Source organism: Oenanthe melanoleuca, chromosome 1A, assembly GCF_029582105.1.
Source record: "Oenanthe melanoleuca isolate GR-GAL-2019-014 chromosome 1A, OMel1.0, whole genome shotgun sequence".
Taxonomy (NCBI): Eukaryota; Metazoa; Chordata; class Aves; order Passeriformes; family Muscicapidae; genus Oenanthe; species Oenanthe melanoleuca.
Window position 1 is genome coordinate 27,479,308 of NC_079334.1, and position 56,337 is coordinate 27,535,644.

Sequence of the window (56,337 nt, forward strand, 5' to 3'; positions counted from 1 at the left end):
TTACAAAAACATAATCCAGATTGCTAGGGCAGAGGAACACTGAACACAGGGCTGTTCAAACATCCTGTGTATTATTGGCCCAGAGCCATTGCCAGCTGCAACATTTTTCTGTTAGAGAGATGAAATTGCTGCTCCTGAATGCACACAAATATTTAAACAACCAACACAATATAAAGCAATGGATATAAGGGTGTAAAAGTAAACCAGCCTTTGGCAATATATCTTAACAGGAGAGCAACAACCCAGAAAATCCCCACCTAACTTTTGGCAGAGCCTTAGCTCTAATGCTGGCCTCTAAAAATACATTTGTGTATAGATTTGATCACAAACTCAACACCTTGGGTCTTGGTTTTTCTTTCACCAGGTTATTTCTAACACAGCACATTTGACATGCCTGTTCTACTTCATCTGAGACCTGCAATATAAATATTCTCTTTCATTTACTTTGAGTAATAACTATAAATAATTTGCATTTACAGCACCTTCTCTTGAAAACTGAAAGCACTTCATAAGTAGGAGGATCAGAGCCCTTTAATACTTCTGAGAGGCAGTGTATTATTTTCCCTGTTCAAAACTACAGAAGCTATTGCAGAGAAAGTGTCACATTTGGTGTTACAGCTGAAAGAGAAAGGCAGAGCCTTGAGGAGACATCGAGCCCCTTGAGTGCTTTTGCCACAAAACCACCCAGCAGTAAATGAGAAAACTGCATGCACCATAAAAAGCATAGTCACTCTGAATGGAGTCAGTAGCAGTACCTCTGAAACACTGAGCCATTTTAGAGTCAAAGGATCTTTATGAAACCTGCTCATTTGAAGTACTTCTCATGAGGCATTTAGAGTCAGATTCAGCCTGCTAAATAGAGGGGGAAAGTGCTAACTCACATTAAGGGAAAGGTCAAAATGCACAGAGCAGCAAATGTGGGAAATAACCAGTCTGTCTACAGCTCAACCCAAGGAATGCTGATAACTGGAGACCTCAGCCCTTGCACCCCGTGTGCCTCATCAGACTCCTGCTGCCTTGATGCTCCTCTCAGTGCAAAGATCCTCTCTCACAAAGGCACTTTATGGCACAAGGGTGGAGGGAGCTGGGCTGATACGAGGCCGGGTTTGTGCCATCTCTGTGTCTTGTGACGGGAACTACAGCAATATGTTGCCTAGTAATGATCTTTCCAGGGACTCAAAAGGCTTTATAAATTTTTAATGCTCCAAAGTCGTTCTCTGATAGCCTTAATACAGGTTTATGATTTCAGTTTGTGAAAACAATAGCTGGTGTGTGTTCCCAGTTATTAAGGTCCTACTTTTTTTTTTTGTTTAATTTTCAGTAGTATCTCAATTTTGTGTGAAGTTGCTTTTTGAGCAAGAGACTTGGCAAGTTTTATCAATTTCAGCTCATTGTTCTCTGCTGATCTCCCTGTGGAGTGGCTCCTCCTTTACACCATGGTAAATGTAGCATAAGGATCAGGCTATTGATATTTACAATTTATATTCCCTAGGAACCATGCACCAGAGTCTAGCTCTGTGATATGAGTAGTGAATATATTCATTCTGCTCCACTTACAGGCATTCATTTCCTGAAATATAATTTTTAAGGTAGTTCAGTGAAAATACATTTTTTTCTTTTCTTTTTGATCTCTCTTAAAGTCCTATTACTAATTTTAGTTACTGTTGTTTAATTTTTAAGGACAGAAGGCAGACTCGTTGAGCTACTTAATTCTCTTTTAATCACTCCAAGTTAGCATGGTTTGTGTCAGCTTTGAGCCTAATGCAGAAGAGGGCAGCAGAGGCAGGGACCATACATCTACCCACATGTCTTTTTGTGGCATGTTTGTACCTTCTCTTCCCTGTTTTTTTTGTCATTTTAGTCCTGCTCCAATTGTACCATGGACACGCTGGCATCATAAGGTCTGCAGAATCAAGTCTTTGCCTCTGCCTGTGGTCCCCGCCATGACCAACGTGGGTCAAGCGAGCAAAGTGGCAGAGAACAGAGTACACAGTGGGAAAAAGGGCTTGTCTTCACCTGCCTGGCTGCAGCAAGCTGTGAAGCAGGTAAGAGCACTGGTGCTGCATGTCTGCATCACAGCAGGTTTGCTCCTGACTCCTACACACATCACACATGGTGACAGTTTGCCCTCTGTCACCAACACCCTCTGGAAATCATGGATGAAAACTCCTATTCCCCAAGGAGGAGTAGTTTGGATACTCTGCCATGGGCAATAAAATGTTCATGGAGATGGTTGGTCTTCTCTTATCTGAAGGGTGTACATAGGGTTGCCTTTCTGCAGCTCTCCTCCTCCTTTACACTTCTTTCTTTACATCTCTTCCTTTCTCCTCATAAGAAAACTTTACAGAGGAAAATGTATGTGTTAGGCAACTGCTCACTTCCGTCAGTGATTCTGGAAGAGCTCATGATTCCTCATTATTTATCTGGTTTGCATAAATTAGAATGTGGTACTTGTGTTTGAATGGAGAGAACAAAATAAGTAAAGGTATGATGTGTTAGGCAGTTTTTCCTCTTGAAGACATAATGAGGCTGTTTACTGCTGGGTCATTGTTTCTTCCTGCCAATCTCTGTTGTAAAACCTCTTGCTGCCACCATCAGGACACAAATATAAAAGACTTCTTTTTTTTTCTTTTTTTTTTTTTTTTTTTAACATTACACAGTATCAAGTAAGTCAGCAGAACCAATAAAAATGTCACTGAAGCATAAATCTCTTGAATGTACACAACAATATGTACTGGGTTGCTGTCTCTCTGAGGAGGCATCCATGAGGAAAAGTGTGTGTGTCTCAGGGGATATGTCTATAATTTGTGCAATAGTCATCTAGTAAATAAAAATGTAATGAAAATAACTTGCATTGCACATATTCATGGACATGAATTAAAGGGACATTTAATTATAACATTGTAAAAACATTAAGACTATTTTTGCCATTATTTCAGTACACAATATATGGCTCATTGATTACTGTCTTCTTTCCATGTTGATGCTGACAGCACTCATGAATTCTCAGAGAGCTTTTGCTTATAACCCAGAAACCTAAATTATTAAACATTTTTTCTGACACTTTGCAAATTCAGTCACCATTTTCTATGAAATATTCAACTATCTGACACCAAATATAGCCAGGAAGTACCATGTCTACATGGTATCACATGTCTATCATCAGGAAGTGTTGGGGGAGCCTGGACTGGGCAGGGTGACAGGAGATGGAAATGGTCTCCTTCTAATGTGATGTATATTAACAGAGAATGTGGTATTCTCTGTATAGATTTGTGTAGTGGCTTTGTGTAGTCCAAACAAAGAACCACTAATACAACAGTAAATAATAAAGGCTTTTCAGAGCACACTGCAATGCAACACACCAGACAGCTTTTGCAGCCAAGCATGTGGAACAGCATGTGCTCTATTGCCCCATCTGCATTAAATTTTTGTTCACTCCTATTCACTAATAAATTATATCCCAATCCAGGTGAATATAGTTTGGACATTTTCAATCAATTAAAATTATATCAGCCTTGAATCAAACTGTCTCCCCTGAAGAAGTTAAGCCACTCTGCTTCAATGTCAGTAGCTCTCTATCTACTGTGCAGTTGCTCCAGTCCACTGCTGTGCTCTTGCTGCTGTGGCGTAGGACCCCAGGACCCCCATGGATATGCAAGCAAAGCAAATACATATAGAATTTATAAACACTAAAGGTAAGAAGATATTTATGGTTGGCAACTGTGTGCATACCTGCATCCTCATTGTCCACTGACATCACAGATGTTCTAAGGAAAGCCCTCCTGACTTTACTGCTTTAATATGTGTAACCCAGCACTGAAAATGTTGTAGGAAGAACCTGAATGAAGATGGTCTAGCTTTGACAGAAAGTTGTTTTGGGACAAGTTTGTTCTTCGATGGCTGCCTCAAAAAGAACTTTCTGTAATTCTCAGCAGTTCCTTTAAAAGGAGAGGTGCATTAAAGTGGAAAGCAGTGAGAGTGGGAGTACCAAGGGAGTGAAGAGCCATTCATTATGGTCATTTATGGGAACAGTTTTGAGACCACATAGGGGTTTCTCCACAGCTCAGTAAAGGGAATCGTTTGGCCCTGATGGACTTATAGAAGAGATCACAGGGAACTCCATGGAGGAGGAGGCCATGGGAAATGAAAAGAGGTGCAGAGTGAGGAGAAGCAGCCTGCAGTTTTGCACCTCACAGCTGGCAATCTCTTGTGGGATAGATGGGAACTTCTTCTGGACTACATTTCTTGAAGTGCTGGGTACTCTGGGTCATCAAGAAGGCTGGAAGAGTAGGAGAGTACAGCCTACAGAAGAGGTGGCAGGTTTGAGGTCTAGATCTGAGACTGGCAGAGGTCTTCCAGTCTTAGGGATGAGCCAGGAAGGTTCCTGGGTGGGGGACTTCTATAGCTGAAGTTTAACTTTGGAAGAACATTATACCAAAGGAGCACAAGCACAACAGCAACTTCCCAGCCTGCTTAGGGCAGCTGACTCAAACGTGAAATCAAGGCAAGGTATCATCAGATAGGTTTGTGTTACTGCGGACCAGTAAGGACCATCAGGCTACTGGGAGGGTGGTGTTGCACAGCTGCAGCCATGCTGAAATTTACTCATGTTCTGGATGAACTTTTACAGACTTTCAGGAAAAATACTTCCAATTATCTGAGTTTCCATGAGGGTCTATGAAGGAAGATGTGGTCCTTAAAGATCAGCCTCTAAACCATTTACCATCCATCCAGTTTTATACAGTGCTAACAGCTCAGATTGCATCCAGATGGGGAAATGGTGTGGCTGTGCCATTCCTTCAGCCAGTTCTCCCCACTGTGGAAACATGCTCTGCCCATGCTCTGCTGCTGGAGCAGGTGACTGCCTTTGCTGTATTGTCACTTACACCTGCACCAGACATGTTCTGTTCAGTAACTAAATGCAGGATGGGTAACTTTGTGTGAGGTGGAATATGAAAGTCTTGTATTGTCTCATGTTTGAATTATCTGGAATCTAAGGAGGCAAGAACTCTAGCAGATGATTTTTGTCTATTTGAGAAGAAATGGTTCATGTTTCTCCTCTGTGATGCTTAAAGAGGGCAAAATGTCACAGCCTTGCCCTCAATAGAGGCACTAATAGGATTTTTCTTCCCTTCCCAGTTACTTATTTTCAAATCATACTAAGCATCATTTTTTCAACTCACATTAGCTGGGCTAAGCATACTGGGTTGTTACTCCCCTGCTTGTGACCAGCTGCTCAGACACACTTAAAGTAGTCTCATTTTGTAGGTGCTCACCTCCAAGACAAACAAATCAATCTGTCTGCCTGCACCAGCATAGCATCTGCTTGCTAGCCTTCCAGCAAAGAGCTAGAAGAAGTCAAAAATAGAAGAAAGCTGTATTCCTGATATAGCTGAGTAACAAGAGCTGTAAGCAGGTGTTTGTGACCCTCTAAGGATGCTCTGTGCAGGAAAGGTACCCAAGTAATCATAGTACTGAGGAGCCCTACTCTCAGCTCTGGAGAACATGTTGGGGTTGTACTGAGACTAAGGATGTGGAAAGCTGCTATTTTCTGCACCAAATGCAATACAGGATAATCTGAAACAAAATTTTAGTGGGAACAACCACTCTGGTTTTGTGCTTTCCAGAACCAGAAGCAAAAATACCTTTTTCTTTTATTAATGCACTGGGTATATGGATGGCTCCCTTTGGTCTCTTTCCACATTTCAGGTATGTTTGCATATTGTATTACAATTACCTGCAAATGGATTTGATAGGGACAGATTCCAGCCCTGAATATTTAAATAGTCAGACTGCATTGATGTACCTCTTAGTGCAAAAATGAGATTCTCTTCTTTTTCCATGTAAAGGCACAGAAGGGCTGGGCAGTGGGGGTGGGAAGCAAAGGGGAATGTGAGAAAGGCATGAAAAATGAGGAGAAAGGCACCTGGAAAGGGCAAAGGGAAATGGAAAGTGCTCCACAGACAAGCCTTCTTTGGCTCATGAATTTAACATGTGTGCTATGTTTCTTATGAGAAGTCATGTGAGCAATTTAAACTAGCCCCTAGGCAAGTCTAATCTGAACAAGCTGCTCTGAGACAAGCTACAAATTGCAGGATTTAATAAAAAGGGTTAGCAGAACAGAGGATAACACAGGAGGGGAAGGGCTAGTATAATTTCAGAACCAGAAATGAAGTCTCTATGAGCAGATCTTAAAAATACATTACATTGAGTTAGCCAAGGCTGAAAAGGAGATATTGCATCAAAATTCTACACAGTTGGAGGTATAAATTGCGTATCAATCCTGACATTGACTTCCTATCCTTGAAGAGTGACACAGTTCTTTTATCTCATTTGCATCCCTGCTGCGTCCTTGTCTTATATTGTGTCACTACCATTAGGTGTCACCACTCCACAGCAGCAGATTTCTGAGGAGGTAAGCTAGAAACTCTTGTCTAACATGCCAGATGCAATCTTTCTTTCCTCTACGCCTACAAAAGGATTTTCCTGACTAACAAGCAGAGTTACTGCAGCACACAGCAAGACTGGCACTGGATGAGCAGATCCTGGAAGTCCCTGGCATTGTTGGAACAGTTTGGTTCCAGGCTCTTGATATTAAGGTTCAACCTCAGTGTAGGTTCAGCCTCAACACTGCAAAGCAAGGCTCCCACCTTGTTTTTAGGATGCCTCATTTGCCTTGCTCAGGACTTGTTTGGAATGAGCTGGGTGTGAGCCTTTGCCACTGCACCTGCATGTGGGGCATCTTGGCTTCTCATCATCTGTGCTCATCCAACACAGAGGGACAAGCTCACTCAAGAGTCTGTCTGTGGGCTCACAGCAGCCAAAGTGTCAACGGGGCTAACTAACATGGCTAATTGTGTTTCATGAGGAAAACAGAGCTGGAAATGTGTTCTTTGCACTCTGCCTCATGTATTATAACTCACTACAGCTTCCCTGCAAGAAGTGATTGTTCAACAGGGGATTGAGCATTTAATACAACACTACTCCTGGGACATACAAGTGCCATCTGCTTGGCAAAACAGATTTTGGAAATATCAAAAGTATTTGTCAACTGGTCACAATTACAAGTGATGGCCAGCAAACCTCACTGCAGTTTTCATGGAGTTAAACAACTCTTTACGCAGATGTTTTCATAATAAACTGTTAACAGTGGCTGAAATGTCTAGTTCAAGCAGTTTAGCTCTGGGCAAACTTGGCTTCCAAGCAAATCCTCAAGCAAGGACTAAGTTGTTGGCTCCTAGAGCTGCTGCCTGACCCCACTTCTTGAAGAGTGGGAGGGCTCCAAACACCTGAGCACAGTGGCCACAGCAGGGCATTAATTGCCAGACTGCAACCAGCAACATCTTGCCCATTAATTCAATACCTTCGAAAAACCAAGGATTTTTTTTTTAAATGGAGGGTTCAATTTTCGTCCTGTAAGTGATACTTCCTAAGCAACATTAAACAAGTGGCTGAATGAGAGAGAACATGAGTCACAGTGTGAAATTAATACTATTTGTAATTTTTGCTGATAGGTGAGTTCTCTGTCACACTGTCTGCTGCTGCCAAGTTCATTTTGGCTGGAGACTATGCAGACCCATTTCTTGGATGTGACAACCTCTTCTGTACTATTGGGAGAGTAAAACCAGCTAAGCCAAGTGTGAGGGCCCCGTGGTAATAATCTATCTTCCTACCTTTCACTCTTCTCCCATTAGGGAAGAAAGCTAGAGAGGTTTCTTTCCTTTCCATATTCTCTTGCTTCTTTTTTAAGTTGTATCCAAAGAGATGGCAGGGACCCTGTGGTGCTAGGCCCTGCAACAATATGCCTTCTCCAAAAAAGCTTTGGAGTCAAAATCACAAGTGAGATGAAGGGAAAACTACTCTCATTTAGCAAAACTTTTGAAATTAGTCACACAAAGAGCCTGTGGCAGAGCCCAGATGAACATGATGTGATGTTCTCTGAAATCCCAGTCAGTGTCTGCAATAAGATCCATGCAGAGCAAACCCATATCCTTCCAGTTAGGTACTACACCCCTGAGCAGGGGCAAAAAAGATACATCTCATTAGGAATACAATTGATTAAGAAATTCCAGAAGTAGGCTGATCCAAGGGCTCACCTCACTCAGTACCTTTATCTTGTTTAAGGAGAACAGCATAGTTTACAGAGTGCTTTTTACCCCTGCTATAATCTCCCAGGTCATGGAAACCTGCACTTAATAGATTTCAGCCGTTGGAAGCTGCATCCACTCAGAAGTGTTTTAAAACACTGCTAGATCTAGACTTCACAACTGTTTAACTCTTTTGGATCTGTTTATAGTCCTAGTGTCCACAACATCCTGTGACAATGAGTTTCATATTTTAAATGACTGCATTTAACTTAACTGCATGGAAAAATTGGTTTCTTTTTCATACCAGTTTGCCAAAAATGTAATTGTATGCCTCCTAGTTCTCCTCTTATGAGGAACAATATATAACCATTCCCAGTTCATGTTCCCCAGGCCCGTTGTGATTTTATAGATATCTATTTTAAAAATGTTTAAAAATACATTCTCTGAGATTTCATCAGTATCTTCACAAAAATATGAAACCTGTTTCATATTACTTGGTTTGAAGCTTGCTGTGGCTATTGGCCAGCTACATATTTTAGAAACAAAAGTAAATATGTTCAGCTCAGCCTCTTGCATCATTTTGTGTACTTGTCTGGCAATACTGCTTTCTCCCTTTTAGGGTTTGGTGAAAGGTATTTATTTAAAAGCAAGATTGGATGAAGACTTCCTTCATTGGACTGTCTCAGACACTCAAGGATACTCCAGAGATCAACTGGGAAAAATCAGGGAGAAGTGGAAAGGTCACAGTTCATGGCCCTGAATGAAACCTACACAGGACCTTTTCCCTCTTGGTGTGAGGCCTTTCCCAGGAAGGTCCTGCTTCCCAGGTCTGGAGCTGTCTGTGCACAGAAAGGGCTGCAGGCATCGTGCTTTGGCAGTGTCACATGGCTGAGGTTATGCACAGTGGGCCAAGAAGAGTACATCAATGCCTCCACTGAGAGCACCACACATGTGGAAACCTGGATCTACAGGATATTTCACAGGTTTTTAGGGTATATTTAATCAGTTCATGCATTATATTCCATGTTGTGCAATAAATTGCAGGAGAAGTAGGAAAACACTTCTGCCTTGTGAAATTCCATGGCATAAAACGTGCTATGCATGAAGCTTCTTGCTATGCAAGAAGTATGGAAATTGCTTCCTGTGTTGTGAAACGCTGGCTGTGCCTGTGGTAAGGGTCTCCTGTTGTTCTCAGACTTGGGGCATCCACATACAGACAAGGGGAGAAGTCTACTAGTACATCTATTTAGGGGCACTTCACTTTATGGCCAGAACACTGAGGGTTTTGTATTTCTGGGTATTTCTGCAAAGGAGCTGAGATATCCGGAGCAGAGAAAAAGCAGAGACAACTAATGAAGAGCATGGCAGGGAGCAGCTCATGCAGTGTAAACAGTGGTACTTATTGACCAGCAACTGAAATGAGGATAAGGAAAGGCTTGCCTGGGTTTGAGAAACGGAAAACAACAAACTATGAACAGGAAGTTGCTGTTCACACCCTTACAGTGCTTCACTGAGAAGCAATAAAGATTCCCATTATCATTCAGTGATTCTGGAGAAAGCATTTGTCTTTGTTTCTTTTGATAATTCTTTTGCTTCCTTTCTTTATTTTTTAATTTCTTCTCCTCTATAATATTGTTTGATTAAAACTTCCCTGATTGCTTATTGCAAAAAAGCAGAGTTTGCTGAGTACTGGCATGGAATAACTCAATGTTTTCAGATTTAACTCTACAAATTGAGGACAATGATGCTGCCAGGCAAAACCTAGCAGAGAAGTCACAGAGGGAAATTCAGGCTTAAAAATATGAAATTCATATGCATCTGAAACAGAGCCTTTGAAATTTAGAAAGACTGACAACATTACATACGGCTGCATGGTAAAATAAACATTGCTCTAATGAGTAGTCTTCAGCTCACACTCCAAGTCTATGCATATGAAGGGGCAGAAATATAATATCAAATAATTTGCAAAAATTTCTGTTTCACGGAGTGGTACAGCAGCAGATCATCTTGAGTTGGATGCCTTTGGAAACCCCTTCCCTCCCCCTCCACGGTTATTACATCCCTTTCTTGGTCCTGTAATTTTGGTCTGATGTCTTCTAACACCTTGTTGGATTCTTTGTGTCCATGTAGGCAGGCCATTCACTGCCCTTATACTGTCAAGTTGTGGCTTCTGGTGAGAGGTGTAGCCTCTTTATCATGTGTTTTACACTTGTGGGGTATCTGCTCACTGGCAGAGCATGAGAAACAAAAAAGTCCTACACTTAGGATAAGCATTACTTAGCAACAGCCAAAATATCACTGTGTTACTCTTCTCATGATTCTTCTCATCATGTTTACATTGGATGTCCTGACCTGCAAGAAAGCTTGTGAACAATTTTTCATTATCTATTTCTGCTATTACCCCTTAATAAGCATTTATAGTGACATTTTCTAATATGTTCTACCTCATCTCCCTACTTCCCAATTAGTTTACTTCCAGGTGATATGCAATTAACATAAGTTATTAAGCTTGAGAGGAGGTCCTATCTTCTTTTTCTTGTCCTTAGAGAAATCACCAATATAAAATTTCCAAAATACTCAGTCCTCATAAGTTTCTGTTTCATCATTAGTAATGACATAAAGTGTTTTTTAACATTTGCAAGCAATATTTTGTTTTTCAAAAATCACCTTGACAAAGGTTAATTGAAATATTTGGCAGAGTTAAGGGTACATAAGATGCACTTAGATACACATATGAATACAACCCTCAGAGGACAGAATACTTGAAATTATACAGTCCCCAGGGCTTGAATGCACTTGAAACAGATGCTTTAGCAAGATGCCATTAACATGCTTATGCTGACACTCCAGCCCACACCTCCCTGCAGTGTTGCTTTGCTACCAGACTATGAATTCAGCAAGACTGGTAATTTACTCTTCAACCTGCTCTTGTCTTGCTGGTTTGGCCACAGACCAGCCATAATACTGACTCTCCATGAGCTTTTGATAAATTGAGGGTAATAAAACACCCGCATGATGGCAAGCTAAGTGGGAGGACTAGAAGCATCAAAAGAGATGAAGGTTAAATCTGTGTGTAGATAATTAAAGAGGCATTTGAAAAAGAAATCTGGGCAAGAATTCTACCATCAATACTGAATTATTTGCTCCTCCAGATTTCATTAATGCTTATTCCAATTGCGCTTCTGCAAACAACTGGGGAAATCTTCCAGCCAGGTGATTCCTCACATTGTGCCTCCTGTAGGCTTTGCCCAAGAAGAAGCCATCCTGAACTGCACTAGAATTCCCAGGAAGGTCTGAAACGTGTGGGGAGCTGCGACTGTGCTTCCTGGCAGTGCAGCTGTCCTGGCTCCACACTGCCAGCTGGGGAACAGCACCTTGGGGGTGCGTGGGAAGGATTTGGTAGCACAGGAGAAGGGAAAGAGATTGAGCTGACCTGGATGACTCAGGTGAGAACAAAGTACCCTGCAGGTGGAGAGAGGCTGACCTTGTAAAACCCTGATCAGTGCCCTGAGCTCCTTGTTCCTCTTCCTTTCACCTTTGCCCATGCACCAATGAGAACCCCTTTCTGGGATTTCAGAGGCTGTATGTTTACTGCAAAACTTTGCCTCTTGGGTAGTGGCTTGAGCACTGTGAAAGCTAAATCTGACAGCAAGAACCACGATTAAGCAGGTATGAAATTGCTGACAAGACTCTTTTTTTATGACTAAAAACACTGTCAGCAGAATTCTGTTTTGAATTAATTGCTTTTCTTATCCTTTATTGTTTTATGACAGCTGAAATTGCCTGACTGGATGCCAGCACGCATGAGCTACTAAATGGTTCTTGCATCTTATTTTATGGCCTGACCTCTGTTTTGAAATAAACTGCCTACTAAACAAAATAAGTTCCCTTGATTTTCTGATGATATATATATATGTGGATTTTGAGAAAGTGAAGTGAGCGTGGCAGGAAATTCAGAAATCACAAAAGCAAAAATGTTATGGTTATTTTTTCTCCCATCTACTGAAACTCCTTCCTTGTCCTGACCTAGTTTGTCTGGGCATGTGGCTCTAGTCTAGGAGTTTAGACAAAGCTCCGGGGTATCACTGTGGATGGTGCTCACATCCCCTCTTCTTCACATGCTTCTCACATTGCCATCTCAGATTCACATCCAGATGAGACAGCTGGGGCACTGGGATGCTCCTGAGAGGCCCATGGGCTTTGCCATCAGCTGATGAGCTCACAGAAACCATCCCTTGGTCTTGCAGAGCGCATCAAGCCTAGCATTCCTCCTGTGCCCTCAGCTCCCCACAGCTCCTGGTGTGCTGCTCCCACGTCTGTGCACACTTGGGCTGAAGATCTGCTGCTTCAGAGACCAATTTCTGAGAGTGACAAGGGTTAGATTCTGCATTTGCCATTACATGTTCATGGTTTCCAGCAATGCTGTGTTAAGAGTAATTGCCCTTTGTTGCCAGGCTTTTCTGACAAGTTGTCTCTTAGCTCTTATTACACATAGAAGATTTCTCTTGTGTATATTCTCAGTTGAGTCCTTGCCACTAGTTGGGTGGCTGATGCAAGGTTGCTTATGGCACAGAACTATTCACTCTCAGTGTGCAGTTCAGGGCATCAGCTTATTTTTACTGAAACTCTCTGAGTGCACAAAGCCAGGACCAGAGCAGGGCACACCAGCCTCCTGCTCTGAACACCAGGCACATGCATCCAGCACCCCTCACAGCAGGGTGTCTTGGTCTTTTGCCTTGGGTTCTAATTCCCTACTCCTTTTATGTGCAATTGGCCGTGGAGCTATTTCCTGACTTGGAAAAAGAGAAATGTGGGTGATCGTATTACTGCTCAGCATCTGCTGACCTCCCACAGACAGAACTCTTTTAGTATCTTTGTGCTGAACTGTGCAATAAATAAATAAATAAATTTGTGGCAAAAGCATTAAAAAAGAGAGTGTACCTAAAAAAGCATTTTCAGTGATACTAAGTAAAGGTAAGTAGGGATGCTCACAGCTGTTCTGCAGGCTGCTCTTAGCTAATGCACCTATGGGCTCCGGCCAGGATCCAGTGAAGTCTCGGGGCTTTCTGATCACTGAAATTCTCACTCTGAGGACGAAAATGTCAGGCTGTGTCACCGCGAGCCAGGACGTGGCCTCTGCCCTTCCACCTTCCCTTTTCTCCTGTGCCTGTTTGACCTGTCCTACTCCCTATTGTCTCTGATTCGAGTGAGGCTGGCTTAGGTCTTTCCATCTCGGTTTAAGAAAAAGGGTGAATTTTTCTTGGAATGGTTTAACCCTTTTGTTCAGATTTTTGAGCCATTAAAATGTGGAAATACTTTCCTTGTGTGTTGGAATCAGTGAGTGCCTGTTCTCAGTTCTGTAGCTGAACTCGTGGGACCCTGAAGATACCCAGCCAGATCGGGATAGTTTTGTTCTGTTCTTTATGTTTCAGAGTCGTAACGCTTTTCCTACAGCTGTCTGGCAACAGCTTTGATTTCCCAAAAAATTGATTTTGCCTCTGATTTTAGGGCAGGTAGGAAGAAGAAAAAAAAAAAATCTTGTACCTCCCCGTCGGGGAATCGAACCCCGGTCTCCCGCGTGACAGGCGGGGATACTTACCACTATACTAACGAGGAACTGCACAGTAAGCGGCGCTGCAGAAGAGCTGATATTATGTTTGGTTGCTCCCTGCCTGGTAAAGGCTAATTCGGGCCAACCACGTTTCTCGGCTCACTCGCTCCGCCTCTCTCGCAATGCACCATGGGTTCTGTAGTTCTCTCGCCGTTTCCCAGCCCTCCCCGCGCAGAGGGCGGCACTACACCTCCCAGGGCCCCCGCTGCCGTCTCCGCGGCGGGCTCAGTGCTGCCCGCGGTGGCACGGACGGGCAGGGCGGGCGCGCGAGCGATGGCGGACCCGAGCTCGTTCGCGTCTCCCGCGTGCTGCCTCACGCGGCACCTCCACCTGCGCTGCCGCGCGGACTTCGGCGCGCGGACGCTGCGGGGCACGGCCGCGCTCACCGCGCGCGCGGAGCGCGAGGCGCTGCGCTGCCTGGTAACGGCGGGGGGCGCGGGCGGGGGGCGCGCGGGGACCCCGCGGGCCGTGAGGGGCGAGTCCGGAGCCCGCGCCGCCGTCCCTTCCCTCTCCGCATCCTTCCTTCCCTCTCCATATCCTTCCTTCCCTCTCCCGCATCCTTCCCTCGGCCGTCGCCCCGGTCCTTCCTCCCTTCCCTCCTTCGGTCCCTGCCGCCGCTTGGCCCTGCCGGACCCGCCGCCCCTGCCTGCTGCTCGGCTGGAGCCTGGCAGCGCCTCGCAGCCCGGTTCCCGCTTACCCCGCAAGGGAAGGGCAGGACTGTGTCTATTCCCTTTAAAACGGCGAGGAGCATGCTGCCGAAAAGATGGGAATAAATCACTGGAAATCTAGATTTAGGGCTTTTTCGCCTGTGTTCTTTCGTTATGCCCGCTGCTTTCTCTCTTATCTCTGCAAATAAACATGTGAACCTCTTAAACTTCGCATTATATGCGAAATTTGGGACTTGTGGGCTTTTCTCATGCTGACTACATAAAATTCTTTTGTGGTTGGCGCTTATTTTTTTAGGAAAAAAGCCCAGTCCTGTTAGTAATAAAGAGTAGCGCCTACTAAAGAGTAGTGCTGAAAATTAGTATTGTGCTATTTAATTCATCTTCCATTGCAGGAAGGTCTGGATTCGCCGTGGCGTGTTCCAGGATGGAAGCCTTAGCAGGCGCTTTTGTACCGTTCTCCTCGCTTCATAGCAGAGCTGTGGAGTTGTTACCTTTGTAGTTTTTCTTAGTAAACTCACTTCTATGGTTAGAAGTTGGTTTTCTTCATCTTTCTCCTCCAGCTTTCCCAGCTCAGTGCTGTTCTCTTAAAATGCTGGTTCCCAGCGGTCGACACATTTAGTCGGCTTTTCTGGTTTTACTTAGAAAATACTTTTTTCTTCAGAGAGACTTTTGTTTAAGATTTCATAGTGCTGCATTTATTATTACACTATTTAACTGGTATGCAATATGTTCTTTATCACAGGTCCTGGATACAAGAGACGTGCAGGTGTTTAAAGTGACTGTAAATGGACAGGATGCACAGTTTGCTTTTGGAGAAAAGCACAGTTTCAAGGGGACCCCCCTGGAAATCACATTTCCAAATGAACTAAGAAGGTACACCCTTCTGACTATTCCTTTTAGATGGCTTTCAAAATGCACTGTATAAACTGCTTGTCTGCCTGTAGGGTTGTTGAGTAAAGCTTGCTAAGGGACTTAGAATTAGGGTATTGCATTCATTTGTAGATTAATGTCATATTTGGCTTTCATTAGTAAAAACTTTGGGAGTGTTGGTACCTGTCCCCAAATCTTGTATCACGTACAAAATTACTCACTAAACTGAGTTGCAAAATGATGTGTAGTGTATCACAATTTTTGCAGTGCTTCTCTTCAGTAATATTGTTTCTGCTTTAACTATCTGGTTCAGAAGTGTTACAGTGTAAAGCACATGGAGCTACATCCCCCTTGGATCTTCTTTGATATGGGGCTGGTTCTGCATTTCTGCAGAACTTCAGGTTACCACTATGCTTAGATAGAAGTGTGTTTCCAAATAATCGAAGTTTTATTTTGTTGACTACACTAAGTCCAAGTCCCTGAAAACTGGAACTTGAGTTTTAGCAGCACGATGGAAAGTGAACTAACCATGGTCTAACTCTTAAGGTGCATGAATTAAAAAGCTGTTGCCAAATTACAATATGTTTTTTGGCAGTTTGCCGTGTATGTTGTAACTCAGTGGTATCTCAGTCCTCTGTGGTGCCAAAGCAGAAAGCTGTGATTGTATAAGGAAGTTCCCTTGTTTGAATACAATTGAATATTAAGTTGCTTCCTACTTCTTATTGTTTGGATTTTAGCACTCGTTGCTACCTCTGAAAACTCTTTCAGTTTAGTCTGGTTTCCAAGCTTTTTTTTTTTTTCTTTTTATGTTGTACTCTGAATTAGTGCACTTAAAAAACACAAATAATGAGGAAGAGAAGGGAATGTTAAAAAAGCTGTTCCTTCTGGAGAAACACTTCTGGTCTGTTATGAAATTAAACAAATTAAGTACTTGAGCAGACAGGCCACATCAGAAATATAGGCCTGTTTCTTTCGTTTGACTTTCAGCTGCCTTTTTTTTTAAAGTTCTAAATTTCCTGGTAAGAAAAAAAAGAGGGAGGTATGAGTTGTGACTGTAAGAATTCATGATCTTGTGTGAGACGTAGTCCCTTATGTATCTGTCAATAAAACAGTTATAGGAAAGGGTAGGAGTTACAGCTGGAAGTCTGATTGTTCAGAAGGCAATGTGCCTTACGGTAATACCAGTTAGTGTCTCATTTCTTGTCTATTATGTACTTTGGAATACTGGTTATAAACCAGATGTGTACACCTGATCAGCTTATCTATGTCCAGCTCCTCTGATTAGCTGAAGTTTGTTCTGATTTATGGCTGGATTGTTTATCCAAGAGTTGCATGTGTAATCTGGAACTTTCTGAGAACAGAAGCAAGTACTTCCACGAGCTTTGGGTGTCAGTGATGGTTAAGATATGTTTTTGATAAATAAGTATGAATGTGTCAGGTTTGTGTGTACTCTCTTGTTAGCAAACTGATACTTGTCTTATACATAAATGTTAGTTTTTACTTGACACCAATTCTGAAACCCTGAATAAAATCTGAACATTATTTTTCTTGTTAACCCCTACTGTTAATGGGAATTAATTCTGTAATTATTGGTAATTTTCAGGGTGTTTTTTTCTTCTTAAGTATAATACTTGCAGAACAGTAACATCAGATGCAAAATCTGATTTTTTTTAGTCTACAGAATACTTATTCTGTGTTATTCAGTTATGTTTCTTCTTATGTAGGGCTTTGCACTTTTTTGTTTGTGTTTTTAATACTTACATGTACAAGGTTACTTAGCTGTGACAAAATTATATACATGTAGCTACCTCAAATAGTTTAAAGAAAAGGTCTGTGCGCTCCTTTAAGAGAGAAGAAGAAAAGTTTCCAGTTAGTAAAAACAATAATAAAAGTGCCTTGGGATGTAAAAATTGAAGTAAGCTAGCCATTTTTAATACCGTAATTGAAAGGGAATAATTGCTTTTAATATGATACTTGTTCTCATTTTTAATGCTTTTGAGATAGTGCTGCAGACCTATTTTCTAGACATCTTTGCAGAGGAATTTCAGTGTGATCAGGATTTGTGTCAAAACAGTCTGACTGTGTTCTTTATTATACAGGGGACAAGAAGCAATTGTTGAAATTTCTTTTGAAAGCTCTCCACAGTCTTCAGCTCTCCAGTGGTTTACTCCAGAGCAAACTTCTGGAAAGAAACACCCGTTTCTCTTCAGCCAGTGCCAGGTAGAGTTCATTTTTTTCAAACTTGTTGACATACCACTGTAATTTTCCTTGGTTTTTAAAGAACTGGAGAGGAAGGCTAGAAAGAGCAAGAACAGTAGCCTGTAACTTCTAGCTGTGTGTCAAAGGTCCTACATGAAAACACTTAATGTCAGGATGTTGTTGAGATTTTATTATATGTTCACAGTTTGGTAATTCTGGAAACTGCTTTACCCACTCTAGTGTTCTTGTTGAAGAATATATAGTCGTTTACAGCCAATAGTCTATTGATCTGCCTTACCTACTATTATTCCTTTTACAAGGGCCTGTTAGCTCTAACAGGTAGAAATATTGGTTTATAGCAATGAATTCTCTGGAGGAGCTGTATAGACTTCCACTATAGTGCATTCGTTGATTTATTTTTAGTCCTCTGCATTGGAAAGTTTTGTTTTATCTTCTTTTTCTTTCTCTCTCTAGGCTATCCACTGTAGAGCCATTTTTCCATGCCAAGACACACCTGCTGTGAAACTAACCTACTATGCAGAGGTAGATGAACCTTAGTCATGTCATAACTGTTGTTAGCTGCTACAATGTGTGCCTTTATATTGGTCAGGATTTTTTGGTAGCTGCCAGCATGTGGCCTAATACAAAACCAGAATATTGACTTTCAGCTTAGTGCGAGAGGAAAGAGCGGATCTTCCCTGTGGCAGTTCTCTGACTCTACCATTTCCTTTTTGTATGTATCAAATCTTTTTTCGTAGTTCTATATCTATTTGCAAAAGGAAATAAAAATGCAATAGTAAGAAGGAAATATGCTCTAAAATCAGGAAAAGCTGACAGTAAGACAGTGAAGAGTGCTGTAAAGTAAAAAATACTTTAAATGGCTCTCATGTATGCCTTAAGTAATATATTCTGGTATAAAGTTGGGGGATATTTGCAGTCCTGGTGTAAATACTTTTAAGGAAGCAAAAAGCAAGATAGATGTGCACTGTGACATTACAATTCAGTTGTCTGAAGAAAGTGAGCCTTTTAACTTCTGTTGGAGGTATTCCTCTCATTAATTCAATATGCCAGTCTTCAAGACAACATTTTCCATATGCCTAATGTTCTACTTGGCAGAGATGACCTAACAACAGAGCAAATCTGGGCTACTCTTTGTTTCCAGCTGCTTGTAGTATGGAGTGTAATGCTGAGTGCCAGCTGTGTTGGTTATGTTGCTTTCAGATATCCGTCCCAAAGGAGCTGGTGGCCCTGATGAGCGCTAATCGCGACGGAGAGGCGCCCGACCCAGAGGACAGCACTCACAAGATTTACCGCTTCAGCCAGAACGTGAGTGCTCCGGGCTGGGAAAGGGCTGCACAAGATCTTACTGCTGACCTGTGCAGCTCACAATAGCCTCAGGTGTGGTTTTGATGTCGTCAATAAATCGTGTGACTCATGGCTTTGGGGTCTTTGCCACTCCAGAAATATGAGGTATTATGGGACTCCAGCTCTGAGAAGACAACCAGTAAGTGCTGGTGGTGTTTACTGCTCTTTTTTGGTGTTCCCAGAAAAGCCAAATTCGAGTTTTGAAAATGTTTCAATACTCAGAAATAGTTCTGTCAAAGCCCTTTCTGTCTGCACTGATTCTTGGAATATAGTGCAGATGCAAATAATATGGGAGGAAGTTTTGGAAAACAGGCACTGCAAATTTTAGGCTCACCAAGATCTAAGCAGTGTAACTCAGCGTCAGAACCAATTTTTAGTTTGAAGTTAGGCAAATTCTGACAACAGATTTTTAATTTTAATTTTTTGTTTTTTTTAGTTTGAAGACTTTGGTTTCTCTGGAAGGTATCTCCAGCCAATTAAAGACTACTATTCTCTGGAAGTTTTATTCAGTGGTGCAGCTGGTCTAATGATTCCACTGCTCATAAAGCAGCAGTCTTGATTTACTCTTCTGGCATTTTTGTTCTTAGAGATTTTTGGGTAACAGTTCTGGTGTTTGTGGGCTCTTTTGTTGAGCTGTTCATTTTGCTGTACAATCAGATAAAATTAACATAAGAACTGGGCTGTTGGCAGTGAATGACTGCTAGGAGGAATGGTATGATGTCACTGGAGGAGAGGAGGGGAATCTACTCTGAACTGCAGCAGCTGTTGGGTTTGATTTGGCTGCTTCATGAAACCTGAGAGAGGGGAAAAAACAGTTCTCTTATGTGTGAGCTTGTCAGTAGGCAGTGCTCTGCCCTCTCTGTGGAAGACTTTTATGTTGTCTGTGTAATACAGAGATAAATGTTATCTAGGAATACACTGTTGATAAGCTTGATGGACCTGTACAAGAAATAACATTTAGTGTAATTGAAATTATACTACAGTTTCTGATACAGAAAACCATTACTTTTTTTAAAAAAGACATGTTTTTATTTTAAAAATGCATTAAGCACAAAATACATAAATTAAAAAAGACCTAAAAAAAGACATACACATGGCCTGATGCTGGCACTGATTTGTTAGAAGAGGTGTCTGTTTCCTCAGATGAAAAGGGTAAATGCATCAAGCTCTTGGATATGTATGTGTGCTGAGCTTACTTGAAACTACTTTTTCTGCTCCTGCATAGCCAGGCTGGAAAGAAGGGTAATGGAAAGCAACCTCTGTGAAAACGATTTTACAACCCAACAGTCATTGACATTTGAATTTCAAAATGTCAAAATAGCAAATTGGACATCCAAATGTGGGGGGTATTGATAGTCTTTTAATAACTCATCTATAACATAAATCAAGGGACTTTGTTCTTTTCAGTAATATGTTCTGTGGGTTAGTAGGTAAAATTAAAACACACATGATGATATGGGCATTTTAATAGACAATATTTAAAGGCTTGTGAATAATAGTGGAATAAAAATTTCTGAAATTGTGTCTCCAACTAATTATGATTTAAAGTCTTACTTATTTAACATTATTTAGTTAGATAAAGTGGAACTTTTACAGAGATGGCTGTATTATCCCTTTTCTTTCCAAAGCACTTGGAGAAAGCAGTTCTCTATAAAAATACCTGATTTAGGAGTTTTTTCATCAAAATATCAAATATTTAGAGTTTATTTTAACTCCAAACATGGAAATCAAATATATGCATTTTGATTTTTCCTGAATTTTTTGTCTTTAATGTATTTATATCCATAAATATTCTTGTTTACTTCATTTAAGCTTTTCCTGCATCTTTCTGTGTGATAAAACTGCCCTTTATCTGAGCAGTATCTCTTAACTTCTCCCTCTATAAAATTTAGTGGAACTGAAATGAATATGGAAAACTGACTTTCTTTTGAAGAGAAACCAAACCAGCAGGAATTTTGCATGCAAATTTTTTCAAACAGAGGTGATACTTACAGTTTTGTGGGTTTTGCCTAAAACATCTGTGAAGCTAGTACATCCTGTAGATAAAGGAGTATCATTCAGGGAGAATTTTTGAAAAAACAGTGCCTGCCTTTAAGGCAGGAAACTGTGGAGGAAAACTTATTTATTAACATACCTTTGTTCTTCTCTGAGTCAGTAGTCTGATAACTGACATTACAAGTGAGATTTCTTTATTTTTCTTTTGTTCTTCACTAGGTTCCCGTACCTTGCTACTTGTTTGCTTTAGTGGTTGGAGCTTTGGAAAGTAGGTGAGTGAATCTGTACAATGCATAAATACCAATAAGCACAATAAATCTTCTGTTTTTTTTAAAAACTTGTTTCTTGGCCTTATTTCTAAATTTAAAGGCTCTTAGAGATTCAGTTAACGTGTTTATTTGTATCAAACTGCATGTATCTTGATTTGCTCTTCAATAACTTTTTTTACTTCTGGTGAAAATTAGAGAAACAGCACAAAGAGTTTGGACCTGAAAAAGCCCTTAGTGGATACAATTTAGCACAGGGAATAGATCTTTTTTTCTAGTTAACAGATAAGCCTTGTCATGTACAAAAGGCAGAAAAGTATTGCTTCAGCTTCATTTCCCATTGGCACAAGGTTGTGTTTATCTAGGCCACAATAATGCTTTTATATTAGGTCTTGAAAGCATTTAAAAATCTGTAATTGGTTTTCCTCTTCTTTTGTGTTGACCAATGCATGCATGTTGTTTGTTTTGTTTTCTAAGCCTTTGCTTCAGCAGTGGAGAGGAAAAACAGATAAAGAATCTCAGTTTCCTCTGCAACATGGGTTACTCAAGAGTAGAGTTACACAAATGCTATCTGTATTAGTTTCCCACAGAATTACTTCTGGTTTGTACTGTCTTATTGGCATTTATTTTTACTTTCAACAGAAAGATTGGCCCAAGGACACTGGTGTGGGCTGAAAAGGAACTAGTGGATAAATCAGCCTATGAATTTTCTGAGGTGAGTCATTAACAAAAATCTATATTGTAAGATAACTATTTCACATAGTATTGGAAAAGAAACAGACTACAGTTCACTGTTTTGTTCATCTTTAGTTCTCCTTTCTCTATCTCCCATCCCACAAAATGCAGCTATTCTATTGCAGTAAAAACTTAGTACTGAAAATACATATTGATACAATCACATACTTGTTTTACATGTGGGACTTGCCAAGGTGAAAGGGAATTAAAGATGATATCAATAGCTTATTATTTGTTCAATGTTTGTACTCAGAAATCATCTTAGAAACGAATGTGAATTCTTGTTTCAGGCTGAAGCTATGCTGAAAACAGCAGAAGATTTGGCAGGACCTTACGTGTGGGGACAGTATGATTTATTAGTCTTACCACCTTCTTTTCCTTATGGTGGTATGGAGAATCCTTGTCTTACTTTTGTAACTCCAACATTACTGGTAAGTATGGCAGTGATAAAAGTCAGCTTTTCCTTAGGGCTTGCATATCAATCAGCTGATAGATATTAGTGCACAAATTCGATTAGTCTTCTTCCTAGAAAGACCTGTAAATGTTCCTGCCTCCTATGTAGTTAGGGATCATACAAGAAATGATCTATTTTGAAGTTGACTTGAAGCTAACAATTAACTTGTCTTTCCCTTTTCTTTTTAGGCAGGTGATCGATCTCTATCAAACGTAAGTCAAAAATAGATTCATCTCTTCAACAACAGAACTTAAAGATGTATCTCAATTTCTTTATAATCAATACCTGAAAACTTGGTCTCTTTTCATTGGGGAAATTAAAAGTTAAGGCAGTAACTCGAGAACTCTTATGAAAGTGAGGGTTAGTTTTAAGTAAACTCTGTAAAACTGGAGACGTATCTATTTTGTATAATGGACAGATGGAAATAACATGAGTGCTTGTATACATAGAGGGCTGGCTGAGGTTAGCTGCTCCATAACTCTTTTCCCATCCTGTTAAACCACAACACCTCTGTGTTTAAAAATCACAACTGAATTGGAGTCATTGAAATTGTTAGGAAATAACTTCTTCCTCTATGTGCCTGTGCACTAGAACTCATACAAATTTCTCAAAAGTGGAAATGATGAGTACAATTCGGGTAAATCCTTTTTTTTCCTGCAAAGTTGAATACTCTGAATGCAATTTTATTGCCTTTGATTTTTTACTAGACTGATGTACTTCTAAAGTTAAAAAGAAGATTGTTTTAAACCAAGATTACTGAAGTATTTGAAATGGATACTTTTTTTAATGTATCATGCATCATTAGCTTTCCCACAGCAGAAGCTGCTCAGGTGGGAAAGCAGTACTAGTTCATCACTAGGTATTCTGTATTCTGAAATATGATTTCATAAGTAAGTTACCTACACCAAGCTGCCAGAGGAATTATTTTTGTTGGTCAGTATGCCTCTATGGCTTGCAGTCTGGACATTGAAAATTGTTTCTGTCAACTAGGATGGTCCTCTGTTTAAAATTTATATGCATAGGTCTACAGAACTGTGAATGCTAACTGACTTTGTGAACAAATGAGATTCCATCAACATTTTATTCTTTTTGTTGGGATTTGATGTTGTTTTCCAGAGGAGTCTAAATGGTGGATCTGTTTTTGTGGTTTAGGTTATTGCGCATGAAATCTCTCATAGCTGGACAGGAAACTTGGTAACCAACAAAACATGGGAGCATTTTTGGTGGGTATGATGTTCAGTGCAATGCAAATCATATTTTAAATTTAATCTGTATAGAGACAGACTAAATTCATTTTGCCATCCTACCAGTGCTGACTTCATCAATGTCTTTGCAGGCTGAATGAGGGTCATACTGTGTACCTGGAGCGCAGGATTGGTGGTCGGTTGTTTGGTGAGCAGTTCAGGAACTTTCAGGCCCTAGGAGGTTGGAGAGAACTGCAGAATACCGTAAATAGTTTTAAAGTTATCATACACGTTTCCCACAAATAAAATTTGTCTAGTCAGCTTTCCTAATGCTTTCTTATTAGAGGATGAGCAACTTTGATTCCAAGGTGTTTGATTGCTACCCAAGGTAATATCTTAATATACTCAGATTAGGTAATTTTTGAATTTTGAATTGTTTTAAGCTGAACATCTTTACAACCTCTTCTGGTTGTTCTGGGTATGGCTAAATTGCAGTATTGCCTGTTAGCATACCGGCAAGCAGCTGAAGGTTTTATCAAAATTATCTGCAGCCATGATAATCAAAATTTCCAGTGCCTCATGCAAGCAACTGATTTTTTACTGTTGTTTACTGTAAACAACTGTGATGGTTGTTTAGTTTTGTGTTTTGGTAGCATAATCAAACTTTAGTTTTCAGATTTCTAGTTTGTGACATCTTACTAGCTCCCTGAGCAGCCTGAAGTCTGTTCTGCCCATATCCAGAGCTGAAGTTTTGCTGGCACTTCTCCTTCTGTCAACAGGGGTTTTAAATTCAAAGGCTTAATGATGTAGCTCAAATAGTTTGTTAATAAGGGGATAAATATAGCCAGATTAATAGGTGCTCATGGTTATGACAGTAATGATAGTAATTAACTGCTTTGAGACAGCTGGAGCACAGGGTGGTTTAGTAATCTAAGGTTTGTGCAGATTCAGAACTCCAGGGAAAAGAAGGGGAATGTTTTGAAATTAAGCTGTCTCAGTTTTGGATGGTTTGTACCTTTATAAATAGAATTAGTACAGATCTGCAGGAGTGCCAGTTTTCCTAGACTAATAAGTGTTCTTATGTCTTTGACACAGATAAATACTCTTGGAGATAAAAATCCTGTAACTAACCTCATCCTTAATCTGGATGAAGTAGATCCTGATGTTGCCTACTCATCCGTGCCATATGAGAAAGGCTTTGCTTTGCTTTTTTACCTAGAGCAGCTCCTTGGAGGACCAGGTAAGCATTAGTCAGATTTTATATATTTTTGTTTTCCACCTTGATTTCAAACACTAAAACATGTTCTTTTTTGTTAGATGTCTTCATGGGCTTCTTGAAGGCTTATGTTCAGAATTTCGCTTATAAGAGCATCGTAACAGAGGACTGGAAGAAATTCTTGTACTCCTACTTCAAGGATAAGGTTGGGTAATATTTAAAACTGATTGCTTGAAGCCTTTTAATTATGTGAAATTATGATTTAGGTCAGAACTTATTTAAAGACCAGTTCTTTATATTTCTTTTCTTTATTTCAAGAACTTAATTAATGTAATCTGGCAACTTATGAAGATGGGTTTGCATTATAATGCCCCCCACACCCCTTTTTTTTTTTTTTTTTCATAAAGGGGAATGTTTTGTTTTGAAGTAATCTGTGTAGGATTCTTCAGGGTAACTGGAGGAATGTTATCAAATAAAAAGATTGAAACTAGATTTTGTTTTGTCAAAAAAAAAATCCTAAAATCATATTTAAAATTTAATAAGGCTTTCTGTTGCTTTGTAGGTAGATATTCTTGATAAAGTTGACTGGAACTCATGGTTTCATGCTCCAGGAATGCCACCAGTGAAGCCTAAGTAAGCTGCACTCTTCTGTAGTTCATCTTTTCCTTCTTCAGATTGTGATTTTCCTAATAGTCATAAAGCAGTTTGTAAACATGGTGAAAGTCTTATAAATGTTTTATTGGAAAATGCCCTAGTACTATATAAGTGTATAACAATAGTCACTGTTAATGTTTTCAGTCTTTTATTCTGTGGTTATTTCATTATGTGGACTTTTGTTTTTAATATTTGACAGGTATGATATGACCCTATCAAATGCTTGCGTTGCCTTGAGCCAAAGATGGGTCCAAGTGAGTGTTTAAAGAATGCTGAAGTATCTCTATCTTGAAAAGCTAATTCTTTTTGTTACACGAAGTGAGCTATTCATTTCTGAAATCTCTCATTTGTTGAGAGTGTGTGTATTTATAGTCACAGTATGGCTGCCAGGGATTTTACATTTCCTAGGCTAGACCTTCATAGTAGAGTCAGAGGATTAGCAGTGACTCCTGTCTGTGAAGTGCAGTCCATATTTTAACAAGGCACAGAGCCAACATCTTGTTATACATATGTAGTAGCCAAATGGAAAATACTCTTTTTGAAACCCTGATATCATGGCTTGATTTAAAAGCAATGCCAGGGTACCTCTACATTACTGATTATATTTTATTACAAGTAGGTCCTGTGTGGTATACTGGAGTTAGTTTGCATCTCCCATCAAAAACCGGTACATAAAGTATATTAATTAATATCACATAATTTTATCTAGTTTGAAGCATGAAAGTCATACAACTAGTAGAGAATTCAGCATACCTTCCTTTTGTTACCTCTGTGGCTTTTCACTGTACTTGCATCCTATCTTTTAACTTTCTTCTTCTGTACGTTACTTTTTATAAAAAACATATTTGATTTTTCACTTAACTAACAGAAAGAGATAAAAAGATCAGTGGAGAGAAAATAAGTGAAGAATACAAAGACAGCAGCTTAAGTCCCTCTCTTCCTCTTATTGTAACAACCTGCACAGATACAAATCAGTATCTTTAAGTGAAATGGCTCAACAGTAAGTGTAGATATCAAAACAGAAAATTACACCTGATTGTGTTTTGAAATACCTATTAAAAACTAAGTAACTGTTCTCTTTTAGGCTAAAGAAAGTGATTTGGGCTCATTCAGCTCAGCAGACCTGAAGGAAATGTCATCTCATCAGTTAATTGAGTTCCTGGCACTGTTGCTTCTGGAGGTAAATGCACACATGGGATGACTTGATTCTGGTATCACAAAAGCAGACATAGAAGCTCTACTGTGCTTTGAAATTAAATTACTCTTTTTCTTTTAAGTTTTAGTATATTAATCTGCTCTCACTATGCATAGTTAGTGAAAACTTCAGCCTTGCCTCCCTTATTATGTCTGGCTCTTCAGCTAAAGAACAACATACCAAGTATTTTGGATTGAAAGCTAAAAACGAAACCATAAGGTGCTTGAGTCGGTCTGTATTGGATGTTATGGCAAATAAGCTATAAATAAAATTGAACAAAAATACTTCATTTTGAATGCTACAATAGTACAGAATGTGGGAATTAGGTAATATTTATTCCTTTCCCCTTTCCATACACTGAAAAGATGAAAGGAACAAATAAAATATTTGTCATGGTAGGACTTCAGTTTCTTTGTAGCATCAATCTTCTTGAATTACTCTGTTTATTATTGAAATGTCTGGCTTGAAGCCTTCCTCTGGCTTATTCTGACTGTGCAATTTCTTTTTCAGGCACCTCTTCCATTGTCACATGTCCAACGCATGCAGGAAGTATATGACTTCAATGCTATAAACAACTCTGAAATAAGATTCAGGTTTGTTCTAGTATGGGCACTTTCAAAATTTTGCATGTTTTCGTAAAACAAGGTGTCCTGCTTTGCCTGAGACATCCTGTTTTACAGAACTGGGGCAGGGTTTGGGTTTGGGGCTTTTGTTGTGGTAGTTTTGTAAATGCATGTTCAGGCATCACGCTTACCAGGGTGGTATCCTGTTATTCGTGAATTGGGCAAATACAGTCTAGTAAAAGAACTCAGTGGACAGCAGATAAGCTGTTCTTTATTTTAATCTGGCATGCTAGCAGAGGAACCTGATGACTGATAACAAAGTATTTCAAACATATTGTATGGATTCTACTTCTTGTAACAAGTTTAATTTATTTTTAAACCAAAATATGCACATGCAGGTAGCTGGTGACATTTCAGCTGGTTGGTTGGTTGTTTTATCAATTGGTCAAATGGGACAAGTGCTGTATAATTCAGTTCTGAGTGATGCAACTGGACACTATTGTAATATAAAAAAATACGTAGCTGCAAAAATTCATCCTTCATTTTGGAGGAACTTGGCTGCAATCTTTTCCTGTTGTACAAAAAAGTTGATGTGTATAATGTGCTAGTCAAACACTGAGTATTTTATGTTGAACTTAGCTAGAATCTCATTCCTATGATGACACAGAAGTGCTGAAAGCATTTATGGGAACAGAATCATTTGATAACCAACCACCACACTACCACAAATGAAATTATAAGTGCAAATTTTTTCTTCCACCTCCAGATGGCTGCGCCTCTGTATCAGGTCCAAGTGGGAAGCAGCTATTCCTCTGGCTCTAAAAATGGCAACAGATCAGGGCAGGATGAAGTTTACTCGACCGTTGTTCAGGTAAAAGTAATCTCCAAATTGCAGGAGCTCATGCTGTTGGCATTTCTAGTATAATGGAATGTATAAGACTTGAAATGCATTTATTGTACATGTTGAAGTGGCATAATACAGAATTCTCTGTATACTGTGAACAAGCTTATTTTCAGAAGTGCTTTCCTGACATTGTTTGCATAGAAGAAAGCTTAGTTCCAGGATGCACCTTAAGGCAAGGCTTATGAGGGAAAAGTAAAACCTTAGGAAAATCCCTATTGTATTATTCTCCTGGATTTTTGTAATGGTGCCTCCCCCTACTCCTTTTACAGGGACCTTTACAGTTTTGACAAGAGTCGAGATCTGGCTGTCAAGACATTTCTGGAACATAGAGCTTCTATGCACCCTGTCACTTCAATGCTTGTGGGCAAAGACTTGAAGCAGGACCAGTGACAAATGTACTGATTTCTTTGAGATTTTTGTGTTGCTGAAAGAAGAGACTGATTGTCCAAACTGTTGATATGTGTGCTTGATTATACCATGAAATGCTCTGCTGCTTTGGTACTTATATAACTTAAAATTAATTTTCCAAATCAAGTTCAGTACTGTTGCGGTAGATAGCACTGCCAGCAGACTCCAACTACTCACAGACTCTGACTGCAGACTTTCCTAGCACACTCTGACTCCAGCAGGCTCCAACAGCAGCCCCTCACAGGAGGGCCAGCAAAAAAACTCTCTACCTTCTCGGTCTCTCCTCCTTGACCAGCTAACCTACTGCTTTATAAAACACCTATCCTTATGGACACAGCTGTGCCCCATTGAGGGCAAGGCTGTTCCTCCTCTTTGGTAATTAGCACACTGTAACTCATCAGGGGCGAGGTTGCTTACAATCCATTCTCCTACACTACTTTCTATTCTGCATTTCCAATTAAAGCAGCAAAATTGCTACCTTTCTGGAATTGAGAGAATGTTTTAATTACAAGCAATTTTTAGAATACACAAAAACTGTTCTGAGATGTGGTCATTTGTCAGTGACAGAATTAAAGAACTTGGAAAATTATTAGGTGGATGGTATAGCTCTTTGTGCACAGCATTCTTTTACATAGCACACTTCAAGTAGCTAAAGACTAAAAAATAAATCTTTTCATTCCCTACTTGTCTGTTTTGTCTGTGTATTGATCTGTACAAAAAGTTTTGGTTTCATAGTTTTGTTTTATTTATTCTTCTTTGTTGTGGGAGAAATTTTTATTATGAGTCCAAGAGAAAAATGAAGACCAAAATGCTTTTTCAATCCACTATTTATTTTCAAAACTTAATATTGCAGGGGGTGCTAAAGCCCTAGTCTTTCCTTAACCAGTTTGATTCCTTTAGTATTTGGATTTTTTAATGAGTTCTGGGCACTACCTCTTATGGTCACATAGTAACTGGAGATAAGTTCAAAAACAATGGGAGAGCTGTTTTTCCTGTGTTTATTATAGCAGTTCCAGCCAATGGTTTAGATGATGCTGTAGTGAATGCTGCCATCTCTAGGCTGGGTCTTGCAGTGAGTTTGATAAGAACTGCTTTTCCTGAAGATGATCAGTTTGCATTAATTAAATCTGTTGACATAGGGATAATCAATATCAAGGAGTGACAAACAAAACCAAAAAGTGCTGATTTAGGGGAAGAGAGTGGCAATATAATTGTGGCAAAAGGCTTTGTTTAGTTCTAGCTCATAGGATGAGAGAGGAGCCTGTCAGCTGATTTACTTCTGAGTTTTGATCCGTATAAGCTTTCAACTTGTGTTTTAAACCCAGGCAGTAACTTATCCCCACACAGCCACTCGCTCTCTCCCCCGTGGATGGGATAGGGGGGAGAACTGGAAGAGTCAAAGTGAGGAGATTCATGGGTTGAGATAAAGAAAGACAATTAGAGCAAAAGCTGCACACACAAGCAAAGCCAAACAACAAATTAATTCACTGTTTCCCATGGGCAGGCAGGTGTTCAGCCATCTCCAGGAGAGCAGGGTTACTCGGGGAGACAAATGCCATCATCCCAAACAACCCCCTGCTTCCTTCCCCCAGCTCTCTATATGTGAGCATGAGCTCTGGTCAGAACAGGGGATATCTGATGTTAACAGGCTCTGGTTTGAGTTATCAGATTGCAATGAAAACTGTCCTTTGTTTATAAATGCCTTATGTCACTAGTTTTGGGGTAACGCACATTTTGTTCTAAAAGCCCATGTATCTTGTACAGTGCTTTGGCAGTTAAAGTTCCTGCTACCAGATAATCCTGGTTTATTGCTGTCAGAATCAGAGAAAAGAAGATTGTGTCAGGCATGACTTTCTCTAGAATGGTCCTAGGTAGCTCTGCTGGGACAGTGTCTCTGACCAATGGATCCCAAGTTAACAGTGTCTACAATAATTAAACCCTAGGTAGTCCCTTTGTTTAGTTACACTAGTGTGGGAAGCATGGACTAAGTGTTGTTACTGTTTTGCCTTTAAAACCAGAGGTATTTTCAGATTCTGTGTGTACATGGTTATTGCTAAACTTTTTTTTGGCACCGTCTCAACAGCTATCTCCATATATTTTCCTCTTTGCATCTTCTGCCTGCAAAGGAAGCAGCACCAGGCATGATAGTGTGCATCTGTGGCCTAGTATTTGTTGATACCTGTTCTAGTAATACCTTCCAGAGCATAAGGGAAAAGGTTGTAGAAATTAATTAATCTTTCTCTTACCTACAATGAAAAATTACATTTTCAACTTGAGCATGGGACTGATTAAAGCGGGTTTGCTGCCTCTACTGTGTGCTTTTATCCTGCTCTGGATAGAGCTATAAAAGTATAATACAATCTTCTTTCAGTCCTAGCAGCCATGAGCAACCCATATTCCCAAGATGTCTCTCTTGCAACCCTGTCCCTACGTTTTTGTTAGTGTGATTTACTGTCAGGCAATAGCTGGTAGTTCTTGTTAAACCCTTACATCTTTAGAACAGTTGCACTGCATTTTAGTCCAATTTATTTATTCCTGGTACATAAGCTTCAGGTCCTGGTTGTTTATTTCTATATTCCTGATGTGATCTTTGGAATAAAATTCCCGTGGCAATAGCTGGGGGGTGTGCCTTTTCTGTGAAAAGGGTGTGTTCCCTGGGTTTGGTTTGATTGGACAAAGTCAGCCAAACATGTTGATCTTGTTTATTTACAAAGGTGAGGATTTTGAGGGTGGGTTTTTGCCTCTGTCCGATTGCAACACTGGGCTCTAGATAGGCACAGCTCTTCAGGCCATCGCATGGTAAATGTGAGGCTGCTGCACGCTGCAGCCCTTCTTGGTCAAGGAACAACTTTTGGAGAGCGAGCATGCCGAGGTACACAGTGCACGTCCGAGGAGAATGGCTGGCAGTGCCGTGCCTGAGCTCCACCAACACCATCGAGTGGCTGGGAAAGGAAGCTGTGAGACGGTACATGAAAAACAAACCTGACAACGGGGGATTTGCCTCAGTGGAAGAAGTAAAGTTTTACATTCGAAGGTGCAAGGGACTTGGCTTGCTGGATCTTGATGATACTGTGGGGGAAGCTCTAGAGGACAATGAATTTGTTGAAGTTGGTAAGCAAAGCCTTAAGCATTGCATTGTAGAGTGACAGTGTTCTCATCTGAGTCAGCAAACTGTGGCTTTATCTAAAATTCATCTAAAAATTCATCTAAAATTGCACCTGAGAGATAGTCTACAGTTTCCATGGAAAAATGCCCAATAATTTAAGAATATTTAATTTTTAGGAACAAAACTACACAAGAGTCAGAACGTACAGGATTCTATGTACATCTTCTGTATCTGCTGTCACATATACTGTAAGCTGTTCTGCCTTAGCCTTTGGAATACCTTAACTAAATCCATACTTCCTTGTTATTTTCCCAGAAGCATGCAAGTATGTTCAGGGCTGATAGCTGGAAATTAGAATTCTTATTGCTGTGAATTGTAACAAATAACAAATTAACTTATGTGAAGAATGCAATTTAATCCTGTATGTGTTTATTCTGTGTATTTCTTCTAGTTATAGAAGGAGATATAATGTCTCCAGATTTCATACCATCTCAGCCAGAAGGAGTTCATTTGTATCCTTTTTGAGTGCTTTGTGAAATTCTTACAATTACAGATTTATAATTTTCTAGATTGCCTGCATTTTTAGATCCTTCATTGTTAAAATACATTGCCAGCTGTAATTGAGTGGTCACTGCCTGTGAAATCCTGTCTGCCCTTTTTCCTTTACAAAACTTTCAGATACAGCAAATACCGAGAGCCAGAACAGGTAGGAATCACCAATGATTTTACAGCTCAGTAACAAATCCTGCTACTCCCCTGAAAATGCTGAGAGTTCAGCCAGTGCAGCATTCACAAAAGCAGGGGCCATTAGATTGTCTGGGTCTAGGAAACTAAACTACAATGTGCTAATTATGTTTTTGTTACCCGGATTCCTGTCTTACGAATAAGTGTGAAGAAACTTATTGCTGAGTTTTGACTTTTTTTTTTTATTTATACTGATTGTTAAGCAACTTTGTATGTATCCATATCCCAAACTAAAAGGTGGTTCTTTGGTGTAGTATATTTCTTTAGATGGCAACAGCTTAACAACGGAGGACTTGGTCAATTTAGGAAAGGGACTCTACAAGATAAAGGTAAAAATTCTGAACAAATGCAACTAAAAATTACATGTTTCTTTTTCTAAGCAAATAATGATAAATGAGCTAATATTTAAACTACTTATGTTTTAGCTCTCTCCTGAAGCTGAAGCTAAAGTAAAAAAATCACGAGAAGTGATTGAAAGGATTGTAAAGGAACAGACAGGTAAATATTTTTGCTTTTAACTATTAGTTGTTTAGAAGACTTCATCAGGTCCCCTCCCTAACCAGCAGTGTACATTTCTTGCAGTTGTTTATGGAATCACCACGGGTTTTGGAAAGTTTGCTAGGACTGTCATCCCAAACAGTAATCTGAGGTATGTTGTGTGTGCAGCCTTCTCCATTCTTTCTTTTCAGGAAAGGAAGCAGAGGGGCCAATTCAACCCTGCAGTTGGGGTTAAATGAGAGTGCTGCTTCAGGAATTCCTTCTGTTTTGTGCAAAATAAAACCTGATGAGACTTTTTTTGAGGTTTAACATATTGGTTTTTTCCTATAGGGAGCTTCAAGTGAACTTGGTTCGCTCACATTCTGCAGGTAATGAGACATTGCTTGGTGTTTCCTTTTTCTGCCCTTGTTGGTAGTGGATGAGTAATCGAGAGGTTTCTTTTACTGTTTCAGGTGTGGGAAAACCTTTGACTCCAGAGAGAACTCGCATGCTGTTGGCTCTGAGAATCAATGTCCTAGCCAAAGGATACAGTGGAATATCCCTAGAAACCCTCGAGCAAGTTATTGAAGTGTTTAATGGTAAAAAGATGTCTAAAGAAAATCTTCCTTTCCCTTTTTTTTCCTTTTAACTGTTTTGTTAAAGGGTGTAGTTCAATGGGCCAAGATGCAGATACAACTTGGTAGTTGTGAGAGATCAGGACTAGAGCTGTAATGAGAGTAGTCCTGTTGGTGCCATTGTTCATGATTGTAGGCTGTTGCTGTGACCACACTTATGAGCTGGATTCTTTGTTTTCCAAGGACTGTATCAAGGGAAGGCTCTAAAACGAGTGCTTTTTGTTTTCTTTCTAGCATCCTGCCTTCCTTATATCCCAGAGAAAGGGACAGTTGGAGCCAGTGGAGACTTGGCCCCTCTCTCTCATCTTGCTCTGGGATTAATTGGAGAGGGAAAGATGTGGTCTCCAAAGAGTGGCTGGGCTGATGCTAAATATGTAAGATTTGTACAGCTGATAGTTTTCTTTCTGCTTGCTGACTCATTTTTGAAATTGCTTGTAGCTTTGAGAGAAAGAGAGAATTTATTTTGCTCAGATTAATAACATGCAAAATCTTTAGATTTTCTCTATCAATTTGAATTGGGACTAGGTTGCCTTTAGCTGCTCATTCTCTAATTTGAGGAAGGTGGATCATGAAGAATGCAAGAACTGACCCACATGTCACTGGAACAGACATAAATAAGCAGCATGTTATTGAGCCCTAAAAAAATGCCATGCCATAGTATTGCTATACAAGATACCACAGTGACATCATTTATGAACTGGAGAAAAGGACAGGATATGATACCGACTATGAAAGAATTATTACTGTATCTTCAGCTCCATGAGCATCAATGCTTTTCTAAAAAATACAAGTTCACCTTTCAAGTGATTTTATAGTGGCTTTAGTAGTACTTTAGTAAAGTAAATACACAGGTTTGGATATTTCATTTTTGGTAAATTAACTGGGGTTACAAGGTGCCTTTATGTCATTCTCCTTCACAAGATGGAAATGTTACAATGGAATTAGTTTTTAATCCATTGTTATTCTGCCACTAACACATCAGCAGATTGATGTTGCGTTAAGTATCTTCAAGTCTGGCCTCTCCAAAGTCTTTCATAGTAGTTTGTTCTGCTACACCTATAACTCCTATCCATGGATATTTGAATACCAGACTCATTCATGGATTGATAGGTGTATATCACTATCAGACTGGAGAAGGATTGAGGACTACACAGGGAGAGGAGTAAGGAGGAAGCAAATTAGTGTGTCCTGGACCTTCAAGACCAGAAGTTATAGCTGTACAATTCTGACATGCATTATCTTTTCTGTTGGACAGGATGAGAGGATTAAATGAGAAACAGGTTGTGCTGTTTCTCCATTTCCCACAAGAGCAATTGCCCAATAGAATAGACATGTACAGAATAAACTGGACAGGACTCCTCCTGTCACTGGAGATTTTCTATAGAAAGGATTAGGAATCATTTAAAAAGGAATAATTTATGCCAAGCCAAAATGTATGAGGCAGGGTGTAGGCAGAACTGACTTCCCAAGAAGTTTCCAGCCTTCTTTCCTATTGCCCTCTCCCATTATCTATAACACAGTGGATGTTAATGGGCTGTGACAGTGACATATATCTTGCTTCAGTGCTCCTGCTACCTTCTTGTATTGGCACTAGGAAGTGAGGTGCTTGTTTGGAAGCCCTTTATTTAGTCCAGCAGAAAAAAATATATGTTTGTGATATAAAGATCTTTTTCTCCCATCAGTTAAGAAATTTATTAATATTTCTGTTCATGGAAACATTTAAGTTGTAGTGACTTTGTCTGGGACTTCAGTGACCGAAAAGTATTTTTCATTAACTGCCTTGGCATTTAACTCCTTCACAGGTCCTAGAAGCCCATGGACTGAAACCAATTACCTTGAAACCAAAAGAGGTAATAAAGTATAATGATGCCTGCTGATGAAAATGAGCATAGTCAATCCCTATTTGCTTTATGTATACAATAAGAGCATTACATGAATTAATAATAATTTTAAATCAAGTTTCAGAAGGATAATGATGAAATGTTGTCAGGAGTGGGATTCACCACTCCTAGTGTCACCCTACTTGACTTGAGATGTTAGACCCAAGCTTGGTGTTCAGATTTGGCTCTGTGGTCAGTGGAGACAGAAAGCACTTTATACCATCCTGAAACAACTGTCTAAGAGGTACCTGCAAGGTACCTATCTACCCTTTGGCCATAACAGGAGGCCTGAAGCAAGTATCTGCCTTGCTTGGACCTACTGGTGCTCCAAGGGTGTCTGCAGTGATGGGGTCATGAGCATTGACACTTTATGTAGCAAAGATGATCAGTAAAGCTGTGCATTTTATGATTTCAGGATGGTCCAAAAAGCTAGGCAAAGATCTTTAACTCCTTTATGTGAGAAGGAGAATTATCACAGACACGGGGAGTTGTCACAGTGTGTGGAATAGCTGCAGTGAATTTGCTGAACATCTGCTCTCCCTTTGAAGGGCCTGGCCCTCATCAACGGGACACAAATGATCACGTCGCTGGGATGTGAGGCGGTTGAGAGAGCCGGGGCTATAGCGAGGCAAGCTGACATCATTGCTGCCCTTACACTCGAAGTGCTGAAGGGCACAACGAGGGCCTTTGACACTGGTGGGTACCAGGCCCTCTCTGCCTGCTTGTCAAACAGCTCCTGACAAGAGAGGCACAGCCTGACAGTCTAACTTGTCTTACTAGATATCCATGCAGTGCGCCCGCACCGAGGGCAGGCTGAAGTGGCCTTTCGATTCAGGTCTCTTCTAGATTCTGACCATCATCCATCAGAAATAGCAGGTGAGCTATCTTAACCTTCACCTTCTCAGGTTACCAGGACAGGCTGTGTCCTTCAACAGGACACAATGCTTTTGTGTAAGCAATATTTGGGTTTTGCCCTCCTTGTGTCTTCTAGAGAGCCATAGATTCTGTGACCGAGTTCAGGACGCATACACGATGCGCTGCTGCCCTCAGGTAAACACTGACTTATAGATCCTTCCGTAACAATAGATACATGATGGTGACATTTCCACCTCAGAAATACCTCAGTCAGTTATGTGCTGTCTGACACTGCTAGAGGAAGTGGCTTTATTTTGCTTCTTCTTGGCTTCACTGTAGTGTTAATGGAGACATGTAATTCGTAATTTGGCAACATCTAACAAAGCTGTGTCTAGGTCTGGAAGAAGCCAGGGGAAACAAAGGGAAAGTTCTGGTTTCCATGCTTGCAGATTTTCTTCTGCATTGGTGTTAATTACATGAACTGGGTGTTTCCAAAAGCCAACACAGTGTAGTATCTCAGACATATTGGAAGAGCTCAATCCTATGTGTTTTAGCAGGAGCAAAGCCATTAAATCAGTGGAATTAATAGAAGTTAATTAATTAATATGAGGTTTTGTTTTCTGTGAGTCTTTGTAAGGCTACTTCTTCCCTCAGAACACTTCTGACACTGAATACATATCTTCCACTTAGATAAACTAACTCAAATAAGTAAAGAATGTCATATTCAGATTACTCTTTTGGCAAAACTGCCATAATAATAGTAAATACCATCTTTCAAGTGTCTAGGATTGACAGTGATGCTCCTGATGTTAAAAGCAAATCCAAGACCATCTTCCATGTCTGAAAGTCAAGTGGGATGATGGGAAAGAGGGTCTCTGCAGCTCAGTCATCATCCTGAAGGTGAACTAAATGCAGATACTAAGCTTGGGCACTAATGTCTCTTGTTCTAGGTCCATGGAATTGTAAATGATACAATTGCTTTTGTGAAGGACATAATAACTACGGAAATCAACAGTGCCACGGACAACCCTGTATCTTTTCAATTACTTTATAACTATATAAAATTCTGCTTGGCCTTTTTTATTCTTTTCTTCTCTATAATTACTCACACAGGAGGCAAAAAATTCATAAATAGCTTTGGTCAATTACTGCCATTGTTTGCAAAAGCAACCTCTCTTCCTTTCCCTATGAAGGATTTCTGTCAGCACTGTAATGCATGGCTGCATTTCTGTCAGCACTGTAATGATGCTGTACATAGCATCATATCAATTGCTGATAAGGCTTATTGCTTATCTCTCCAAAATTGTAACTGTCATGGGGAGATTCTATTAAGGAACTGAAAATCTATGCTAAGATCTGATCACATGGGTTTTTTTGCACCCTTGATCAAAGACTTCCCTTTATGTAGCTTATTTGAAAAAAATACATGTCAAAATTTTACCTACGAATTTGAAGAGTTGAGATTGTGTCTTCATTTCCTGAAAAGTGGAAGTGTGGATGCAATATAATGTGCTTTCAAATAAAAGCCTATTGGCACAAACACTCCTTCAGTTAAGATATTCCAGATATGCCAGATTACTGGCAGATACCACTCATGTAAACTGTATTTCACTCATGTGGGCCTTAACTTCTCCTTAAAGATGGTGTTTGCTGAAAGAGAAGAGACCATTTCCGGGGGAAATTTTCATGGTGAATATCCTGCAAAGGTAATTCAGCATTTGAAGAAAGGAAAAAAATTCTGGTTTGGATTTTTTGCTTGTTTGCTTTGTCATCTGGTTTAATGAGATCTTCTTTTGTAGGCTCTGGACTATTTAGCAATCGGTGTGCATGAACTGGCTGCAATTAGTGAAAGAAGAATTGAGAGGCTCTGCAACCCCTCACTCAGTGAACTGCCTGCATTTTTAGTCACTGAAGGAGGTCTGAACTCAGGCTTCATGATTGCACACTGCACAGCAGCTGCCCTGGGTGAGTGCTTGAGCAATACCATAGAGATAACAAGCTAGAAAGACTGATTTTTTTCAAGACAGACATAATCTAATAGTAGACACAAAGGTATCTGGCTCCTGTTTTCTGTCTCTTTTCCATATGTTCTGTGCTGTCTTGTAAAGTGTGAGCGTACTTGGGTGTAGCTGCAATTATTTCAGTTCAGGCTTCCGTATTCTGCACTGACACTTGGGCATGTTCAGTGCTCTGAGCATGCAAACTCTTAGTGGACTTTGGTGGGAAGGCTTGTCTCAAAGGTGGCCTGATGCCCTCAGTACTGGGTGTCTCTGTTTGACAGCCTGATCAACACATCAGTATCAGACCCCACAGTCCTCAGAAGACCAGAGTTCACAGGGCTGGCTATTGGGGGAGCACACTGAAATAAAACATCAGTTCAGTGTTTCCTCTAGGACTCATGGCTAAGGCAACAAGAAGCCTGCTGGCTGCTAGGATACTACAGTTCATAGGTTCAGGGAAGCATGAGCCAATACAAAGATAAACATACTATGAGAAGAGAGTAAATTTTTAAAGTTAGAAATACAGAAACAGAGGATATCAGATAAATGTGTAGATAAACACTCTGCAGAAAAACAGCTGAATTAACTAAATCAGTGTGCTAAAGGAATCCTGTCTAGAGGCTGGTTTGGGAAGTGGGTCTGAAAGAGGAGCTGAAATGCTTATACTCTTGTTTAAGGGCTGGAAGCTTTACCTTTTGACTGGGGAGAGTTTTGGATGGCTCCAGGCCTCAGATGGTTGCATGGCTTCAGGTTTCACTGCACACTTCTGCAGTCTGGAGTGACAGATTCTGGGGTGTTTGTGATTTCTGCTATGGGAAATGAAAATTAGAGCTCTGCCTCTGCTGACACTTGAAGTCCATGGGTCAAAATCATCTCATCCTGAACAAAACAGCCAGGATTTTATCTGAATTGAAGTTTGAGTTCCTTTTATTTTTTGTTAACTTTTTTCATCACTGCTATTTTTCAAATCACTCTTCCCGTTTCTGGGTTGTTTGTGTACCAGCTAATGTTTTTCACTCCCAGGGTTAATAGATAAATCTGAAAAAATGTGCAGATATTTTGCAACACTGCTGGATGTGTCTGCCCCCACTCCAGCAGCTCTGTGCCTGCCAGACCCAGCTGTTTGCAGTGGTCACACACAGCCTCTCTGGGACCTGCTGTCACCTGCCTCAATGTGCCAGCTGGGCTCTGGTCCTAGACCAGTCACTGGACCTGTCACTCCAGCCTATTTGCAAATGGTGTCACCACATCTCTGTTGCTCCTGTTGCTTTTCTGAAGCTGCTAATTTGGCGAGGGCATTACACAGCATCCCGCTGGGCTTCAGAAAGAAAAGGCCGAGTGCAGCCAGAGTGCTATGAATGCAGACTTCATTTTTTCCCTTTTAAAGAGCAATTCTCAACTTCAAATTGTCATTGAATGGTGCCTAAGGCCTCTCCTGCAGCCATATGCCTGTTGCTTTTGAATGCAGACCTTGCACCTGGGTTTCCAAGCTGGTATGTGTCACCCTCAGGGACATGGGCAGCCTTGCAGTGAGGTGAGGGAGGTAGAGGGTTTGTATGGCATTCCCCCATCTTTCTAGAGGAAGTTCTGAAAGTGCTTCAGCTGCAATGAGCAGACCAGATGCTGATCTCTTGCTGTATTCTTGAAAGCAGAGGAGAGGTGATATTTGTGACCAAAACCAGAGCGTGCCAATGATCTTTACAGAGAGTTGCCCTAGAGCAACAGGCAGGATCAAGATTGTGTTTCAGTTATGCTGTCTGCCCTTCTTCCATTGTTCCATATTTGGTTAATGCTTGCATCTAAAGACTGCTGTTGGTTACTGTTTTCAGAGGGAATGGTAGTTTTCAAGGTGGTTATTACAAATTGCTCGGTCCTGGTAAAATACTGATGCATCCTCAAAAGAGGAACAATAGTTGGACCCAAGGTGGTGGAGAGGCTCTTACCTCCATGCTGTCCATCTTCTGCTGTCTCCTGCCTATTCTGTCCATTCATTGTGCTGGGTTTTTGCAGTGTCTGAGAACAAAGCCTTGTGCCACCCCTCTTCCGTGGATTCTCTCTCAACCAGTGCTGCTACGGAGGATCATGTGTCCATGGGAGGATGGGCTGCAAGAAAAGCTTTGAGAGTTATTGAACATGTGGAACAAGGTAAAATTAAAATTCTGATTTCCAGACAGACCTTGAATCATGAAAATGAGGAGTTAATACCAATTATGATGAGGGTGGGATAGGCAGTACAATGCAAACTTTTCCAGACAGACCAAAGCACTGTCATTTTACTGGTGTTTTCATGGAGTCCCTGGCAATTTTCAGAGGGAGAACTTTTCATTTTCAGCTCAGGCTCCTCTTTTCTCAGTGCTAAAGAAGTTTTCTGATTCATGATTGACATTAATTTGAGTATTCAAGTTACCCTGGAAGAGATTCTTAGGGATTTAAGACTCTGACCAGGAGTTCCTGGTACATTTGAAAGGTCTGTACAACAACACCCAAAATCTGCTTGCTGAACTGCTGGACACTGCCCACACCATCATCCATGAAATGATCCTGACACTGGCCTGGCTCTCTGGGTGGTGTGGACCCACTGAGGTTTTTTTCACATTGCCTGAACTATATCATATTGGTGAAAACAAAGGCTAGGGATTGCTTTACACAGGAAACCTCACCTTGAGCTGTTCCTGCCAAACATCCCTTTGGCTGTTCTGGTTTCCTAGTTCTGGCTATTGAGCTGCTTGCTGCCTGCCAGGGCATTGAGTTCCTACGCCCTCTGAGAACGACAACCCCATTGGAGAAGGTCTACGACCTTGTGCGCTCCGTGGTGAGGTAAGATCAGATAAACACTTTCCCCAGAGGTGGCTGCCTGGAAAGCAGCTGCTGGCAGTGGGGGTTAATGTTTGCCCAATTTCTCGTTACAGGCCCTGGATAAAGGATCGCTTCATGGCCCCAGACATTGAAGCAGCTCACAGGCTGCTCGTGGAGCAGAAGGCAAGTGCTGGCTTTTGGCTTGTGCATAGGATTATCTAGAACCCTTTTTCTTTGTCCATGCCAACTGCTGGTTTTGCTGCCCAATGCTCTTCATGGACAAGTGGTTTTGTAGCAAGTGGCAGTGGCTCTCTCCCAACTATTGCACACAGAGCATTAGCCTGGTAACAAGACAAGGCAAAGTAGTTTTGCCTTGAATCGTTTCACCCTGTCCCTTTGGAGCTGTATCCTTTCCCATCCCTTGTCAACTCCCTCCATGTGTTCTTCCCTAAACCTTGCTCTATCTGCCTCTCTGGTTCTGCTCCTCCCACACAACATATCTCACCCAATAGCTTTTCTTTGGGATTTCCTGAACTCATGCATTGATGTTTTACTTGACCTTTTCTTTGCCTCTGACTCTGCTGCTTCTCATTCTTGTTTCGCAGGTGTGGGAAGTGGCTGAACCTTACATTGAAAAGTACAGGAGGGAACACATCCCTGAATCAAGACCCATTTCACCTACAGCTTTCTCCCTGGGATCACTGAGAATGAGTGCAGATTATAGTCATGACCACAGGCATCAGAATGAACTTTAAGAGTTGTGATCCTCTGGAAGAGAGCAGATCCTTTCCAGAACCTTACCTGAGCATTTTACTCAAACCATTCTACTCAAACTCAGTGTGGTTTCTCCAGGTGACCTAGAGGACCTGACAGTCTAGCTCAGAAGCACAAATAGATAGTAAAGTCTCATTGCTTTCCTCATATGTAAAAGACAACTTTGTCATCATAGGGTGATTCTGACTGAATTTCATGAACTTCTGAATACAAATCATCCAGACTCCTGCCAAATCCAGTATTTGTTTCATCAACTTTTCGTTTGTTTTCTCTTCATCTGTGCCAATGATACCAAACAGCCTAAGTTTTATATTCTTCCCTTTCTTCCCCCCTTTGGGTAACTGCTGTGATCCCCTTCATTTTGGCACAAGCAAAATTATCTTCACACTTAATTCATCTCTCTTTTGCAGATCACAGGTGAGGTACAGGCTCTTGTATAAAAGAGCATTTTTAGAGCAGGTGCTTCACAAATCAGAAAAGCTGTGTGCATAGGAATTTGCTATGGAGATCATTGCTCCAGAACAAATATATTATGTTTTAGTGATGGACTACATTTAATGCAGCTTTCCAAGAGCTATGGGTTCACATCTGCCAATCAACTGAGGCTTCACATATGGCTGTAGCAATCTATATTCCTGTCACGTGTGTGATGATGAAAATGTAAAGCAAAAGCTTAATTTGGAAGTAAGTAGGACAGGTGACACAAGGACCAGAAAAGGGGGAAGAAGAGATGTAGGACTACTGAATGTGAACCAGGGCTGAGGCAATAGCACCATGACCTACACTCCCACGGCTCACCAGGCCTCTGCCTGTCTGCCAAGGGCCCTGGCCCCAGTCATGATCCCATCTATGAGTGTGCTCTGTGTCACAACACTGACCTCCAGCATAGGCTTTATTTTGCAAGGGAAGAGTGAGGACACGGATTTCACCTCATGGTGCAGTGATGACATGGCAGTACTGATCTGGCTGAGGGGCATTCAGCACAAGCTGAAAGCCTCTCCTGGCTGTTTGCTGTGCTGCAAGCCAAAGCATCAGTGTGGGACTTCCTTTGAGTGTCTGACACCTGCCATGTTAAATGTGCCCTGAGGAGAGGGTTCATGCCTGCTGGCAGCCTAGCAGGGTGCCAGATGCCTTGGGCATTCAGAGAAGAGATTCTGGGCCCTGCTTGCTGCTCACCTCTGCTTTTAGCTGCCTGGGACCAAGGGATCCCCAGCACACAGCACGACATGGTGCACTCAGGTTTTGCACTGTGCCTGTGCAGAGCTCAGAGGCACCACTCTGCCTGCACCTTGCATTGAAGAAATGCCTGTATAAACATTATTTATGAAAGCTGTCTTGAGCAGAATGGACTTTGCAGTCACTTACTTGAGAAGTTCTTTCAAGCTTACAAAGATACATACCCACATCTGGTACAACATCTGCTTGTAGGAAAACACGTCAGGTGGCAGGAATGCTATTACATTGTTTTAAAAACTGATTTAGTTGGCTAGCCTGGATCATATAAAGCATGAAGAAAGATACTACAGGGGAGGGCTTGCAGCTTTTGTGTGTTAACAGATGTGCCCAAGGCTCAGGGAGATCAGAAGGCCATAATAATGCTCATACATGGCTTTCAAATAACTGTTAGTCAGAATGAGACCATTGTCCTTCCTCAAGGGTCTGGTTCACTAAAGCACTCTGCTCTGTATCACAGATTATATTACTTATATCAATAATTATTTTTATGTGAAGTTCTTCATGCTTATCAGGTGCAATTTTATGACTTCACCTTCAGAAAATAGATCCCTTTTACTTCTGCAGCCACCATCCATTTGAAAATCTGAAGAAAAGACTTAGTCCATAGTATTCAGAGACCCTCCTACACCAGACCGTGTGCCTAAATACTGCAAAAGCTTAAATTCTCCAGAGCTCTATCATTCTTTTTTCTACATCCTGCATTCCTAAATGTTACAAGCTGTGGGAAAAAAAGCAGTATTTGAAAGATAAATGAAAGAGTGCTTTAAAAAAGTTAGGCTCCTAAGTTTCAACACAGCTTTGAGTAAAAGTGACATACTTAATTTATCAGAATAACATTCAAACTTCCACAAACAAATGTGACATGTTATTTCAGATTCAGCCTAGAATAAATAAAAGTAGATCTTTTCTGGAACATCTGTATGACACTGCATGTGATCTTCTCCCAGCACAGCCAAGGGCCATCCTAAATGCTTGCCTGAGCCCCTGTCCCTCTGTCACAGGTTACTTAAAATCCCACTCCCCAATACATCTTACCTGGATCCAAACTCTGTTTATTCATTGCCAGTTTATTTGGGTTATTTTATAATATTATTATATTAGAGATTAATTGTATAGGAAAACATTTTTGGGAACTGTTGTTTAAGATGGATACAATTAGAAATGACTTTATTGTGCTGGAGAGAAGGACAGCGGACATGGAGATGCACCAACTGGGTAATGCTTGGTAAGGTTTATTTGAACAAGAGTAAGGTGAGCAGGCAAACAACTTACTGGTAAATACAAATCTGATTTGTCTGTTGACTTGAAATACTCTGTGCTAATTTGATTTTAGTAGCTTACTAAGCTACTGCCCTCTCTCAGTAACTGCTCATTGTCTTACATCTCTCATTTTCATAGACGACTTTTCCTTTAACGATAACGTAGTTGATCAATGCTTCATGTCCACCAAACTGGTAAATCAAGTGCTCCCACCTAAAAAGACAAGATGTTTAAGAATATATAAACTTGCATAAGAGCAGGTCACATGCCCAGCATACCTGGCAATTTTATAAGATTTGCTTGAAAATGGGAAAATGCTATTCCATGTCTACATGTTGTCTCTTGCTGAATGCATGCAGTGAGTCTCTCAGTAGAGAATTTATTCCACAAAATAAACACATATTATCTCGAGGAAATTTGTAACTAGGCATGGATTACTTGTAATAACAGCCCCAAAAGTCCTAGGCTTTATTTTCCACTAGAGTAATTATGGAAAATGAAAGTGGGTCTGAAATGCTACCAATGTCCCTTTATTCACTGAAGATAACTAAGGTTAAAGAACATTTCAAATGCCAATGGAAGAACAAACCTTGATGAATTTATGATCAGAAGATCTCCCTGCTTGCCAACCTCCAAGGAGCCATGTGTGTCTGATTTGCCCAGAGCATAAGCTGCATTAATGGTGGCAGCTGCCAGTGCTTCATTCATTGACATCTTCATGTTTACACAGGCCAGATGCATCACCATAGGCTAGCAGGCAAGGAAGGGGACAACAGGAGTTACCAGGAGCACAAAGCTGTTTATGCTTCAAATCCCCCAACACTCTCCTTCTTCCTTGCACAACAGGAGTTGTTTTGTACAACATAAATTTTGCCAAATCCAAAATGAGAACTCTAAAATCAGTAGCTTTGAGAGCATTTTGAATAGGCCTCTCAGGGTGTATGAAGGACGAAACCCATTCTGGTTTCACAAATTTCTGGCAAAAACTACCAATACACACAAACAAACACAGGCAGCTGTCTGCTGGGGCATGTAGCTCTCCTTGTGCATAGGAAACCAGTTTGAAGCAAGACCTGTACACAATGGTACTAGTAAGAAATTTCATAATTCTATGGTTTCAGTATTAGGATTTTCTTACCATTGAAAAACAGTATGCATTAGGATTAAAGTCACTGCCAAGAGCAACTATAACACCTTCTTCCAACATTTTTCTAGCTTGAGGTTGCTTCAGTCTAGTGGGAAAAACAAACTTATTAGTACAATTTTCTTAGTTATCACACAATGATTTACAAGGCCAAAAGTCATCTCTCAGTTTGGCTACATTCATGCATTCAGTTACACTGATCCTTATGGAGATGAAAGCCCAAATTCTCCTCTTGCACCCCTACCTATCACCCTATGGACAACATAAAGGAAGTGTGAGACACAGCTTTTGCAGCAGCAGCATGTGGCAGCAGCCAGTGTCAACCATCAGGCTCCAGACCACTGAAATTCTGCTATTTACCCAGACCTCAGCCACTTTAGAATTTACAAGATTAAAATCTTCATTTCTGAAAAATAAATAAATAAAATTTCTAGTTCTTACAGCTTCAAAGGCAGGCCCCAAAACATGAGCAGTGGCACATGCAATGCAATAGTCCATTCCCGATTTTTGAGTCTGTGGGTTTAGTCTGCATACATTAGAGATCTTTTCACTTAGCAATTATAATGCAAAAGATGTTTTCAGTAACTTCAACATCTGGAATAGCCATTTTAAGATTGTTCAGCCCCTGGATTAATCTAATCCTAATCTACACCTAATAAAGTAGGTGTTTGCAGGGTGGGCACTTGGAAGTATGCTCTCTAGGAAGTTTTAGTCATAGCTGCTGTAAAGCCACTCTGAATCTACTGTGAGACTTCTCAACAATCTCACAGATTTTTGAGGATTTTCAGCTGAAATCAGACATAAGGAGGGAGGCTCATTCATTTCTCTGTACGTGTGATTGCCTTCACTGACCCACACTGATCCTTAAGGCATAGACACATTTTGCTTTTAGATTAAAAGACCCTCAAAGCACACACAAGGATTGGCAGCTGCAGAAGTTTCCCTTAAGTGGCCTTACCTCAGCATGTAGGCTGTTGTTGGCAGGAGGACAGCAGCACAATTAGCTCTTGCCATTGCCACAATACCTTCATCACTAACTTCTTCCAGGTGGCTGATGGCCCGGGCTCCTAGCTCAGCTCCAAGCTAAGTAAATTTTCAAGCAAATTACTCACTATTCTCAATTAATTCAGTTTTAAAAGTTGTTTCTAAACAACTGGAAGAGACAACTTACTATTAATGAAAAATATACCAGAAGAGAAATAGTAAAGAATGCTTGAAAGAACAATCAGAATACAGAGATAAACTACTTGTTAGTTTACTGCAGGAAAAGTTGATCACTTTATCCACCCACAGTGCAGAAGCACCCCTTCCGTGGTGTATTTAACAGCCTAACACACAAACTATGTGAGAGCCATGGATGAAAACATTATCAACTCCTGTTCATAAAGGATCCATCAGAAAATAGTTCACAAAACTGAGTGCTGCCTTCAATGGGGAAGTCAAATAGGCTTTTATGATCAACCAAGTTTTTGGTTTGGTTTTTTTATACACAGCTTGGGCAGACCGCACAGGAAGGAAGCAATATTTAAATAAGGGTAAAACATGATGTCAAAAGGACTTTCTTTATCAAGATATTTGGGAACCTAGTCTCTGAGTGTGCTCAGATATACTGATATCTGAGTAATGAGACCACTGAGTGTGCGCACTGCAATTTGACTTGTTGCTTCTAACAGGGTATTTAACAAAAAATATTTTTCAAGTTGCATAGAAACCATGTTTTTGTCATTTTTGGGTGCATGGATATCCACCTTCCCAATCTGCATCCTGGATGGAAGATAAGCAAAGTCAATGTTTGATTAGCCAGTGCACATTAGTCCCAGAGGTCAAGGCTTCCCCCCATGTCCTCAACTCCACAGCTGCACATGGACTGCTTTTCCTGGCATCTATTTCTATCAGATGGTCTATTTCATAAAGTCTTAGAAAAGACAACCTCAGTTTTGAAAACTGTAATTCTTTCACAGACTGGGCTCTCACAGGAGCAAAAATGAGTGTTAAGAAAGACGTACCTCAGCAGATTTCATCGGATGGAGTTCATCACCATGGAAGTTAATCTGTAACCCTATCTCTTTTCCAGCTTCAAGTATCCTCCTTGTAGACTCCAGATCAAAGACTCCCTTCTCACAGAACACATCTATATTGTTAACATGTATTTCACCACTTAGTTTGAGTTCTTTCAGTTTAGGAAGGTGGTTATTGATAATGTCATCTGTGGCTTCGGTAGCAGTTTTCCCTCTAATGAAAATAAAATGTTACAGAGCTGTATGAGTAACATCCTTGAAGTCTGGCACACACTCAAGCCATACATGAAATTACTGCATTACTTAGGAAATGATGTAAACATGAATCCCTCAAAAAAACTTCAAATTAAAAAAATTTAGCCACATTGTAATCCGTGTACTCTCCAATATGAGTTACTTTCCATTCAAAGAATATTAGATTGTATTGCTGAATGTTTTTAATAGGGTTGGCATCTTGGATGCAAAGATATGGGATACTTTAAAACAAATTTTTCTGCTCTCCTATTCATATATTCTGATCTCTTTATACTCCATTCTAAAATACAACTATTTAAAATATGTAAACAAGCATTTAAATATGTTAAATGGTATTCATACAATATTGTTATGCAAGTATCAAAGCTCAAAGGGGATATGCAGTATAAATCATTATTTTTCATTTACCTCCCCTCCTTTTATATCATTCAGAGTGATGGACAGATAACTGTTTCTACTCAGAGGGGCTTCCCAAGATTTGATTTGCCAAAGTCAGAATAATTATGAATACTCTATTACATAAAGATAACCCAGGAGAGATCACTAAATACCTTAGAAAGAGCAAATAACCCCAAAACATGCAGTTGAGTTACCATATTCCAATTTTAGTATCAAAGGACAAGGGATGTACAGCAGGTGAGAACCTCAGTGCTCATTTCAGGCACTGTGAGGCATGCAGACACTGGCACTATGGAGTGCCACACATGGCTAAGTTGGGAGCCATGCAATGGCAATAAATTCAAGAAGCCAAATTCTGCCTGAATTAATAAACAGGGTTATAAAGCAGAGCCCTTTGTCCATTCCCTTCTCACTGGAACAGCCATTGGGGTTGCCCAGCCTCTGATCATGCTGTTAAAAACCAGACATTCCCCAAATCATGAGTTAGATTCAAAATGATGACTGGAGGGACCAAGGAAGAACTGCAGATTTCCTCCTGGTCAAAATGAAAACCCAAGCCAGAGTTTAAGTTTGAGGGCTAGCATAAAATTCAAACAAAATAGTTTAGACACAAACATTTGATTGAAAAGAGAAGAGTGGATTTAAAAAGACCCAAACTGGAAAATACAGATAATTCAGTATTTCCTTCAGGAAATTTTCTGAAATCCCCAACTACCTTTTCTCCTTACTTAAAATACAGTAACTTTACTACTACTACTACATTTTATTATGCTTTACTTTCTTCAGTGGGGACAGAAGTGTGCAGAAGTGTGCCTTTCTAACACATGAGAGTTAGTATGTTTGTAAAAACACTGGAATTTATTTCATTGGTTTATAGAAATACTCAAAGCATTTTGGTGGGAAAGACTATTTATCAGGATTTTGACCGAAATCCTGCCAAGGCTTTTTAGGGGAGAGAGAAAGGAAGGACTATGAAACACATATATGTGTGTATATATCTATATAGTTTGGGGTGAAAGGTCAATTTTATTTTACCATTAAGTCCTCTAAAATTTAGTAAGACTTCTTGAAAGAACGAGTTCTTGCCTTCAGCTGATTTTAGTTACTTTATTCTTAACCATCTTCCAGGTACTGAGGATGATACAGGATTCATTTTCCATAGTTAGATTGACAAAAGAGAATTTACCATCCTGCTCCAAATATACAAGAATTAGATTGCAAAAAATATTTTCTGGGTCATGTTTTCTTGAAGGTTAGAAAAGGTTGGCATTTTTTTGGAGTATGCTTTTTTTAAAAAAATTAATATCTCTTGAATATTGATACATAATAAGCCTTCCTCCATCTCACATGCCTTGTCTTGCAGCAGCCTACCACTTAGTATGTCAAAATATCTAGCTAAACCTCATTAATTCCTTCATACACTGAAACCTGGTAACCTGAAGATGTCATTTTCATCATAGCAAAATAAAAATCAGAAGTGAGAAAGATTTTTGTGATATGTCTGTTTGAGCCATCAGAATAAATTGATTAAACATAATTTAATCTTCATCTCATAGCTATTCCATTGTGTGGAAGCATAATTAATGCAATGGAGCTATATAAAGATTACGGAGCTATATAAAGATTAAATATGGTGTTTTTATTTTGGCCAAAATAAAATCTCATGGCAGAGACCAAGCTTGAATGATAGCAGCAAATGCAAGCAGAAGAACTTTCTCTAATCTGTGTTATGGTCAGTGTGAGCATCAGCTGGGGGCAGGGGCTCTGTGTTAAGCCTATGTTGGCATTTAGGAGTCACTAAATAATGTTGTGCTGCCTTCCTTCAAATTAAAATTTAGGAGAGCTTCCTATCAATATTGGCTGTTGTTTTTCAAGTACGTTGTGGCTCAGGAGTGGGGCAGAACAAACCAATTTTCAGCACAAAGCAGCAGTACTGAACAAAGCAAGAAAAGCCAGTTATTACCTGGGCACGGCGTGAGCGCCGCAGTAGGTGGAGGAGATGCCAATGTCCATGGATTTCCTGGCACGCTCGATCACCCTGAGCATTTTGAGCTCTGCCTGCAGCTCCAAGCCATAGCCACTCTTGCACTCCACCAGCGTGGATCCCGCCCGCAGCATGCGCTCCAGCCGCTGCTGCAGGGCCCGGCACAGCTCGTCCTCCGTGGCCTTCCGAGTGTGCTCCACCGTGAAATGGATCCCTCCCCCAGCCTGGTGGATCTCCATGTAGGATGCACCTGCCAGCTTGGGTAAAAGGGGAGGAAACATAAACCACCCCCATACAATTAGCTGTGAACAGTGCGTTTTCTATCCAAGAGATACTGGAAAGTGCCTTGAGGGCTCTTTGCAGTGAGAGAGACAAAGAGAGGAGGAAATAATCCCCATCAACTTTTCCTCCCTCCTCCTTTTCCTCGCTCTCCCTTCCACTTAAGTGAAGAAATGTTGTAAGAAATGGCAAAGAGAATTACTCTAAAGATTTGCTTTCCCCCGAGTCCAAGGGGAAAACCAGTCTCTAGCTCAAAAATTCATTTATGTGAAAAAGAAAAAGGAAAGGAAAAAATCAAGACTTAGATTGTAATAGAAGGCAGCACTCTCGTATTGCTTCAATTAATGCAAAAATATATCAAGGGTGGCTGCATAGGATGCAGGTACACTCCTCATCCTATCACTATTCAAAAATCATCTCTCCTCCCTCAGGTAGATTATCTGACAGAAATTATGTATATTTCTATAAAAGAAAGATGAGAGTCACTAGGAAGTAGAAACAGTTATATATTTAAAAAGAAAAAAAAAGGAGGAAGAAAAATCCATCTGTGTAATTTAATGCTGTTACCTTCATTGCAAACTCATGAACCCTATCACCAGCCCACACTGGATGTGTGTGTGCATCTACCAGGCCTAAAGAAGAAAAAGCAAATGTACACTTGAGTTACTTCACTGTGAAAGAGAAAAGATTATGAACATGCAAGCAAATTAAATAGATGGCAGAAGCTCCCCTAAAAAGTCTCTATTAATTAGAAAAAAATAAAAATCCAACCAGACAAATATGGTTTTTTCTTCAGAGGCTATTAATTTTCTGCCAATTTTTATTTTAGGTCTGACACCTTATGCAAAATGTCTCCAGGCAAATGCAGCAGTTGCTGAGTTTGTCATGTTATTTTGATAATGTTTTCAAACTGTGGAAGAAAGGATAAAAAACAAACTTTGAAAGAGTTCATTCGACTTTAAGCCTGTAATCTTTAAAAAAAGGCAAACTGCTTAGGCTGGGCTTAGCACACTAGATTTCCCCTAGCAGCACTTACTACAGTGGGAGCCTTTTCTACAAGCTCTGAAACAGACACTGCTGAATGGCAAAGCCACTGTAAAAGAAACATAGCTCTAGTTTATGTATTAACACTACTTGGACAGTTTAACACAAATGGACTTGACCATCTTTTGGGGATTTTTATCAGGCAAAGTTGTAGAACATGTGACTTAAAAATCCCTTTTGTTCCAAACAGCTGTGGGCAGGATGAGCAGGATGAATGGCTGATGGGCTGAGAGAATACAGAAAAGAGCAGTGAATCCGAGGAGTCACTCTGTGAGTCAGCTACATTGCTAAAACAGGAGGAGACAGAGCTCCACCATGAAGCTCAAAAGAACCCTTGAATATCTCCAGTGAGGGAGACTCTACAACCTCTCTGGGTGATCTGTTCCAGTGTTCAGTCACCTTCACAGTGAAGCTCTCTCCTCTCAGGAGGAACTTGCTGTGCATCAGTTTGTGCCCATTGCCTCCTGTCCTATTGCTTGGCACCACTGAGCAGAGCCTGGAAACCTCCTGAGGGCACCTCCCTTCAGACACACAGACAGGGATGAGGTCCCCTCTCAGACATCTCTTCTCAAGGCTGGACAGACCAAACTCTCTCAGTCTCTCCTCAGAAGAGAGATGCTCCAAACCCTTCATAATCTTTGTAGCCCTCCACGGGACCCACCCCAGGAGCTCCATGTCTCTCTTGTGTGTCCCAGAACTGGACACAGCACTCCAGATGTGGTTTCACCAGGGCTGAGCAGAGTAACAGGATCCCATCCCTTGACCTGCTGGCAGTTCTGTTCCTTTGCAACATAAAACACACCTACCTGGTAACACACACTTCCCAGAGCAGTCAATTATCCTTTCAAACGTTGCTCCTGAAAACTGATTGCGGATAACATCTGCCTGGCCCACGGCTTTGATACAGCCATCCCTGCAAAACACAGACAATAAACAAAGAACGTGTGAGCCTGTTTAAAAGTAAAGAGCTCAGCGACAGAGTTCCTGGAACCATAGGGGCAGGACCTGCAGCAGGACTGAAGATGCACATGTGGAGGTGGTTTGCTCGTTTTACAGATTCACAGCAAACAGGGGGGAATTCCATGCACTTCAAGCTGTTTGCCATAACACTTCCAGATCCCTCTGGGTGACACCTTGGCACTGTTCCCCTCTAATTCCTGCTGGGTCTCACTGTTCTCCTCCTGTGGATCAGCGAGCATACAGCACCGGTGTATCTATCCACAGGGCACTCGGCCCTCACTCAAACCAAGCTGCCATCCCCTGGACCTGGCTTACACCCCGTGCCCTGGGAACCGCAGGGATCAGCCTCTTTGGGACTATTCTCCCAGCGGAGTTTGAGGATTGTACCGGAAAGCCCGGGCTGCGCTGGGGGATGCCTTCCTCCCTCGCAGGGAGCCCCGTCCCGCCCGCCGGCCGGTCCCGCACTCACAGCCCCACCGCACTCACAGCCCCACACCGTGCGGGATCCCGCACTCACAGCCCCGCACTCACAGCCCCACACCAGGCTGGATCCCGCACTCACAGCCCCACACCGGGCTGATCCCGCACTCACAGCCCCGCACTCACAGCCCCACACCGGGCTGATCCCGCACTCACAGCCCCACCGCACTCACAGCCCCACGCCAGGCTGGATCCCGCACTCACAGCCCCACACCGTGCTGGATCCCGCACTCACAGCCCCGCACTCACAGCCCCACACCAGGCTGGATCCCACACTCACAGCCCCGCACTCACAGCCCCACACCAGGCTGGATCCCACACTCACAGCCCCGCACTCACAGCCCCGCACTCACAGCCCCACACCAGGCTGGATCCCACACTCACAGCCCCGCACTCACAGCCCCACACCAGGCTGGATCCCACACTCACAGCCCCGCACTCACAGCCCCGCACTCACAGCCCCACACCAGGCTGGATCCCACACTCACAGCCCCGCACTCACAGCCCCGCACTCACAGCCCCACACCGGACTGATCCCGCACTCACAGCCCCGCACTCACAGCCCCACCACCAGGCTGGATCCCGCACTCACAGCCCCGCACTCACAGCCCCACCACCAGGCTGGATCCCGCACTCACAGCCCCGCACTCACAGCCCCACACCGGGCTGGATCCCGCACTCACAGCCCCGCACTCACAGCCCCACACCAGGCTGGATCCCGCACTCACAGCCCCACACCAGGCTGGATCCCGCACTCACAGCCCCGCACTCACAGCCCCACCACCAGGCTGGATCCCGCACTCACAGCCCCGCACTCACAGCCCCACACCGGGCTGACCCCGCACTCACAGCCCCACCACCAGGCTGGCCGCCCGCAGCACGCTCAGCCCGGCAGCCCCGTCCCGCCGCAGGTACGGCTCCCGCCGGCCGCACACCAGCACCAGCTGCTCGGCGTTCTCCAGCAGCAGCCGGTGCCGCTGCCGGCCCGCCATGGCACCGACTGCGGGGCCGCTGGGCTCAAAGTCCCCTCCCGCCCCCCGTCCTGCCCCGCCCCGCCCGGCACCGGCCCCACCGCGGCTCCGGACCCGGCATGCTGGGCTGGATTCGGTCCAGGATAACGTGACAACATCTGTGCACCGCGCTGGTTCATCACCAGCTCCGAAGCACCGGGTTTGCCAGCTGGAGGCTCCCGGAGCTCTCAGTCCTTACAGCACCACCTGGAGATTTCCCTTTGGCAATGAAATAGGAGCCTCTGATTTTGGGAACGTTTGTTTGGCCAGGTGCCCCCTCCCCGGCGTCCATCACGTCTCCAGCATCCATCATTTTGCCTGCGCCAACTTTGCCCGCATCCCAGCAACAACCCCCAAGGGACCATAACATCTCCCACCGCGCCAGATGTTCAGGCAGACGTTAATTTAGCCTGGCAGATACTAATTTATCCGATTCCAATAACGAAATGTTTGTGTGATTCTGCCGCCCCCTAGAGAACGAGGGATGGGAGAATTAGGGAGCAAATATTTGCTCCCAATACGGATTTTTTTTTTTGTTGTTTTCTTCTCCCTTCACATATTCATAGTGTCTATAGGACTCCAGTATTTCCCAGCTGGAAAATGGAGTGTCTTTCTAAACAAGTGGTCTCTCAAACACTTCTCCCGGGGTGGCAATCTTCTTTAGACACCTTTTCTTTTAGAAAGAGAATCGATTTTAAATACTGCTAACACATCTATGTACATACTGCTGTTCAGCAGAAACAGTTGGATATGTTGGCTCTTTGAATGAGCATTTCTGGTGAAGACTTGTTTGAGAATGAGTAAAGATTTGCATCTAAAGCCCAGCAATTTGTATTTATTATCAAACCTGAAAAGTGAGTAAAATTACAATAAAGTTGGGTATTACCTTGTGATGCTTCTCCATTGGCATAATGCTGCACCACGACACAACCTTTGACTTCCTCCTAAACTCTCACTTAGGCATGCAGAAGATTGACAGAAGAGCTGGAAGAGGGTGCTTTACTGCTTCCAGGAGTTCCTGCTGCTGATTCTGGCACTCCTCAGCAGCATCACAATATGTTTGAAAGCAGAAATCAAAGAGGAATGTGGCAACAGCATCATGACAAGCACAGAGACATCCCATTGTGGGGGATGCTTAAGCAGTGGTGGTGGGCTGAGATCTGTTGTGTCAGGAATGAAACACAGCCTGCTGCAGTGGAGGGGGAAAAAAGAAAATATCAACACACCTGTGAGCTGTGTTGTTACACTTAAAAAAAAAAAAATCAGTTTTTTTCTCTAGGTTTCTCCAAGAATCAAGGTCAGATCCTGATTTAGATCCTGAGAACTGGTGAAGATTTTATGCTTAGTAAATTAAGACTGTATTTTATTCTAAGACTTATATTCTGTTTGCAGAAAACTTACAGATGTGCTTGTGTATTTCTATATGCCCTGGTTCTTTTCTGGTGAAAATTCTTCTCTGTAATAGATCAGAGTATGAAAAAAGGTCAAGCCACTGCAGTAAGGTTTTTAATATGTTGTGCCTAATCTATTTTTGAGAATACTGCCTGGAAAGGTAAGTGCAGGAATGATTCCTAGGTTGCATCATCAGAAAAATTCTAGAGTTTGATTCCAAAAGTACAGATTCTAAATACTTGGCTGTATTTTTGAAATGTTGGCAGAATTTACTGGATGTAAACAGAAGACTGTAGTGTACTAGAAGAACCCTGCCTAAATTTCTTAAATTTAGAGCTTTTAAATCACCTTAAAGTACCAGTGAAAGTTCTTTTTGAAAATAATTTTTAACTGTAGCATTTTCAGTGAGAGAAAAAATCCCAGGAAAAGTAGAGATAAAAAAAGTTGAGTATCAGGTTATTGATTTAAGGGATTTAATCTCTTCTTGCTGGTGCTTTACATGAGAATATGAGATGCTTATTCCTCAAGGACTCCTTTTCAAATACACTGTCAGAGCTACATTAGAATGTCTGTTCCTGTAAACAACTTGTAATTAAAAACAAAAGGCCTTAAGTTAGAGATGAGTCTCAGATCAAATATTGGCTAAATTTTCCTTAAATTTGTAGATTAGTTTTTTTAATCAGCTAAACAGACCTTCCCAATAATACAAACAGCATGGTGAAATGTCCTGAAAGGGGGCACTATTTTTGCCTTAACACAATTACTAGTGAAATTTACTGAATGCTATTTCCTTGTTTGCAAAAGCAGCAGAGGTCAGTAAACCCTCAGGATCAAACACAGAAAAATCATCACATGGATGAAAGTGACTTGCAAATGTGGAATAGATCCAAAGTAAATTGCAAGTCTGTTACGTAACTTCCCCCATGTTGGATTGAGTTTAACATCACATTTACAAATACTTTTTGCATAGTTTTGCAAAAATGAAAGTGAATTCTGCATTTTATCTTTTTCTGTGTAAAAGAACCTTGCATCTCTCAAACCGTGGAAACACTGCATTTGCTCAGATGAGCTTTCTGAATCCTTTCTGAATCTGCCTTTGGCACATCCCATAATGGCCCAGGGACAGGGAGACCTTTTGGGGGAACGACACAGTTGCCTCAGGGGACACAATTTGGTTCTCCCTGAGCACAGTGCAGCCTTGCCAATCTGTGTGTTGGGTTTCCTTTCCAAACAAA

General features: G+C 41.3%; 3 protein-coding genes and 1 non-coding gene across 4 annotated transcripts; 2 read left to right on the top strand and 2 right to left on the bottom strand.

Annotated features, from left to right (window-relative positions):
* Nucleotides 1-13,631: 13,631 nt before the first annotated feature.
* On the bottom strand, nucleotides 13,632-13,703 carry TRNAD-GUC (transfer RNA aspartic acid (anticodon GUC)). The gene has a single exon. It is a non-coding gene; the product is annotated as a tRNA-Asp (tRNA).
* Nucleotides 13,704-13,746: 43 nt separating this feature from the next.
* Nucleotides 13,747-28,963, top strand: LTA4H (leukotriene A4 hydrolase). The gene is made up of 19 exons (XM_056516394.1): nucleotides 13,747-14,118; nucleotides 15,109-15,239; nucleotides 17,336-17,456; nucleotides 17,910-17,978; nucleotides 18,657-18,761; nucleotides 21,015-21,067; nucleotides 21,704-21,776; nucleotides 22,087-22,227; nucleotides 22,439-22,462; nucleotides 23,403-23,473; nucleotides 23,587-23,698; nucleotides 24,530-24,674; nucleotides 24,752-24,855; nucleotides 25,213-25,283; nucleotides 25,504-25,558; nucleotides 26,389-26,484; nucleotides 27,010-27,092; nucleotides 27,829-27,933; nucleotides 28,236-28,963. Exons 1-19 carry the CDS (start codon nucleotides 13,828-13,830, stop codon nucleotides 28,354-28,356), a joined length of 1,971 nt encoding a protein of 656 aa, XP_056372369.1. The 5' UTR covers nucleotides 13,747-13,827; the 3' UTR covers nucleotides 28,357-28,963.
* Nucleotides 28,964-31,081: 2,118 nt separating this feature from the next.
* On the top strand, nucleotides 31,082-41,879 carry HAL (histidine ammonia-lyase). The gene is made up of 20 exons (XM_056516393.1): nucleotides 31,082-31,485; nucleotides 31,932-31,992; nucleotides 32,159-32,186; nucleotides 32,479-32,553; nucleotides 32,650-32,722; nucleotides 32,807-32,873; nucleotides 33,053-33,090; nucleotides 33,175-33,300; nucleotides 33,571-33,710; nucleotides 35,139-35,186; nucleotides 35,765-35,912; nucleotides 35,997-36,092; nucleotides 36,208-36,266; nucleotides 37,022-37,102; nucleotides 37,712-37,777; nucleotides 37,871-38,036; nucleotides 40,082-40,216; nucleotides 40,780-40,888; nucleotides 40,981-41,050; nucleotides 41,473-41,879. The coding sequence occupies exons 1-20, from the start codon at nucleotides 31,239-31,241 to the stop codon at nucleotides 41,620-41,622; spliced, it is 1,983 nt and encodes a 660-aa protein (XP_056372368.1). The 5' UTR covers nucleotides 31,082-31,238; the 3' UTR covers nucleotides 41,623-41,879.
* A 2,214-nt stretch (nucleotides 41,880-44,093) lies between these two features.
* On the bottom strand, nucleotides 44,094-53,733 carry AMDHD1 (amidohydrolase domain containing 1). The gene is made up of 9 exons (XM_056516395.1): nucleotides 53,550-53,733; nucleotides 52,067-52,173; nucleotides 50,784-50,848; nucleotides 49,917-50,194; nucleotides 47,288-47,513; nucleotides 46,240-46,364; nucleotides 45,276-45,369; nucleotides 44,727-44,887; nucleotides 44,094-44,350 (listed from the first exon to the last, which is right to left on the bottom strand). Exons 1-9 carry the CDS (start codon nucleotides 53,690-53,692, stop codon nucleotides 44,236-44,238), a joined length of 1,314 nt encoding a protein of 437 aa, XP_056372370.1. The 5' UTR covers nucleotides 53,693-53,733; the 3' UTR covers nucleotides 44,094-44,235.
* Nucleotides 53,734-56,337: the final 2,604 nt, after the last annotated feature.

Excerpts from the sequence above, each read along its gene's own strand:
- LTA4H (XM_056516394.1), top strand. The coding sequence starts at position 13,828 with ATGGGTTCTGTAGTTCTCTCGCCGTTTCCCAGCCCTCCCCGCGCAGAG. Across the intron at positions 17,979-18,656 it reads AACTAACCTACTATGCAGAG|ATATCCGTCCCAAAGGAGCT; the intron begins GTAGATGAACCT and ends TGTTGCTTTCAG. Across the intron at positions 23,474-23,586 it reads AAAACATGGGAGCATTTTTG|GCTGAATGAGGGTCATACTG; the intron begins GTGGGTATGATG and ends ATGTCTTTGCAG.
- HAL (XM_056516393.1), top strand. The coding sequence starts at position 31,239 with ATGCCGAGGTACACAGTGCACGTCCGAGGAGAATGGCTGGCAGTGCCG. Across the intron at positions 32,723-32,806 it reads GATTGTAAAGGAACAGACAG|TTGTTTATGGAATCACCACG; the intron begins GTAAATATTTTT and ends CATTTCTTGCAG. Across the intron at positions 37,103-37,711 it reads ACAGTGCCACGGACAACCCT|ATGGTGTTTGCTGAAAGAGA; the intron begins GTATCTTTTCAA and ends TTCTCCTTAAAG.
- AMDHD1 (XM_056516395.1), bottom strand. The coding sequence starts at position 53,692 with ATGGCGGGCCGGCAGCGGCACCGGCTGCTGCTGGAGAACGCCGAGCAG. Across the intron at positions 50,195-50,783 it reads TTCATGAGTTTGCAATGAAG|CTGGCAGGTGCATCCTACAT; the intron begins GTAACAGCATTA and ends CTTTTACCCAAG. Across the intron at positions 44,351-44,726 it reads CTGATCATAAATTCATCAAG|GTGGGAGCACTTGATTTACC; the intron begins GTTTGTTCTTCC and ends TTGTCTTTTTAG.